Source organism: Lolium perenne, unplaced genomic scaffold (assembly GCF_019359855.2).
Source record: "Lolium perenne isolate Kyuss_39 unplaced genomic scaffold, Kyuss_2.0 unplaced23, whole genome shotgun sequence".
Lineage (NCBI taxonomy): Eukaryota > Viridiplantae > Streptophyta > Magnoliopsida > Poales > Poaceae > Lolium > Lolium perenne.
In genome coordinates, this window is record NW_027248981.1 from 139,633 (window position 1) to 210,153 (window position 70,521).

The 70,521-nt window shown below is 44.3% G+C and overlaps 5 protein-coding genes, 1 long non-coding RNA gene and 1 other non-coding gene across 10 annotated transcripts; 1 reads left to right on the forward strand and 6 right to left on the reverse strand.

Annotated features, from left to right (window-relative positions):
* Positions 1-13,212: 13,212 nt before the first annotated feature.
* TRNAC-GCA (transfer RNA cysteine (anticodon GCA)) lies at positions 13,213-13,284 on the reverse strand. The gene has a single exon. It is a non-coding gene; the product is annotated as a tRNA-Cys (tRNA).
* Positions 13,285-13,812: 528 nt separating this feature from the next.
* Positions 13,813-16,049, reverse strand: LOC127326435 (uncharacterized). Of its 2 annotated transcripts, none has more exons than XM_051353291.2 (5): positions 15,929-16,049; positions 15,740-15,796; positions 15,551-15,625; positions 14,239-14,343; positions 13,813-14,144 (listed from the first exon to the last, which is right to left on the reverse strand). In XM_051353291.2, the coding sequence occupies exons 2-5, from the start codon at positions 15,770-15,772 to the stop codon at positions 14,028-14,030; spliced, it is 330 nt and encodes a 109-aa protein (XP_051209251.1). In that variant the 5' UTR covers positions 15,773-15,796; positions 15,929-16,049; the 3' UTR covers positions 13,813-14,027. The 2 variants fall into 2 exon arrangements, with proteins under 2 accessions (XP_051209251.1, XP_051209250.1); XM_051353290.2 differs by having other exon boundaries at positions 15,551-15,628.
* A 2,632-nt stretch (positions 16,050-18,681) lies between these two features.
* Positions 18,682-26,221, forward strand: LOC127326441 (uncharacterized). 2 transcript variants are annotated; one of them, XR_011750069.1, is made up of 4 exons: positions 18,682-18,938; positions 19,450-19,692; positions 19,782-19,916; positions 25,976-26,221. It is a non-coding gene; the product is annotated as an uncharacterized lncRNA (long non-coding RNA). The 2 variants fall into 2 exon arrangements; XR_007867849.1 differs by lacking the exon at positions 25,976-26,221 and having other exon boundaries at positions 19,782-20,064.
* On the reverse strand, positions 20,991-22,593 carry LOC127326548 (protein trichome birefringence-like 14). Its single transcript, XM_051353393.1, has 4 exons — positions 22,446-22,593; positions 22,212-22,331; positions 21,915-22,110; positions 20,991-21,831 (listed from the first exon to the last, which is right to left on the reverse strand). The coding sequence occupies exons 1-4, from the start codon at positions 22,591-22,593 to the stop codon at positions 20,991-20,993; spliced, it is 1,305 nt and encodes a 434-aa protein (XP_051209353.1).
* A 1,849-nt stretch (positions 26,222-28,070) lies between the features above and the next one.
* On the reverse strand, positions 28,071-37,614 carry LOC127326447 (protein trichome birefringence-like 14). Of its 2 annotated transcripts, none has more exons than XM_051353302.2 (5): positions 37,238-37,614; positions 36,817-36,939; positions 36,078-36,200; positions 29,468-29,663; positions 28,071-29,161 (listed from the first exon to the last, which is right to left on the reverse strand). In XM_051353302.2, exons 1-5 carry the CDS (start codon positions 37,404-37,406, stop codon positions 28,546-28,548), a joined length of 1,227 nt encoding a protein of 408 aa, XP_051209262.1. In that variant the 5' UTR covers positions 37,407-37,614; the 3' UTR covers positions 28,071-28,545. The 2 variants fall into 2 exon arrangements, with proteins under 2 accessions (XP_051209262.1, XP_051209261.1); XM_051353301.2 differs by having other exon boundaries at positions 28,071-29,377.
* A 614-nt stretch (positions 37,615-38,228) lies between these two features.
* On the reverse strand, positions 38,229-40,481 carry LOC127326442 (protein trichome birefringence-like 14). The gene is made up of 4 exons (XM_051353295.2): positions 40,224-40,481; positions 39,975-40,094; positions 39,230-39,425; positions 38,229-39,136 (listed from the first exon to the last, which is right to left on the reverse strand). The coding sequence occupies exons 1-4, from the start codon at positions 40,390-40,392 to the stop codon at positions 38,302-38,304; spliced, it is 1,320 nt and encodes a 439-aa protein (XP_051209255.1). The 5' UTR covers positions 40,393-40,481; the 3' UTR covers positions 38,229-38,301.
* A 14,561-nt stretch (positions 40,482-55,042) lies between these two features.
* On the reverse strand, positions 55,043-56,680 carry LOC127326443 (putative cis-zeatin O-glucosyltransferase). Its single transcript, XM_051353296.2, has one exon. It carries the CDS (start codon positions 56,531-56,533, stop codon positions 55,142-55,144), a length of 1,392 nt encoding a protein of 463 aa, XP_051209256.1. The 5' UTR covers positions 56,534-56,680; the 3' UTR covers positions 55,043-55,141.
* Positions 56,681-70,521: the final 13,841 nt, after the last annotated feature.

The window sequence follows — 70,521 nt, forward strand, 5'->3', positions numbered from 1 at the left end:
TCACGTAAATTGGCATAATTTTCTGAGTTACCTACAGAGAAAACAGCCCAGATTCGTGACAGCAAAGAAATCTGTTTCTGCGCAGTAATCCAAATCTAGTATGAACTTTTCTATCAACGACTTTACTTGGCACAACAAAACACTAAACTAAGATAAGGAGAGGTTGCTACAGTAGTAAACAACTTCCAAGACACAAAAATAAAAACAAAGTACTGTAGTAAAAACCATGGGTTGTCTCCCATAAGCGCTTTTCTTTAACGCCTTTCAGCTAGGCGCAGAAAGTGTGTATCAAGTATTATCAAGATACGAAGTGTCAACATCATAATTTGTTCTAATAATAGAATCAAAAGGTAACTTCATTCTCTTTCTAGGGAAGTGTTCCATACCTTTCTTGAGAGGAAATTGATATTTTATATTACCTTCCTTCATATCAATGATAGCACCAACGGTTCGAAGAAAAGGTCTTCCCAATATAATGGGACAAGATGCATTGCATTCAATATCCAAGACAACAAAATCAACGGGGACAAGGTTATTGTTAACGGTAATGCGAACATTATCAACTTTCCCCAAAGGTTTCTTTGTAGAATGATCAGCAAGATTAACATCCAAATAACAATTTTTCAGCGGTGGCAAGTCAAGCATATTATAAATTTTCTTAGGCATAACAGAAATACTTGCACCAAGATCACATAAAGCATTACAATCAAAATCTTTAACCTTCATCTTAATGATGGGCTCCCAACCATCCTCTAGCTTTTTAGGAATAGAGGCTTCGCGCTCTAGTTTCTCTTCTCTAGCTTTTATGAGAGCATTTGTAATATGTTGCGTGAAAGCCAAATTTATAGCACTAGCATTAGGACTTTTAGCAAGTTTTTGCAAGAACTTTATAACTTCAGAGATGTGGCAATCATCAAAATTCAAACCATTATAATCTAAAGCAACGGGATCATCATCCCCAATGTTGAAAAAAATTTCAGCAGCTTTATCACAGGCAGTTTCAGCAGTTTTAGCAGTTTCGGGCAGTTTCTCGCGCTTTGCATTAGAAGTGGAAACATTGCTAACACCAATTCTTTTATTATTAATAGTAGGAGGTGCAGCAACATGTGTAGCATTAGCATTACTAGTCGTGGTAATAGTCCAAACTTTAGCTACATTCTTCTCTTTAGCTAGTTTTTCATTTTCTTCTCTATCCCACCTAGCACGCAGTTCAGCCATTAATCTTATATTCTCATTAATTCTAACTTGGATGGCATTTGCTGTAGTAACAATTTTATTTTCAATATACCTATTAGGCATAACTTTCGATTTCAAAAGATCAACATCAGAGGCAAGACTATCAACTTTAGAAGCGAGAATATCAATTTTCCCAAGCTTTTCTTCAACAGATTTGTTAAAAGCAGTTTGTGTACTAATAAATTCTTTAAGCATGGCTTCAAGTCCAGGGGGTGTGTTCCTATTATTATTGTAAGAATTCCCATAAGAATTACCATAGCCGTTGCCATTATTATAAGGATATGGCCTATAGTTGTTACTAGAATTGTTCCGGTAAGCATTGTTGTTGAAATTATTATTTTTAATGAAGTTTACATCAACATGTTCTTCTTGTGCAACCAATGAAGCTAACGGAACATTATTAGGATCAATATTAGTCCTATCATTCACAAGCATAGACATAATAGCATCAATCTTATCACTCAAGGAAGAGGTTTCTTCGACAGAATTTACCTTCTTACCTTGTGGAGCTCTTTCCGTGTGCCATTCAGAGTAGTTGATCATCATATTATCAAGAAGCTTTGTTGCTTCACCAAGAGTGATGGACATAAAGGTACCTCCAGCAGCTGAATCCAATAAATTCCACGAAGAAAAATTTAGTCCTGCATAGAAGGTTTGGATGATCATCCAAGTAGTCAGTCCATGGGTTGGGCAATTTTTAACCAGAGATTTCATTCTTTCCCATGCTTGTGCAACATGTTCAGTATCTAATTGTTTAAAATTCATTATGCTACTTCTCAAAGATATAATTTTAGCAGGGGGATAATATCTACCAATAAAAGCATCCTTGCATTTAGTCCATGAATCAATACTATTCTTAGGCAGAGATAGCAACCAATCTTTAGCTCTTCCTCTTAATGAGAAAGGAAACAATTTCAATTTTATAATGTCACCATCTACATCTTTATATTTTTGCATTTCACATAGTTCAACAAAATTATTAAGATGGGCAGCAGCATCATCAGAACTAACACCAGAAAATTGCTCTCGCATAACAAGATTCAGTAAAGCAGGTTTAATTTCAAAGAATTCTGCTGTAGTAGCAGGTGGAGCAATAGGTGTGCATAAGAAATCATTATTATTTGTGGTTGTGAAGTCACACAACTTAGTATTTTCAGGGGTGGCCATTTTAGCAGTAGTAAATAAAGCAAACTAGATAAAGTAAATGCAAGTAACTAATTTTTGTGTGTTTTTGATATAGCAAACAAGATAGCAAATAAAGTAAAACTAGCAACTAATTTTTTTGTATTTTGATTTAGTGCAGCAAACAAAGTATTAAATAAAACTAAGCAAGACAAAAACAAAGTAAAGAGATTGGGAAGTGGAGACTCCCCTTGCAGCGTGTCTTGATCTCCCCGGCAACGGCGCCAGAAAAAGTGCTTGATACGCGTACAGCACGCGTCCGTTGGGAACCCCAAGAGGAAGGTGTGATGCGTACAGCGGCAAGTTTTCCCTCAGTATGAAACCAAGGTTTATCGAACCAGTAGGAGCCAAGAAGCACGTTGAAGGTTGATGGCGGCGGGATGTAGTGCGGCGCAACACCAGAGATTCCGGCGCCAACGTGGAACCTGCACAACACAACCAAAGTACTTTGCCCCAACGAAACAGCGAGGTTGTCAATCTCACCGGCTTGCTGTAACAAAGGATTAGATGTATAGTGTGGATGATGATTGTTTGCAGAAAACAGTAGAACAGTATTGCAGATTGTATTTCAAGATAGAGAATTGGACCGGGGTCCACAGTTCACTAGAGGTGTCTCTCCCATAAGATAAACAGCATGTTGGGTGAACAAATTACAGTTGGGCAATTGACAAATAAAGAGGGCATGACCATGCACATACATATTATGATGAGTATTGTGAGATTTAATTGGGCATTACGACAAAGTACATAGACCGCTATCCAAAGATGCATCTATGCCTAAAAGTCCACCTTCAAAGTTATCATCCGAACCCCTCCGATATTAAGTTGCTAACAACAGACAATTGCATTAAGTATTGCGCGTAATGTAATCAGTAACTACATCCTTGAACATAGCACCAATGTTTTATCCCTAGTGGCAACAGCACATCCATAATCTTAGAGATTTCTGTCACTTCCCCAGATTCACGGAGACATGAACCCACTATCGAGCATAAATACTCCCTCTTGGAGTTACAAGCATCTACTTGGCCAGAGCATCTACTAGTAACGGAGAGCATGCAAGATCATAAACAACACATAGAGATAACTTTGATAATCAACATAACAAGTATTCTCTATTCATCGGATCCCAACAAACGCAACATATAGAATTACAGATAGATGATCTTGATCATGTTAGGCAGCTCACAAGATCCGACAAGTAAGCACAATGGGGAGAAGACAACCATCTAGCTACTGCTATGGACCCATAGTCCAGGGGTAGACTACTCACACATAACTCCGGAGGCGACCATGGCGGCGTAGAGTCCTCCGGAAGATGATTCCCCTCTCCGGCAGGGTGCCGGAGGCGATCTCCTGAATCCCCCGAGATGGGATTGGCGGCGGCGGCGTCTCAGTAAGGTTTTCCGTATCGTGGCTCTCGGTACTGGGGGTTTCGCGACGGAGGCTTTAAGTAGGCGGAAGCAGGTCAGGAGGCGGCACGAGGGGCCCACACCACAGGGCCGCGCGGCCAAGGGGGGGGGGCGCGCCGCCCTAGGGTGTCGCCACCTCGTGGCCCCACTTCGTCTCCTCTTCGGTCTTCCGGAAGCTTCGTGGCGAAATAGGACCCTGGGCGTTGATTTCGTCCAATTCCGAGAATATTTCGTTACTAGAATTTCTGAAACCAAAAACAGCAGAAAACAGCAACTGGCTCTTCGGCATCTTGTTAATAGGTTAGTTCCAGAAAATTCACGAATATGACATAAAGTGTGCATAAAACATGTAGATATCATCAATAATGTGGCATGGAACATAAGAAATTATCGATACGTCGGAGACGTATCATAGATCGCTGGGAACCCCGGTCCATCTCTCATCATCATATACTCGTTCCCATATGACATTGGAAGTAGTATCAACTATTTTCTGGTGTCATTGCCTCTGTGTTACTGCTACTGCTGCTGTGTTACTGTTACTATTGCTCTCATATTACTGCGGCTTTCACATCACCCCTGTTACTAGTGCTTTTCCAGGTGCAGCTGAATTGACAACTCAGTTGTTAAGGCTTATAAGTATTCTTTACCTCCCCTTGTGTCGAATCAATAAATTTGGGTTTTACTTCCCTCGAAGACTGTTGCGATCCCCTATACTTGTGGGTTATCAACGAGAAAATGATATACGGACCTCGGGGGATCCGGGGGATTATATAGCAAAAAAATTCACGATAGAAGGAAAGTACCAGGTCGAACCCGAGTGGGAGAGGGACTCCGAGGGGCCGTCCCCGTATGGCGGCGCGGCCAAGGTGGGGCCCGCGCCGGCCTATGGGGGCATGCCCTCGTGCATCGCCTCCGCTCCGATTCGATCTCGTAATTTTTCATATTTTCTAAAAATAGCAAAAACATTGTTCGGAAAGTTAAACGCGGACTTTTTATTACCAGAAATGTTACCTATTCGAAGTCGAACTCTGCAGAACTATCAATTTGATTTTTGATGAAAGCTTCCGGAGTCACCACTCGAATAACATCAACGTCTTCATTATAAGAATCCCCAGAAATATAATGCTTGAGTCTTTGTCCATTCACCACTTGTGTGGCATCACCATTCAGAGAACCAATTTTTATTGCCCCTGAACGATAAACTAACACAATGACATATGGTCCTTCCCATTTTGAGAGTAATTTCCCTGCAAAAAATCTGAGACGAGACCGATACAATAGGACTTTATCTCCAACATTAAATTCTCATTTGATAATTCTTCTATCATGCCATTTCTTAACTTTCTCCTTAAAAAGTTTAGCATTTTCATAAGCTTCACTTCTCCATTCATCTAAAGAACTCAATTGTAGCAACCTTTTCTTACCGGCAAGTTTAGGATCTTTATTTAGTTCTCTTACAGCCCAATAAGCTTTGTGCTCTAGTTCTAAAGGTAAATGACAAGCTTTTCCATAAACCATTTTATAAGGAGACATACCCATAGGATTTTTATAAGCAGTTCTATAAGCCCATAGTGCTTCCTTCAACTTACTAGCCCAATTTTTCCTAGATTTATTAACAGTCTTTTGCAAGATATATTTAATTTCTCTATTTGATAATTCTACTTGTCCACTAGTTTGAGGATGATAAGCGGAAGCAATCCTATGATTAAGACCATATTTAGCAAGAGCTTTTCTAGAATCACCATGAATAAAATGAGAACTTCCATCAGTCATAAGATATCTAGGTACTCCAAACCTAGGAAAAATAACATCTAAAAGCATTTTTAAAGAGGTCTCACCATCAGCACTTTTTGTGGGTATGGCTTCCACCCATTTAGTAACATAATCAACAATGACAAGTATATGAGTGTTACCTTCTGAAGAAGGGAAAGGACCCATGAAGTCAAATCCCCAACAATCAAATGGTTCAATAACAAGAGTATAATTCATAGGCATTTCATTGCGTCTAGAGATATTACCAACCCTTTGATATTCATCACAAGATAAAATAAACTTTCTTGCATCTTTAAAGAGAGTTGGCCAATAAAAACCTGATTGTAGAACCTTTTGCGCGGTTCTATCTCCAGCGTGATGTCCTCCATAAACACTACCATGGCACTTACTCAATATCTCTTGTTGTTCATATTCGGGAACACATCTTCGCATAATACCATCCACTCCTTCTTTATATAAGTGTGGGTCATCCCAAAAATAATGCCTCAAGTCATAAAAGAATTTCCTCCTTTGCTGAGCTGAAAAGGTTGGAGGCAAGTACTTCGAAACAATAAAGTTAGCATAATCAGCATACCAAGGACTATCTCGCGAGCTCACCTTTATTACAGCCAATTGCTCATTTGGAAAACTATCATTAACAGGAACAGGATCATAAGCAATATTTTCCAATCTAGACAAATTATAAGCAACAGCATTATCAACACCTTTCCTATCTATAACATGTAAATCAAATTCTTGCAAAAGAAGCACCCATCTAATAAGCCTTGGCTTAGCATCTTTCTTGTCTATAAGGTACCTAATTGCAGCATGATCAGTATGAATTGTGACTTTTGAATCAACAATATAAGGTCTAAACTTGTCACAACCAAAAACCACGGCTAATAATTCTTTTTCAGTTGTAGCATAATTTCTTTGAGCAGCATCAAGAGTTTTACTAGCATAATGAATAACATTCAATTTTTTATCTACTCGCTGTCCAAGAACAACACCTACAGCAAAATCACTAGCATCACTCATAATTTCAAAAGGTAAATTCCAATCAGGAGGTTCAACTACAGGAGCAGTTGTTAAGGCTTTCTTTAGAGTTTCAAAAGCTTCCTTACAATCATCATCAAAAACAAAAGGTACATCTTTTTGAAGAAGATTAGTAAGTGGCTTTGAAATTTTAGAGAAATCTTTAATAAATCTCCTATAAAAACCAGCATGACCAAGAACACTACGAATACCTTTAACATCCCTAGGATAGGGCATCTTCTCAATTGCTTCAACTTTAGCTCTATCAACTTCAATACCTCTCTCAGAAATTTTATCTCCCAATACATTTCCTTCATTAACCATAAAGTGGCATTTCTCCCAATTAAGAACAAGGTTAGTTTCTTCACATCTCTGCAAAACTTTATCAAGGTTTCGCAAGCAATTATCAAAAGAATTCCCATAGACAGAAAAAATCATCCATGAATACCTCTACAATCTTTTCACAAAAGCCATGAAAAATAGCAGACATGCATCTTTGAAAAGTAGCAGGAGCATTACATAAACCAAAAGGCATACGCCTATAAGCATAAGTTCCATAGGGACAAGTGAAAGTGGTTTTCTCTTGATCTTTAGTTTTAACAGCAATTTGTGAAAACCCAGAATAACCATCAAGAAAACAGAAATGAGTATTTTTATACAACCTCTCTAGCATTTGAGCAATAAAAGGTAAAGGGTAATGATCTTTCTTAGTAACTTTATTAACTTTTCGATAATCAATGCACATTCTATACCCTACAACTACTCATTGAGGGATGAGCTCATCATTATCATTAGGTACAACAGTTATTCCTCCTTTCTTAGGAACACAATGCACAGGACTAACCCATCTACTATCGTTAATAGGATATATAATACCAGCTTTAAGAAGTTTTAATACCTCATTCCTTACCACATCCTTCATTTTAGGAATTAGACGATGCTGATGTTCAACAACAGGCTTTGCACCATCTTCCATGTTGATGGCATGTTGGCAAATAGAGGGAGAAATCCCCTTCAAGTCATCAAGACTGTAGCCAATAGCACCTCGATGTTTCTTCAATATTTCCAATAACCTTTCTTCCTCAAAATCTGAAAGCTTAGCACTAATAATAACAGGATATATTTTCTTATCATCAATATAAGCATACTTAAGATTATCAGGCAACGGTTTTAAATCAAAAACAGGATCTTCCTTTGGCGGTGGTGTTGTACCTAGATCTTCAACCGGTAAGTCATGTTTAAGAATAGGTTGACGAAGGAAAATTTCATTAAGCTCATTCCTTTCTTCCCTAAAGACTTCACTCTCACTATCCTCCAAATGTTGCTACAAAGGATCATTAGGAGCAAGAGCAATAGATGCACACTGTTCAACTCTAAAATCATTATTAGGCAATTCAGCTTTATAAGGAACTTTGGCAAATTTAGAGAAATTAAATTCATAAGATTCACCAGCAAATTTAGTTACAATTGTCTCCTTCTTGCAATCTATAACAGCTCCACAAGTATTTAGAAAAGGTCTACCAAAAATGATAGGACAAGACTTACTAGCAGCAGAACCAAGTACCAAAAAGTCAGCAGGATATTTAATCTTACCACATAGAACTTCCACATCTCGAACAATACCAATAGGAGAGATAGTTTCTCTATTAGCTAGCCGAATAACCACATTAATATCTTCAAGTTCACAAGAACCAATTTCATACATGATTTCCGTGTAAAGCTCATAAGGAATGGCACTAATACTTGCACCAATATCGCATAAACCATAATAACAATGATCACCAATTCTAACAGAGAGCATAGGAACACTGGCTTTCCTAGACTTATTAGGATGTGAAACAATATTAGAAGCATCTTCACAGAAAATGATGTGACCATCTTCTACATTTTCAGTCACAAGATCTTTAACTATTGCAATAGCAGGTTCAACCTTTATTTTCTCTTCAGGTTCTATAGGTTTCTTTGCACTTTTATTAACCACACTAGTTATAACAGAATACTCCTTCATTTTAGCAGGAAAAGGAGTTTTTCAATATAAGCTTCAGGAAGAATATGATCAACAGTTTTAATTTCAACACATTTACCTATAGGTGAATCAGTTTTATCTTTGTAGGGTTCATGATACTTATTAAAATTCTTCCTAGTCAATTCAAAATGAGAGGCAAAAGCTTTATAAAAATTTGCAACAACTTGAGAGTCAAGACCATAAGTGGCACTCATATTACGAAATTTATCAGTATCCATAAAAGTTTCAATGCATTCATAATCATAATTTATACCTGACTCTCTATCTTTGTCGTTCTCCCATCCTTCAGTATTCTCCTGAATCCGATCAAGAAGGTCCCATTTAAAATCTTCTTTGTTGCGTGTGAATGATCCAGAACAAGTAGTATCCAGCAAGGTTTTATCTTGAAAAAAAAGTCTTGCATAGAAATTATCAATGATGATATTACCAGGAAGCTCATGAATGGGGCATTTGAGCATTAAAGACTTCAATCTCCCCCACGCTTGGGCAATACTCTCTCCATCATGAGGCCAAAATTATATATGCGGTTTCTGTCTTTGTGAATTTCACTTGGAGGATAGAATTTAGAATAAAATAGAGGCACAATATCCTTCCAATCAAAAGAATGCCCATTCTTCAGCAGTTTATACCAATGCGCCGCTTTACCAGACAGCGATATAGAGAATAGTTTCTTCCTAACTTCATCCATAGAAATACCTGCACACTTGAATAACCCGCATAATTCATGTAAAAACAGTAAATGATCTCCAGGATGGACAGTTCCATCCCCTTCATAGCGGTTACCCACAACACGTTCAATAATTTTCATAGGTATTTTATATGGAACCTCTTTCTCGCCTGGCGCCTCATCCACAACCTTTGCAGTAGTAGTAGATTTTCCAAATAGGAATTCAAGAGAAGATCTCTCCATAATGAATTATAGCAGCAGGCAGAAATAAAAACAACACGTACAGTAAAAGTTTTCCTTACCAATTCCACTTACCAATAGCGCTTCACTCCCCGGCAACGGCGCCAGAAAATAGTCTTGATGACACAAGTATAGGGGGTGTATCGTAGTACTTTCGATAAATAAGAGTGTCGAACCCAACGAGGAGCAGAAGGTGTTGACAAGCAGTTTCGATGAAGGATTCTCTGTAAATGCTCACAGACAAGTATTCAGGGGGTTTTGATATAGCAGATAAATAAAATACAAGTAAGTAAAATGCGAGAGTAATAATTGCAGCGAGTGGCCCAATCCTTTTTAGCACAAAGGACAAGCCGGTTTGTTTACTTATGATGACCAAACGTTCTTGAGGACACACGGGTATTTAGTCTAGTGCTTTCGCTTCATATAGTTGATTAATCTTCATTGTTTTGATAAGTGTTGTGTGGGTGAACCTATGCTAATGCACCGCCCTTCCTAGGACTAATACATACTTGTGATTAAACCCCTTGCAAGCATCCGCAAATACAAGAAAGTAATTAAGATAAATCTAACCACAGCCTTAAACTTTGAGATCCTGCTATCCCTCGTGCATCGATATACCAACGGGGGTTCAGGTTGCTGTCACTCCGGCAATCCCATAATTAGCAAACGAATACAAGATGCATTCCCCTAGGCCCATAAAGGTGAAGTATCATGTAGTCGACGTTCACATGACACCACTAGAAGAATAACACCACAACTTAAATATCAAACCATTAAATATTACTCAACATAGTTCACTACTAACATTTAGAATTCACCCATGTCCTCAAGAACTAAACGAACTACTCACAAGACATCATATGGAACATGATCAGAGGTGATATGATGATGGATAAGAATCTGAACATAAACCTTAATTCAACGGTTTCACTCAATAGCATCAATAACAAGGAGTAATCAACACCGGGAGAGTTTCCCCTATGACATAATCAAGATTCAGCCCTAGATGTTACAGCGGAGATGAGGTGCAGCGGTGGAGATGACGGTGACGGTGGCGGAGATGATGATGATCCCAATGAAGTCCAGCTCGATGACGGTGACGATGGCGACAATTTCCCCTCCGGGAGGGAATTTCCCCGTCGGATTTCAGCCTGCCGGAGAGCTCTTTTCTCTCTGGTGTTTTCCGCCCCGCAGAGACGGCTGTGTCTATTCGCGATGCCCTCTTGCACCTTAGGGTTTTCGGAAGATGAAGTACGCGAAAGAGAGACGGCCGAGAGGGGTTGTGGGCCCCTTCCCCACTAGGCGGCGCGGCCAGGGTGGAGCCCGCGCCGGCCTATGGGGGGCCATGGAGGCCCTCCTCGGCCCCTCCTTTTGGCTGGCTCCTTCTTCTGGAGAAATAATACTTTCGGTGTATTTTCCGTCAATTGTTGATCTTCAGAAATATTGTATCCTGACGGTGCTTTTTCCAGCAGAATCCTGACTCCGGTGAGTAATTCTCCAATAATCATGAAACATGCAAAATAGGTGAAATAACATAAGTATCATCTCTAAATATGAAATATATCAATGAATAACAGTAAATTATGATATAAATAGTGATGCAAAATGGACGTATCAGCGCACCCGAAGAAATTTATCAATATAGATAGATCAATACAACAAGTCAATATAGATGAACCCAAAGAATTTCGGCTGTGGGTAGACATCTTCGAGTTTTATAAAATCTTCATGTACTCCCATCGGAAGCGTTAATATTTTACTCAATAAAATATTTCCGGGGAATTACGCCAGTATCCCAGGCTCGAGTCTAGGGACTCGAACTTGAAGTAGGTTTCTGCGGATTTGCCACAAGAGCAATTAACTGGTACCTGGACCGTTAGATGAACCAACCTCATTTACCAATATCCCTGTACAATATAGATATCAAATAAAAATAGCGTCTTCATGGACTCGATGTATTTGCAAAAGAGATGGAGGATGGAGATTTTACCCGATTCTGTGACTCGAATAAAATCTCGGGGGCTAATGACATGGGTATGCCTAATGGGCATGTCACATGTATACCACTGATTTATGTTTTCAGGTATCTTAGGAGTCGAAGGCCTACGGGCCCAAAGATTTAGAGGCCCATGAAGCCGAAGATATATGGTTCAAGGGGGTAGTGTCAATATAGGGAAACGTGTAGCAATGTATGGAAAGGCCCAACCGGCCTGATGTTTGTATACTTGTATATCACGAAAAGCCTCGGCTTCGCCTCCTATATAAGGGCGAAGCTGAGGTCGAAGAAAAGATCGATCATTATTAAACCCTAGCCACCGTTTTTTTCTAGTTAGGTGCCTTTGTTCGTCTGACCACCTTCGAGTTCTACTTGCCCTCTACTTCCACGAAACCCTAAGTCTACAATCTGTATGCATTGAAGAGTTAATACCTCGTCAAACGTCACCAAATCTCTCCACGCCTGGCGCCGAAGCATCCCCAAGTCTATGGCTTTAGCTTGATGTATGCTCTTTATCCGTTTTTTGTTGAATAAATTAAGAAAGGAGTGCGTATGCATCTTTTCGACGCTAATGCTAGGGGTCTCATCCTCCATTTTGAAGAAAAAAATCCCCATGCAAGGATCCTATAACCAATAAATAATAATTAAATATTCATAAATTGGGGCCATTGGAATCGTATAAGAAGATGGTCTTATGGGAAAGCATCCAGGGTCCATATGTTTGTAGTGCACACTCTATTTTTTAGATTGACATCGCCGGCATCATCCTCCCTACATTTGTGCTGACTACTTTCCCTGTACCATTGATAATGTCAAACTTCTACCGCGCACTCTCGAGGTCGAACCATGCCAATGTGTCTTCACTAGAGGAAGAAGTTTGTTGCATCAAACATGTTGTCAGTCCTTGAGAAACCCCTTCATGGTTTATACTAAGGGGAGACACTGGTTTTTATCGAGCAAATGGCTAAGCATTGCTGCAGTCAATTGCAGTAATATTAGATAAACATGTATCAATAAGACTAGCCACACTTAAAGTATCATAAGTATCATAATTTGTGAAGAAAGGTATGTTTCCACTATTACTAAGGATGACGTGATTAATCTCCTTAACGAAGTGAAAAATTGAGAAGGATAACTGTAAAATATGAGTGAGTATGGTCACATCACATGTTTCTATTGTCAATACTTCTCCCTATTTGTAATTTTTGTGATTATAACATATTTTTCTCATTGTCTCCATACTCCAGGTTGATACAGACGAGGCTTAGAATAATTTGTTGCGGGTTGTGACTTTAATTTTTCATTAATATTTGTGAAGAATAAAGAAATAGATTTAGCACATCGTCCAATCATTTTATATTGTCTTTTAGCACTATATTATGGCATGAGAGATGATGTTGTATAATCCTCTATTATATTAGTTTGATACAGTTAGTGTGCGATGCTTTCATGTTGTAACTAATCTGATAGCAATCTTGTTTTGCAATGTTGTTACTACATCCTACAAAATAGCAGTTGGTATACAAGAACTGTTGAAGCATTGCGAATGGACAGTTCATGTAAAGTGTGGCCAGTTGATCCCTTTATGCAATGTCTGGCCAGTTGACTCGTTTATCGTTGATGAACTCCATGCTAAGCTCGTGTATTCTGAATAAAAAACGAGAGGGCCCAACCGGGTTCGAACCGGTGACCTATTGATCTGCAGTCAATTGCTCTACCACTGAGCTATGGACCCGTTTATGTCTATTTAACACTGTCAGCTTACTTATAAAAAACTAAAACGTCGTCACGTTTCGTTTCAATCACATCCGGTGCCTTCATTCGTCCACATGAGACATGAAGCCGCATGGCCAGAATTCCGCATGCGTCCACTGGACCATTGATTTGCGATAGGCACCTTGGTTGAGCAGATTATGTGCTCTGTTTCTGATAACGCTCAGTGATGAATCGTTGGGGATCAACAGTGTTGCCAACCCCAGATGTTATGCTTTTGCCAAGTGACGTTTCTTCATTTCAAAGATAGTAGGACAGTGCCACATAGTAAATCAGGCTCTTCAATCAGCAGCCATGCTTGTTTTGGTAGCAGCGCGTGCTTGTAATCTCCAGATCAGTCATGTCCATGTTTCATAACCAAAAATGCCATGTCAATGGAAGTACGTTAACACAATGTAAACGATGAATATATAGCAGTGTCATGCCCTGAATAAGCACTTAAATAATCGCAAACTAACAATCAAAGCCAAAAGGAACATTCTAAAGAAAATTTTAAAAAATTGTCTTAAACTGATATATTGATGATCCCGTGCATGTTTTTTTGAGGGACAGGCAAACTCATAACATCCAAAACTACAACACTGAACCATCAGTACTGCTAAGTTCTGGCTTCATAACACCCCGATTTTAGAGCATTCAGCATTACAAATTAACAGTGACCTAGCCAAGAGGCTCTTCTGCTTGTACAAGGCATCGTCTTCAGGCTCACTTCGGGTTCCTCAGAACAATGATGACCGAGTCTCCGCGGAGGAACATCTTGCTGATGAACCTGTCCTTGTTCACAGGAAGAGCCTTCTTCTTGCCTTTTCCAGTCTTTGGAACCTGTGACGAGAGAAGCTCAAGTTAGCAATGTGAACAAAGTAAGCAATACAACACAGGGAAACGATGCAGCAGTTGCGATGATGTGCCGGCATACCTCAGTCCACATCTCCCTAACGTTCTCAAGAACCATGTTGCAGTGGCGATCAAATGCCCTCACGCGGCCAAGTAACTTCTTGTTGTTCCGGCAGTTGATAAGAACCTAAGGCAGAAGAGAGCAAACATTATCAGAACAATGGCTGGCGTGGAAACATCATGGATAGTCAGTGCAAGTGCAGACGTAGTCACCTAGGGATACTTCATAATATATCATATACTGAGTGAAAAGAATAGAACGAGTGTGTCTGCAGCAAGCAAGGTTTCCAGGTTAGGCACATGCAAAATTTCAAGCAAGCAGAAATATACACAATATGACTTGTAGCAGCAACCAAGCAGAGTAGCCAATAGCTATTTTTTACCCATCTATAAAAATACTACTCAAGGTTGATTATGCATCTGTAACACCCAAGGGCACATTACTGGCTACAATGATGAGTAATGAACTACTCAATTAAACAGCCAGTAACTAATCGTGCGGCCAAAGTACCACAGTTACTCAAGTGACCCACATAATGAAGTATATAACTAAACAACCAACAGCCATATCATCAGTACATACTTGCACTTGTATTGAGTGAGACAACTGCATCAACTCCTTCAAATTTCAGCGAAGGAGATAAACTTTGCTAAAACTGAACTTTCAGGTTACAGAGTTGCATTTGTTTCAGTTATACAAAGGGTCTGACATGCAACAATAACATTAGGACAAATGGTGCACTGAAACTATGAAGATTACTTCAAAATTACTCGCTGGTGCATTCAACTTCGCAGGATAAAGGGCACATCATTATTACAAAAGGTAGGTCACAAAGCTACGGTTCACTTGCACATCAGGGTAACATGCAACTAAGTTAACTCGATTGTTAGCCGGTGTACACATGACGAGAACCCCTGACAGGGTTCAATTCTAACAGAGATGCAGGAATGCAGTAAAAACACAGGTAAACACAAATACAAAGAGAACTTTGAGGTTACAGCATTGCATTTGTTTCGGACATTCAGTTAACAAAAGCGTGTTGCATATGCAACAATACTACAGACAAATGCGGCACAAGGCGGATGCCGAATTACTCGTATATGATGGGCTGATGCATTTAACTTTGCGGGACAAATAGCACAGCATTATTACCAGAGGCACATTAATGAAACTACGGTTCGCTTGCACATCAACTAGATCAATAGGATTTTTAGCCAGTGTACACACGACTGAAACACCATCGGGTATTAAATTCAAACAGAGGCGTAAACAGACACAGTAGACAGGAAATTCCAGCCTGAGTGTCTCAATACAAGCAAGAGATTTCACCAACCTGAGTGTTGTTCTTGACGCTCAACATGAGCACGGACAGAGGCCCCGTGCTGAACTCCTCCTCCTCTTTCTTTACCTGCTGCCGGAAAGCAGACACACCAAGCACAAAAGGAGAACCGTGTCAGTTACCAGTGTTAACCATCCATACACAGAAGAACGAAGGAACAAATTGCGAGTCCTGGATGTTTACACTGGCAGCCGCTTCCTCTGCCATCGACGCCATCGCTCCCGAAGCGCAGCCGGCGATCTGCAGAGGGGAGAAAACAAAATCAGCAGCAGTTCCGAGACCCCGAGAGATCCACAGAGCGATAACAAGCGGGTGGACGAGCTCTAGCAGCGTCTTGTAGACCAACGGAGCTACGGGCGAGGAGGGGGGAACCTGCGGTGTTACTCGTCGGTGTCGTTGAAACCCTAGGGAGGGAGGACAGAGGAGAGAAGAGAGAAGAGCGGGTTAACCCTAACAGGAGACCAAATGGGCTGTCGCCCAATAACAATCCTTCTGGCCTGTTTGGCCCGATAGACACTACCTTTTCAATTTGTCTTAAAAAACACATTTTCAATTTGTCTAAAATAACACCTTTTCAATTAATTCAGTCCATTAGTGAATATAATTTCCCGCCAAAACTGTAACCGTACCGTAGAGGCAACCTATAACTTTTTTGATAATGGAGAAGACAAACTTACCCAAGAGACTAGGACAGTAGGATTTCGCTTACCTATCTTACAAAAGGACCTCCAATTACTATGACTATGCTCCTCTCAATTGAGTTATCTTCTCGGGCGTTCAACCAACCGGCTTGACATGCATTCAACTTCGGCTCTAGATTGAGTCGGAGCATGGAGTTGGATTCTAGCAAGGATGGAAAGGTGGATTGGCAGTGACGGATTGGACGGAGCCGACTCTAAGGAAATTCTTGAGGAGTCTGAGAACCTAAGGAGAGAACCATTGATCGTTTGCTTGTGGTGAAGGATGAAGTTGAATATCTGAAGAAAGGTATGAAGTGGATGGAGGCAATGCGGTTGTTGTCCTCGAGAGATTTTAGTGCAACGTCCTTGAAGAAGATTATGAGTTTTGCATTGACACCATCGAAGGAGGTAAACTTTGGTGCTCTCGAAGATAAAAATAATAATAATTGTACATGCTAATTGCTTGGGCGTCCCTAGGTCTTTCGTGATCATGGGGCCTTAGCAGTAGATATGAACCAGATTCATGCGTGGTTTAGGATTCACGATTTTCCCAAAATTTATTATTAGAAGCATATTATTACAGAAGTGGTTGTTAGTATTAGCGAGGTCTCTGCCACCACCCACCCACCCCCACAACTTCCCCATAAACCATAATCTTGAGGTAGCACTTGCGAGGCCGCCCTTTATGAAGGTGGAACCCACTTCAAAAGCGATCGACCCTAATTTTATGACAACATGCACTTGGGATATCTTTAAGTTGGTATTGTTCACATCACTTATTTAGACCAAATTACAAGTATACCAAAAAGTGGAAGTGCAAAGTACATGGATACTAAAACTGAAGTATAAAGTAAACTAAACTGAAGTCTTACAAAGTACATGTGTCCTAAAAGTCGAAATACGAAGTGCACTAAATTTGAAGGTAATAGTGCTAAAACCTGAAGTAGTATGATATGTAAATTTTAGATGTCTGGTTTTTTTTGTCAAAATCTATCAACATCAAATCTAGTTCTTAAGATCTCAATGCGTGGAAAGGAACTATGTAAACTTTTCGTAATTTAAATGAGCGGGCTTTAAGATATTTTATTTTGAATTCTTGTTTCTCTAAGAAAAGAATCAAAGACCGTAGTACTCTCATCCTCCCATGTCTCTCTCTCTTATCCTCATCCTCACTTTGCTTCTCTTTAAAACAAATGGGAAATAGAGAGATACATGTGACTTGTGATGAAGGAGATGCAAACAAGTGTCGCGACGACAACACAATAGTTGGACTTTTGGGGAGGTTAGCTTTTTTCTAGACTAGAGATTTTGATATTCTTGTATCTACCACCCCTTTCAATGTAGCAAGCCCTATTAGCAACATCATATTATCCTACTAAATCCAATCTAGCAGCTTAGATTAACATGATCGGATGCCCCGAATGCAATTAGCAATTAACGGACCATGCTCCGTCGGCAGACGAAAATTTCCACCGCTTCGACAAACACGTTATCATCTCGTAATTACCCCCAACAGTCCTCCGCATATGTGCACCTCATCGCTGATTCTCTTCCTTTATTTTAAACAGAAGTTCTTGGTCTGACTTTATATATAAAGCCATAGATGGCGGAGTAGCACATCAACATAGGTTTAGATTACAACATCATAAAGATTCCACTAGATGCGAAAGTCATATGAGTTCTCACACACAAACCACCGAAACATGAAACAACACTAATTTTTCAAGGATACGTCATGGATAGATGTATCGGTTTCATAGAAGAAGTGGCCAAGAAGTCAAAGAACAACACACCTCTGACAGAGATGCCACGGGTGCAACACCACACTAACCCCAAAGGCTAGCACGCACAGCTAACCAACTACTCGCGACATCTCCACTTCTCTACCGGCGCAAGCATGCCTCTAAACAACCTAGCAGCTCGCCAAAGCTCCGCTTCCTCCGAGTCTTTCATACAAGCTTCGTATGGATCCGAGTCTTTCATACAAGCTTGGCATGGATCCCATTAAGTCATCGAAGGCTTGCTTGTCGCCCGACTTGCTAAGAAGTGTCCAATCATATGGATATTATATCATTTGAAGATACAATTAGCCAACTGTGATATGAACTTCTTTTGAATAGTCATTTTATTACGGGTATTCCAAAGCGACCAACACATCGCCGCCATGCAGATCCACAAGATCATTTCTGTCCAAACGGGAAAATATATGGCTCGAGTCCTCAAACTTCCCACATAGCTCTCTCTGGTAGACGGCCGTGTCTCTTCTAAATTTCGTCAATCGAAGAGCAGTTTGTCCCTGATCATTTGCAAAAGGAAGATTTTGATCTTTCTAGGGATTTTCGAACGCCACCGTGTAGAAAAATGAACTAACTTTTTCAAAATGATAATATCATCATAAAAGTTAGTAGTTCATTTTTATCTGAACCAAACAGACTAGGTATAATATTGGGACACTTTCACCTATATCTGCGATTCTGCGCCGCCGCCACGCGAGCCCCACATGTGGCCTCCGCCTCCACCCGCCTCGCTTGGAGGCGAGGCGCCGACCTGGAGCCGCGATGCGCCTTGCCGCTGGCCTCTCCTCCCTCCAGCCCGCCCTTCTAAGGCCACCTCCCTCTACCTCGTGGAGGCAACACAACGGCTGGGACGCCGCCGAAGCTGAGGACGTGCACCTACAGGAGCGCCCTCACCTCTACTACCAGGTAAAGTGGAAGGGTTTGATGTAGTGCTACCCTCCTCACCATTCTGCTTCCCCGTAGGCGGGATCGAGGTCTAAGGTTCAGGCAAAATTTGAAGTTCGACATGCTGGAGATTACAGTTTTATTTAGTTCCTATGAAGTTCAGGGAAAATTTGTTGCTTTGATGCTTTTCCTTATTTTGAGTGTGCTCAAATATGCCACTTGTATAGTCAAATATTCTTGTTAAGTGCACCGAACATGTTCGTATAGTCAAATGCCGATTGTTTAGTATGTGTCTAACAGAATTATAATTTTATTTTGGGCTTTCAATGCTTTAATGATCAAACTATGATGGATAACTTTCCCAGGTTTATAATAGAGACTTCTGTTCTTGGAGATTTTTTTTTTCTTGCTTTTCTGCATTTATTCGAACAAACATGCATTGAATGGAACAATCACTATGAATTTTTTACAAGTCACAGTGTTGCCAGTTTGCTAGAATCTGTTTTTTAAATCCTCTTCTCTCTGTATGCAGGAAGTGAATATACTATTTGAGTCAAACCTGCCATGAATTGGAGCATTGAGTTAAGATATGATCAATCATTTTATCCTCCTGCAAGCATAAAGAACAGGTTTCACATTGGTCTTGCATGCCCTTGCCTGCATTCCACCGCCAATGAAATGTATCCTCCGCCCTGGGCTGAATCTGAATTTCCTGGATCGCATCCAGTAGTTAAACATACTGGACCAGACCTTGCGTCGATAGGCATATTCAAGCGTAAGGACAAAGCACACCGTTTTACTTCTGTTCCAACTACGTATCTCTAGATGTGTTGCTAACCATGTAAATTGTTTCTTCTCCTGCAGTGCACGAAAAAGCCAGCACCATCAGAATTTTGTTTATATACCTTCTCACCACAAGAGGGCTTTTATTTTGTTAACAAAGATATACATAGCACTTTCAGTGAAGCTGCAATTCACCATCTTAGCCTTTTTCATGAGGTAATTCTGTTTCTTTGGCTTGAAATAGTAGTGGGAGAGATTGCCAGATGCCAGTAAGGTTAGGCTTTATGCAAGCAATATAGTGATCTAAAAACATGATAATGTGTATTCTTTATATTTATGCCACACCTTTGGATCCCTCCAGAAATTTATCTTGAACATTTCCATTTTGTGAAGAACTAAAAACTAACTACAGTCTGTCAGAATACTTGAAAATGTATTTGAAGAGAGCCTGCAACTCTTGCTATACTTTTCGACCTCAGCATCAATTTATCAGGCTCCCGCAAAAAAAAAGCATCAATTTATCAGGAATATTTAGATAATTGGACTTACTAAGAGAGGGGAGTCTTGGGAAAAGAAAATAGGAAATTTTGGTAGTTGGTAGTTGGCAAGACTGAAATGAGAAGGTTTGTTTTTACTCGTCTGCAAGTTTAGAGACAGAGTTCCAGTAGCCGTGACTAGCCTTAGTTATGAGATTCACGAGCTTCTCATCCTCTTCAAAGGACCAGAGCTTCCTCAATTTTTACTTGTAGCAACATGAATGCCCAACATTTGTACAATGCAGAACCTGAGAGCTTGAAATTCTTGGATCTAGTAGGTTTGTGGAACTTACAAAGATTGTAGTTGTGAATTGTGATGGATTTATGCATGTTTCACTGAACCTATCCCTAAAACTTTTGCATTAGTAAAATCTTACTATTTCTATTCTTGTGTTCCCGGTGACGTTTTAGTAATTGTGTGATAGTATGTTATTAGGGCATGGTTTTAGTTTTTTTTGTTTTGACTTTTGTACAGGTCGCTTCTCTATCCCATGTATCCGGCCCAAAGAATATACAATATTTTATCTGCATATCTTTATAAAAATATATTGTGGATACTTAGATACATATAATCACTGTTGTCTAATGCTATACAACATTTTGCACTTATTTCCATCTTCAGATCTGTAGCAAAGATTTATTTGCACTATTTTTTTGATAAGGGTGATTTATTTGCACTATTGTCAAAAAGAGACGTGCATGTGCACATTTAGTAGTGAGGTCAAAAAACTGAAACTGAAATGTGTATCATACTTTAGTACATCTGTGCAAAGAGGAGCTCGTTCCACATATCTGGTATACCAGGAAGGCACCAGTGCAAACAATCGTAAACGGCCCTCTGAGCCTTGACACTATGGTTTGAGATATGGCCCTCACTCCGCAGCTGCGAGATCGCGGTAATATCCAACAGCTTAAGGCGTGTCCCGTTCACCGCGCTTTCTGCAGCCAAATCACCGGAACGATCCTGCAAGACCTCACTTCCACTAGAAAGTGGGATGGTGTTGTCGCATCTTCCACCGGTGTTCCATTCACCATTCACGAAATGCTCCGGCGAAATTGTCCTGAGGAAAACCTTCGTTCGAGGATGGTGTACAAGTTCTGAATCCACCCATCTGGCGATATTGTGCAGTTTGATCTCCCTCGCACGGCTGAAGTCCTTTGCCACGAGAGTTCCATTTCCCACAGGCTTCCCATCGTTGTACAGCTTCCAATGGTTTCGCCAGAATTTCACCCTGTTCCAGTGGTGGCCAGTGTTCAGCACCAGGATATCGAAACTGTGGAGATACTTCTTCAAAAAATCAGCCGGACGATCGATATGCAACACGTTGCTAGTCTTCTTGGTCGTCATGTTCATCAAAGGTTCGTGTTCTGATAGAGTAGGAGACCAGTAGAAAAGGATGGTGGTGTTCGTCTCTGGAAATCGGTAAGCAGAGCCACCAGGAGTGAAAGGACTCGAAGCTTTGACAATGCCGTATTTCTGTCGAACGTCTTCAACTTCAGGGCTGTGTTTGCCGCCTGTTGCAATGCACATCATGGACTGGAACTGCTCTCTGCCAAGCGAATCACCAACAAAAGCAAGAGTTTTGTGCCTCATCCTGTAATCAAATCCTCGGATATGTTACTAACTCCAGGCGATGTTCAAGAAAACTAATTAACCAGAGAAGGGGCCAAATAATACCTGTGCAGAAAGTTTGGCCCTGAGAACTCAGGCATCTGGCAATCATGCGGCTGCCACCGGTAGCCCTCGTAGGAGAAATCCGTCCGTTCCATCCCGCGACAAGACCACATTTTTGATAGCCATTGCTTGCAGGCATTACCTGAGTAGAGTGGCCGCTTCACATCTGCTACCCACTTGCCCTTTGCATAGTTACAGGCTATCAATCAGTGGCAAACAATATTCTGTCAATATTGTGCAGTGAAATTAATCTCTAGAATTTGATGCGCACGCAATTAGAACTCTTAAATCCATATTTACCTTTGTTCCTGCTAGCTCTACTTCTCTGAGCGCGATGGGCGTCATAAGCTAGATCTGCAGAACCTCCTGGTACATCATCATCATCTCCAAGACGGTGCTGCCCATGCTGCAGTAGGAGATCTGATCAGATGTCAGAAAAGTTCATACATACAGGGCCAATTCGTGCATTTTTTCGTCATCATGGATATATCTAACGACTCTATTCACAGGGACAGACATGCATACAGTACGTACCTGGGGTGAAACCTTTCAACGTTATGCCGCTGAAGTTTTTGAGGACTGTGGATACATCCAGCAATAACCAAACAGCAACAGGCAGAATGAGGAGAAGAACACGACCCAAGGATGGTTTGTCGACAAGATGCAGAAACGCGCCGTTCATTTCAGTCAAAGCTAGGGGAAGAAAGCCTTTGCCTGCAGCTCTCTGCTTAAGTAATGCTGTGGATGCCCTGCACCTCGTGTTGGCTTTTCTTAATCGACTGTTTTAGGGGAGAACGTAGTGGGTAGAAGAGATCCGACGTGGGAACCGCGAATGCAGCATTATATATTCCGGAAGACTGGAAGAGATTATTATTGGCTGATCTTGTGTGGTAGAATACAGGGTTGAGTTGACTGCCCTCTGTGCTGTGCTGGAGGGGAATCATGTCACGTGCAACACACAAATAGACAAATAGTGCAAGGAAGTAAGCAACTAAGCAAGATTTAACAACTATATATACTATGCTTTGAAAAGATTTATCGCATAGGAATTGGGTCTTAACTGTATCGTTTCAGTTACATACTTGTCTCAATTGTATCATCTCTGTAGTAACTCGTATCTCAACCGCATGTGTTACTCAATTGTGTCGTATAATAGAAGCCTATAACTCTGACATAATGTAGCCATGAAGAGCAGATTCACACATTCGTATACTTGCTAGTTAGTTATCTTTAACATTTGTGATTAGCACTGGAAAGTTTAAAAATATGAAGTCTTTTTTGAATTTCGAATACCCAAGTATGAAAATCCTAGGCCAGCCGTAGGCATACTGGTACCTTGCTCTGACGATATACTGAAGGTTGTGAGGACAGGGGATGCACATCCAGACATCAATCGGCCGAATGAGGAGAACCACGTGAGGTAAGCATGGCTTGCTGTCAAGAAGCCTCTGCTTGTCTATCTTGCTTGGCTGTGCAAATCCCAGCTGCTTGGAGGTCACAGCATAATTAGGTAATGCTTGCTCATCTCATGTCTGGTTCTTTTACCCGTTTGATCCACCGGAGATCGTTCAATCCTGAAGAGGTCGTGGGCACAACTTGGGAACCACGCAAAGTAGCATCGTTTTGATTTTCTTTATGGAGGAGATTGTTGTCTTATTGCATCTGAAAGTTGACTATCCTGATCTTGGGGTGAGCGAGCAAAATCCCACGCTCGGCGTGCAACACATGACGGGAGGACGCAGCGGAAGATGAGGCGGGGAAAACGCATCACTCAGCCGTGCATGCATCTGATCTGACGTAGTAACATGCAAACATTCAGCACACACTGCATTGCTGAATTCTGTCCGTACAGTAGTATCAGAGTGCGTCAATTAGGCTCCCGAGCTTGTTTTTGTTGAATTCGAAAAGGGTGTGACTATTTCTCTGTTGTTATCAGTCAGATGATGTCAGCAAATCTTAGTTACAACTTATGTTGCAACTCATGACTAGCCCGAATCACGATATGAATCAAATAGTTTAGGACTTAACTAAGCACGAAGTTAGTTCTCAGCTAGGAAATCCCATTCGAAAATGCTATTTTGAAGCAAAAAATAATTTTGCAGACTCCTCTTGTGAACCCTAACCTCTCCCGCACCCTCACCCAACTCTAACCTCTCCCGCACTCGCGTGGCGGCGCCGCGCCACGCCGGGCGGCCGCCTCCTACTTTCCCTCGGCGCCCCCTTGCTCGGTCTCCTCTCCCTCCGCCGTCGCCCAGGACATCGCCGGGCAAAACCCCTGTGTGGCGCGTGTAGGGATTCGTTGCATAGAAAACAAAAAATTTCCTACCGCGAGAACGCAATCCAAGCCAAGATGCAATCTAGAAGACGGGAGCAACGAGGGGATGATCGAGACTCACCCTTGAAGATTTCCAAAGCCTATAAGAGTAGGCTCTTATTGCTGCGGTAGACGATCACTTGCCGCTTGCAAAAGCGCGTAGAAGATCTTGATCACGGTGCCACGATCGGGCAACACCTCCGTACTCGGTCACACGTTCGGTGTTGATGAAGACGACGTCCTTCTCCCCGTTCCAGCGGGCAGCGGAAGTAGTAGCCCCTCCTTGAATCCGGCAGCACGACGGCGTGGTGGCGGTGGCGATGGAGAACTCCGGCGGAGCTTCGCTAAGCGTGCGGGAGAGGTGGAGGAGAGGGGGGCGGCTAGGATTTGGGAGAGGGGTGGCCGGCCACTAAGGGGGTGCGGCCAAGCTATGGCTTTGTGGTGGCTGGCCCCCTCCCCTATGCCCCTCATTATATAGGTGGAACCCCCAAGTGTTGGACTACAAGTCTTCGAATAAGACCCCAACCCAAAACCTTCCATGTAGTAGGGAAACCTACCCAAGGTGGGACTCCCACCCAAGTGGGATTCCCACCCTTCCATGGGGGGGGGGGGGGGGGGGGTGGGGGGTGGCCGGCCACCTAGGTGGAGTCCACCTTGGACTCCCCCCTCTAGGGTTGGCCGGCCAAGGGACTCCGCCTTCCAAATTGATTTCTTCCGGACTTTTCTAGAACCTTCTAGAACCTTCCATAAAATCTTCCGGATCATTTTAAATCTTATAAAATGACTTCCTATATATGAATCTTATTCTCCGGACCATTCCGGAACTCCTCGTGATGTCCGGGATCCCATCCGGGACTTCGAATAATACTTCGAACTCCATTCCATATTCAAGTTCTACCATTACAACATCAAACCTTAAGTGTGTCACCCTACGGTTCGCGAACTATGTGGACATGGGTGAGAACTCTCTCTGACCAATAACCAATAGCGGGATCTGGAGATCCATAATGGCTCCCACATATTCAACGATGACTTTAGTGATCGAATGAACCATTCACATACGATACCAATTCCCTTTGTCACGCGATATTTTACTTGTCCGAGGTTTGATCATCGGTATCACTCTATACCTTGTTCAACCTCGTCTCCTGACAAGTACTCTTTACTCGTACCGTGGTATGTGGTCTCTTATGAACTTATTCATATGCTTGCAAGACATTAGACGAGATTCCACCGAGAGGGCCCAGAGTATATCTATCCGTCATCGGGATGGACAAATCCCACTGTTGATCCATATGCCTCAACTCATACTTTCCAGATACTTAATCCCACCTTTATAACCACCCATTTACGCAGTGGCGTTTGATGTAATCAAAGTACCTTTCCGGTATAAGTGATTTATATGATCTCATGGTCATAAGGACTAGGTAACTATGTATTGAAACCTTATAGCAAATAACTTAATAACGTGATCTTATGCTACGCTTAATTGGGTGTGTCCATTACATCATTCATACAATGATATAACCTTGTTATTAATAACATCCAATGTTCATGATTATGAAACTAATCATTCATTAATCAACAAGCTAGTTAAGAGGCATACTAGGGACTCTTTGTTGTTTACATATCACACATGTATCAATGTTTCGGTTAATACAATTATAGCATGGTATATAAACATTCATCATAAACATAAAGATATATAATAACCACTTTTATTGTTGCCTCTTGGGTATATCTCCAACAGCGCGGTGGCGGCGGTGGCTTTCCTCGGCCTCCTCTGTCGCGGATCGGGGAGGATCGGCGGCGTCCGGCCTTTCCTTCCACGCGACGGTGATGCAGGGTTGCGGCCCTAGGTGAAGCTTCTACGGCTGGCGGCGAAGACAGGTGGTGGCGCTGGCCCATTGGGTCAGGCGGGCTCTCCTTCTTCTCCGTCGATGGCGTGGAGTCTTCCCCGGGCTACCTTCGCTGAGGACGGCTGGGAGGTGGTGGTGTACCCTGCCGACGGCGGAGGGAGGGGTGGGGGCGGGCTGCAGGGGAAACCCTAGGTCCCCTTCTCCTCGCCTATCGGCGGCCGGCAGTGGAGGGCTGACGTTTGGCTACGGTGGTGCCCAGGCGTGTGCAGTGTCTCTGGGGTACGGCGATCTGCTTGGTGTCTCCGGCGGCAGCTATGGCCAGCCCAGGATGGTCGCCGGCGTGGGGGCCTGACCTGAATAAAGGCGGCGGTCCTAGGGCCTCTGTTGGGTGAAGAGGAAGACCTACCGGAGCGCGATCTGGCCGGAGTGTTGAGTTCTGGAAGGCTCCGCCGGCAAGTGTAACAATGTTCTATTGCCTGGAGTTTGCTGGATCGATGGTATTCGGTCGTGCGCACCCATGCTTTTATTCCGACTGTTTGGTGTGGAGGGAGCGGCGCAAAGCTCTTTTCTGTGTTGACACCAAGTTACAGCTGATCCATGGTGAAGCCAGAAGAAGAGAATATCATGAAGGCTGGATTGGAGGACTAGCTAATGGAGGTTCAAGTCTTTGCGCTGTTGAGGGGCTTGTTTGGTGTTCCGGACTTCGCAGCAGTGGTATGAAAGTGGGGGCGGCTACACATGTGAAGTTCGGAGTCTTACCTTTCAGGGTGAAAACCCAAGATCGGGCCTTAACTGGTTGTACATCGCAATATCCTTGTTGAATGCATTGTTTTAAGAGCGAAGACTATCTTCAGGGTGAAAACCTAAGATCTTTGATCGGGCGATGACCATGCTGGTGCACTGTTCCCTTCTTGGAGGTATCGCTTTTGAAGAGTCTGATTTTTAGGTGTTGTCTTGGTGGTGGTTGTATTACTGTTGCTAGGGTTGTGATACTGTAGCGGAAATTTTATTTCTTACTTTTCTTTTTCTCTTTTTTAGCTGTGTGCATCCGTAATGCTTTAGGGCATTGCGTTGTTGCAGAGGCTGAGTGTAATTGGTATTCTTCAATATTAATATATTCCCTTTATCGACAAAATAATAATTTTGCATGTGATCTATATCGCCATAAAGTTGTGCAAAAAAATATTGTTTTGGGTTGTGCAAAAAGGACAAAATTATGATTCCGAGAAGGTGAAACAAACTTGATTTTGATCCCAGATTTTTTTGGTTAATGTGTATAGATTGCATCGGAGCATATGTATGCATACAAATTTACACACACATAGTAGAAATGTAAGTGTGTGTGTGTATTTTTTATGAGAAAAGTTTTTAAAAATAGAGGGCTCCAGGGAGCTCGGGAACTAAAGGGGTTTTTCTCTCAAGTTCTCGACTACTTTGAAACTAGCATTTTGCAGCCCTGTTATTCTGAAACATTGTAGTGATTTTTTTAAAAAAAATGGGGGAAATCTCCGGCCTCTGCATCCAAAGAATGCATACAGCCTTTTATTGCATCATCCAAAAAGAGTAAATAGTTGTGAATACAAAACGATCATAGGATCATGGATCGGCTAAAGTTGCGACATGAATCAACCATCTAAAAAGTGAAAACAAATACGATCTAAGCATCTTGTAATCTATTAATATGCCGCCAACCACCTTGGTTGAAGATAGCCCGAACGACCGTCATCAAGCGAGTGCACCCAGAATCCATACATGCCCGCTGGTCCTACCTGGTTGAAACATTGTAGTGATGCTGGATATAAGTTAACAATATGAGTCTTTTGTGTTCTTGTTCATCTCTTTGCGGGTTTTTTTTTGCTCTAAATATATCGAGAATTCGAGACCAAACATGTCGTGGCCTATTCCAAATCAGATCACCAAGAGGTTCTTATTTCAAGATGCTAATGATTAATGATTACAGATTCTGCTATTACTCATTTGTCTACAAGCAGATGTGACAAAACCCATCACTCAGCCGTGCATGTAACATGGCATGCACACATTCACCAAACACTGCATTGGTCATTTCTGTTCGTACAGTAGTGTCTGAACTACTATATTACTATCTCACAAAAAACTACCATATTACTAAGTCACAACAAAACTTAAGCATTGTGAGGCTTGTCATAGAAGTGTGAGAAACAAACTGAAACAAAAAGTGTGGGAAGCAAACATTCACCAAACGCTAGCCACCATTGAAAGGAGTAATTCTCGATCTCTCCATTTGCCATGACCTTGGAGGTTGCAATACCCCAGATTTTACCGCAACAAAGCTTAGGCACTGAGGCTTGTTGGAAGATTAAACCGAAGCCACAAGTGTGAAAAAAAATGACAAAATATTGTGTCTATGACATGGGAGCAACACACTTCTAAAAAACCGTGGCATACACAGGCCTAGGCATGGTAAACGGTGGCTGAGAACCTAAATCTGTGCAAAGAGGATTTCATTCCAAGTGTCTGGGATACCAGGTAGGCACCAATGCGAACAATCGTATTTGACACTTTGTGAGTTCAAAGTATGATCTGCCACATGGGCTTCGCTTCGTAGTTGTGAGATAGAAGTAATATCCAAAAGCTTAACCCGAGTTCCAGTTACTGCATGCTCCGCAGGTAGGTCACCTGAATGGTCCCCGAAGACCTCGCTTCCACTAGACAACGGGGTGGTACTATTACAGCTACCCCCAGTGTTCCAGTCGCCATGTAGAAAATGGCTTGGTGAGTTTGTTCTCAGGAAAACTTTCATATGAGGACGATGTATGAGTTCTGAATCCAGCCATCTTACGATGTTGTGCAGCCTAAGGTTCCTGAATGGGCTGAGGTCTTCCGGCAGCGTACCTTTTACTAGAGGCTTGCCATCAGCATACAACTCCCAGTTATTTTGACTGAATTTCACTTTGTTCCAGTGATGGCCAGTGTTGAGAACAAGGGTATCAAAACTATGGAGATACTTCTTCAAGAATCTTGCTGGACGATCAAGATGCAGTGCGTAGCTTGTCGACAAACTTGTCGTGTTCGTCAATGGCTCCAATTCACATAGACTAGCAGACCAATAGAAAAGAACAGTGGTGTTAGTTCCTGGAAATCGATAAGCCAAGGTGTGACCTTTTGGAGCATGTGGAACTTTGGCAAGACCATATTTCCGCCCAACCTTTTCAACCTTAGGGCGTTTACCGCCTGTAGCTATGCACATCATAGACAGAAACTGCTGTCTACCAAGCGAATCACCCACAAAAGCTAGAGTTTTGTGTCTCATCCTGTAAGCCTTAGAAGTAAGATCTCAAGAAAACTACGCTATTATTCAATCCTTCAAGGTGATGAAAAACGAAGCTAAGATGGTACATTACCTATTCAAAAAGTTCAGCCCTGAAAACTCCGGCATCTTACAACCATATGGCTGCCACCTGTAGCCCTCGAACGATAAATCTGTCCGACCCATCGCGTCGCAATTGTATTTTTTTGGCAGCCATCGCTTGCACTCATAACCGGAGTAGAGTGGCCGCTTCTCATCTCCTATCCACTTGCCTTTTGCATAGTTACATTCTACCAGGTAAACAATAATAACATTATTGATGTGTTAGATGTGAAAGCTGAAACGAATAGCTTGTCGGTAGTGGAGAGAGAAATGCTAAAAATGCTAATGAAAAGCTAAACAAATTAAGAAGAGAAGAAGAGTACAAATGGGCGCAACGAGCTAAAGTTAAACATATCCAAGAAGGGGGGAATAATACGAGATACTTCCATTTGATTGCAAATGGGAAACATAGAAGAAAGAAAATATTTTAATTAGAACAACAGAAGGAACTATTGTTGGAGAAGACAATTTGAAAGTCTATATTACTGAATTCTATAAAAAATTATTCGACTGTTGAGTATGAGATCTTGACAGCTCCTTTTTCTGAGGAGGAAGTCCATGACGCACTTTTCAGATGGAACGTAATAAAGCGCCGGGGCCTGATGGTTTCCCGGCTGAGTTCTACCAAAAATCTTGGGTTGTAATAAAGGATGACTTGATGGCGCTATTTAATCAGTTTAGTACCGGGGAATTGCCTCTTTACAAACTGAATTTTGGCGTCATTACATTATTACCAAAGAAAGAGGATGCGGTGCAAATACAACAATATAGACCAATTTGTTTACTGAATGTGTGCTTTAAAATATTTACCAAGGCAGGTACAAATCGTATAACTGGGATTGTCCCAAGAGTTATAAAATCAACACAATCAGCCTTTATGCCCGGAAGGAATATTTTAGAAGGGGTGGTCATTCTTCATGAAACTATTCATGAGTTACATAATAAGAGAAGATGGATGGGGTTTTATTTAAGATTGATTTTGAAAAGGCTTATGATAAAGTGAAATGACCATTCTTACAACATACTTTGAAAATGAAGGGGTTTGCTCCTGAATGGTGTAGGATGATCCAACAATATGTCCAAGGGGGAAGTGTTGGTGTAAAGGTAGATGATGACATCGGTCATTATTTTCAGACAAAAAAAGGTTTGAGACAAGGTGATCCACTGTCTCCGATTCTTTTCAATATTGTTGTGGACATGCTTGCCATCATTATTGAGAGAGCAAAAATTGATGGTCAAGTAGGGGGACTTATTCCTCATCTTGTTGAGGCGGGAATCTCTATTTTACAATATACCGATGATACTATCCTTTTCTTGGAACATGACCTACAGGAAGCTGTGAATATGAAACTAATTTTATGTCTTTTTGAAGAACTATCAGGGCTCAAAATTAATTTTCACAAGAGTGAGATTTTTTGTTTTGGTAAAGCAAATGATGAGGTGGATCTGTATAAACAGATTTTTGGATGTGATGCTGGCTCTTTTCCTTTTAAATACTTAGGTATTCCTATACACTTTAGAAAGCTTAGAAATTCTGATTGGTACCCAGTGAAGAACCGATTTGAAAGAAAATTGGGATGCTGGAAAGGCAAATTATTGTCCTATGGGGATAGACTTGTTCTTATCAATTCAGTTTTAACAAGCTTACCTATGTTCATGTTATCTTTTCTAGAGATACCTGTTGGGGTACGGAAAAGATTGGATTTTTATAGATCTAGATTTTTTTGGCAATGTGAGGAAAATAAAAGAAAATATAGACTTACCAAGTGAAATATCGTTTGCAGACCTAAGGATCAAGGGGGTCTAGGTATTGAGGTCCTTGAACTTAAAAATAGATGTTTATTAAGTAAGTGGCTTTATAAACTTCTTAACGAACAAGGGGTGTGGCAAGAGTTACTGCAGAATAAATATCTACGACAAAAGACCTTATCTGAGGTACAAGCTAAACCAACAGACTCTCCCTTTTGGAAGGGATTGATGAGGGTTAAGGACGATTTTTTTAGTAGAGGATTTTTCCAGGTAGGTAATGGAGCAAATACCCGTTTTTGGGAAGATACCTGGTTAGGTAAAATACCACTAGCCCAACAATATCCTTCTTTATATAATATTGTGCGTCACAAGAATGTAACGGTAGCTCATGTGTTATCTCAAACGCCTCTGAATATCAGTTTCAGAAGGCTGTTGGTGGGGAACAAATATAATTTATGGTTACAATTATGCCGAAAGCTTATGAGGATTAATTTATCTGATGAGAATGATCGGTTTGTTTGGACGTTGACAACAAATGGTTTGTTTACAGTGAAATCTATGTATGAGGATCTTATGAATGACCATACACCCTTCTTGCGAAAATATCTTTGGAAAGTTAAAGTTCCCCTAAAGATAAAAATATTTATGGTTCTTGAGCAATAAGGTTTTACTTACTAAAGACAACTTAGCTAAAAGAAGATGGCAAGGATGTACAAAGTGTGTTTTCTGTGGTGAACATGAGACTATTGAGCATTTGTTCATCACTTGTCCGTTAGCTAAAATACTTTGGCGTACGATTAACTTTACTTTCGCTCTCCCACCTCCAACCAATATTACGAATATGTTTGGTAATTAGCTAAATGGAGTGGATAGAAAATCTAAGGCATTCATCGGTATTGGGGTTTCTGTCTTATGTTGGTCTATATGGAGGGTGCGGAATGATATTATATTTAACAAAAAAAATTATTTCCACTTTTTGCAGGTTATCCATATGGTGGCACATTGGGTCCAGTTGTGGGCTCTCCTGTCACCGGAGGGACAGTGGGTGACATAGGCATCCCCAATGGGTCTGCCGAAGATAGTACCCGGGGTTTACTGAAGGCCCACTACCCGAAGAATAAGAAGATTCGGAAGCCCAAGATATTATTAGGGAAAGCTAGAGTTGTAATAGGAAGCATTATTTGTAATCTTGCGGGATGAGTTAGAAACCTTCCCGGACTCTGTAACTTGTACAATACGAATCTCTCGGCTCCGCCTCCTATATAAGGGGGAGTCGAAGGACAAAGAAAGCATCAAATCATTGTTTCTCAAACCCTAGTTTTCATAATCGTCGAGTACTTTTCGGCTGAAACCTTCGAGATCTACTTGCCCTCTACTTCCAACTAAACCCTAGTCTACAACTCGTAGGCATTGACAAGTTAATACCTTGTCAGCGGGATGCTATGGCTACTGGATGCACACGGCTCCAGATGGTCGCTCAGGATATCTTGTGCTAGGCTGGCTGGCGGCACAGTAGACGGATACTATGATGTGTACTCTGTCTTTCTTAGTTTTATTTCGCTGGTTGATTCTTATATCAACTCTAGGCGATGCCTGAGATGTTATAACTTTGTACTCTTATACGGTTAATAAAAGGCCGTGTGCATCATCATGATGCAGAAGCCGGGGTTTCACTCCCCATTTCGAAAAAAAATTATAAATTACTTTAGGCTGTGGAAAGTAATTTTCAGAATTAGCAAGTGCGATGTGCACATAATAACCCATCAAATGATCAATTGTCCAACGGTCTCACCAAGTCATTGGGAATACAACAACTGCGAGCGCCATCACACAATCTCAACCTCATTAGTTGTGATTAAGAGGAATGTTAAAAAATTAGTTTGTTTGTTTACATGGTTTGATTAGAACGTAGGTAAGTTGATATCTTGACCCTATTTTGGTACTAATCTTACACTCTCCCATGTAATGCTTGTGATATATAGTGCCTCATATGCCACTGGGCGTGGAACTAGGCGAAACAATCTATTGTAGTAGTTTACAAAGGTGTGGAGAGAGAGGAGAGGGGCAGTGTGCAACCATCTTCTCATATACTTCATCCGACGGCGTCATCTCGTGTAGCAAGGGTGAGAAGGTTGGAGATAGATGGCGAGTTTGGGGTGGTGGTGGCCGCGCCTCTCAATCGAGTCACCCTACGACTAACCCATCAAGAGAAAAAACCCTAACTATATTATATGATACTTCGGTTTATAGCAGATTAGCATGATATATAGAAGGTCAACTTCGAGTCAGCCTCCACTCCAAACATATGGATGGAATTATTTTAAGGTGGACTTAAAAAAGGCTTGTGATAAAATTAAATATATTTTCTTACAATAGGCGAGGCACAAGGTTTTGCTACTGAGTGGTGCAATTGGATTGTCTAGTGTGTTCAAGGTGGAACTATGGACATTAAAGTTAATGATGGCATTTGCCATAACTTGTTGACTATGAAGTTGTTGAGACAAGTTGATTCAGTGTCACCAATCCGTTTCAATGTTATTGTTGGCATGTTTGACATCCTTGTTGCGAGGCAAAGGAGAATTGTCCAGTTGGAGGCCTTAACGCTCATCCGATTGATGGTGGTGCCTTCCACCATTAGTTTAATGTGGGTTGGCTCAGATTACTTAGTGTTGCAAGCCTAGGAGGATAGCGCGCTAGGGATGCAGATGAGCTATTATCGCCAAGCTCCTTAACCTAATGCGCCCGAACAACAGGGGGGCTTAGCATGGGGTATGTCCTAATCCTTTCGCCCCTTCAAGACCGGCTAATTCAATGTACCAGAGCAAGGGTAAGATAGGATCGTATTAGTGAGCCGTGGGAAAAGTGTTTTTTCTTGCTTCGATTGGACAGACCCAAAAGTAACATGAATCATTTCTCCTCTATCATTTTCGTAAACCATGATATGGGAGATGCGGTAAATATGAAATTGTTTCTTTGTATCTTTGAACAATTCTTGGGTATATAAAACTATATTTTCATAAAAGTGAAATATTATGTTTTGGTCAGGCCAAAATGGTCAAAAACTAGTATACACACTATTTGGTTGCGATGCAGGATCATTTCCTTTGCGTTATCTCGAAACTCCAGTCCATTACCAAAAGTCGCCAATGAGGAGTGCAAGGAGGTGGAGGATAGGTTTCAGAAAAAAATAAACAGCAGGAAGGATAAGCTTATGTCCTATGGGGACAAGCTAACCCTAATTATAGTTCGCTTACTAGTTTACCAATGCTTGTGTTTTCTTGTTTGATTTGTCTAAAGGGTCGCGCAAGAGGTTGACTATTACAGATACATATTCTTATGGCAATTTGATGAGAACAAGAAGAAATTTCGGTTGACGAAGTGGAGTATAATATGTAGACCAAGAGATCAAGGTGGTCTTGGTGTGGAAAATCCTGAAATCAACAATAGATGCTTCTACAGCAAATGGTGTCAAGCTATTAAATAAAGAGGGGTATTGCAAAAGTTTTTACATAATAAATATCTTCACTCTAAAACTCTCTCACATGTGATGGTGAAAACTTTTGATTCTCCATTTTGAAAATGACGTCTACCAGTTAAACAGGAGCTTTTATCCAAGGCTTGTTCATTTTAGGTAATTGTACAAACACCAGATTTTGGGACGATGTTTAGCTAGGAAATACGCCTCTAAGCCAGCATATACACATGCTATATGGCATTGTGCATCAGAAGCGATCATTGACTGATAACAAATAGACGATCTAGTTGAATTTAGTCCAGCGTCTAATGGTTGTTGATCGATCTATGGAACCAAACATGTTTAGATGGTATCATTATTCTTCTAGAAAAACTTATGTTGAGTCCATGTATTCTAAAATCGTTAATGAAAACATTGTATTTGGGCAGAAACACATTTGGAAGTTGAAGGTTCCTCTTGAACATCCTCAATTCGTACTTGAGTGAGGAGTGATTCTAACGAAAGATATTTTAACTAAGTGAAAATGGAATGGTAGTAAGAAGTGTATGCTTTGTGATTGTGAGGAAATGATTCGTCATTTACGTTTCTCTTGTCCTTCCACAATTTTGTTATGGGAAACTGTTCATCTAGCATTAACCTACCTCCTCCAACTAGTATCCAGAATATTTCTTGGAACTGGTTGACGGGTGTTAGCAAACTAGTTAAAGCGCATATACATGTGTGAGTGAGTGTATTATATTGGTTGATTTGGAATTGTTGCAAAGATACCGTGTTCAATAAGGCCAAATATTTTAACTGCTTGCATGTTCTCCACAATACTGTATATTAAATTACGTACTTGGTTCTCACTTGAGACGCGGGGGAGCTTAAGCACAGAGTGCACCCTACTAGAAATGGTCGCACGGGATTTACTCAGCCGGTTTGGTTGGCAGTTTAGAGATGAGGTATGCATAAGTGCTATTTGTAATCTTGTTCATACGTGATCGATGTAGCTCTCGTGTATATTTTTGTGTTCCAAGTCTTGTAACGATTAAAACTTTTACAATAAAATGGTTGTGCGGACCAATTGATCGAGTGACTAGGGGCTTCGCCTCATTTTTTAAAAAGAGTCGGCCTTGATCTTCTCCGCTTATTTTTAGGACTTGTTTGTTTTACGATTTTTCTTTCAGAGTTCAGTTTGTAATTTCGTAAATAGCTGCCTATGATAAAATGAAGCATCTAGGCCTCTCGGGGCAAAGATTTTTTTCAGGGTTCTTTGAGATTTGACAATATTTTCTTAAGTGGCTTCAGGGAGCTCGGGAGGTAATATAAGAACTTATATGGAGCAAATGGGCAGATATGGTGTAGTGTAAGCAGCACATGGCACAGGCATATTTACCTTCACCCTGCTTGTATGTACTTTTGTGGATGCGACTGTCGTCATAAGCTGGACCTGGAGACCCAACTAAATTTCCTGTTACATCATTCCCGGGACGCCGCTGCTCTTGCCGTTGTAGAAAACCTGGTGCCAGAAAAGAGCATAGGAGAAACAAGTCACTAACCTTTCTCTCCCATTATAAAGAAAAAAAACTTAAATGCCTTGGGCAGCTGGGTCTGCCCTCAATTCAAATGGACAAGGGAACATTTGTAACGGATTTTGTGCCCACGGCCCCGATGATTAGAGGCCGACTCAAGATGATAGATGGCAACAACTCTAGTCCTCGATGCGGATGCGACATCAGGTTTCGTTCAACATCCATCGGAGGCTCTTTGACGGTCTCGCGCCGGTAGCCCACTTCCTCCCTACTTCAAGTGGTTTCGTTCCCGTCTGCAGGCCTTGCGCAGGGGTGACAAAGGACCTGATTTCTTTTTCTCAAAAAAAAAAAAGAAGGGTTTTCTCTGCTTATTTGCAGGACTTGTCTGTTTTACAGTTTTTCTTTCATGGTTCAGTTAGTAATTTGGCAAATAGCTGCCTATGGTAAATGAAGCATCTAGGTCTCTCGGGGCAAAGATTTTTTTCAGGGTTCTTAGAGATTTGACAATATTTTCTTAAGTGGCTCCAGGGAGCTCGGGAGGTAATATAGCACTTATGGAGCAAATGGGCAGATATGGTGTAGTGTAAGCACAAGCATATTTACCATCACCCCGCGTTGCTGTAGTTTCGTGGATGCGACTGTCGTCATAAGTTGGACCTGGAGACCCAACTGGACCTCCTGTTGAATCATTTCCAGGATGCTGCTGCCCTTGCCGCTGTAGAACACCTGGTGCCAGAAAAAAGGACATACGAGAAACAAGTCACGCATTTTTCCCTGCCATTATAGGAAAAAAAAACTTAAATACGTTGGCTCGCTGGGTCAGCCCTCAGTTCAAATGGACAATATAAACGTTCGCAATCGATTTCGTGCCAGCGGCCCGATTTAAACGAACCAAAATAAACATATTTTATGTCTGAAATAGATCGAACAGCGGGGAAGATCCTCGAAGAACACCAACGCCTGCGAAGCAAGATGGACCTTTAGGTTTCTAACGAATCTGTTTGATAGAGATACACGCACGTACCTAAGCCTCGGGAGAAAGCTTGCCGTTGCTCTGGCGTTATGCTGAAGTTAGTAAGGACTGGAGATCCACCCAGCAACGCCAAAACAACAGTGGCGACGCCGAGGAGGAAGACGACAGGACCCAACCATGGCTTTTCGACAAGAAGCCTGTGAAGAAATCCGCCTTTCATTTCCTCCTAGGAAGTATCTGTAGGAAGCATGAGGTTCTTTTTGTCTGGTCAATCGATCGCGGGAGAGGGAGATCGTCTGGATATGTTGCCCAGCTTACTCACGCAGCTTTTGGTTGAGGGAAGACAAGGTGGGAAGCAGAGATGGGCGTGGGAACTGCCAGCTTGTGGTTGAGGGGGAACGCTTGTTGTGTCGCAGAGTGTAGGACTGAGTTGACTCTCCTATGTGTTGTGCTGGCGAGGAATCATATCACGTGCAACACGCAACGCAGACCGTGCAAGGAAGAATGCGGGCGGCGGGCCGGGGAGCGCACGGGATCGAAGGACTTAACAACTATGTCCTTCCAAGTTCGAAAAGCTTTATCTCGTATGAATTGAACTGGATCTTAACACTATCGTTTCAGTAAGATGCTTGTCTCAGTCCTCTTGTAACTGGTATCTCAGCTGCTGCGTTGCATGAGTTTCTCCAAAGAGCATCTCTAGCAGATCTCATTGTCGCTATTTGCATTCTGACAACCACTCCCAACTGTTATTTTGTATTGTTTAATTACTTTTCTGTAGGTATAACTGTATAAGGCGAGGAAGCCATAGATCCCAAATCAGGGATCCCCATCTCTCTTGTAATCTGGTTAATTAATACTAGCTGACATTGAAATGATTAATTCCCGAGCTGTCCAATGCCATGACCTTGGAGGTCGTAATACCTCAGAATTTACCAGAACAGAGCTTAGGCTTTGAGGCTTGTCATATAAGCGTGGAAAACAAAAACGAAGCCACAAGTGTGAAATTTCAGTGACAAAATATCGTGTCTATGACATATGAGAGCAACACACTTCCAAAAATTCGTGGCATACATAAGCATAGGCATGGTAAACTGTGGCTGAGACCCAAACGTTACCTAAATTTGTGCAAAGAGGATTTCATTCCACATGTCTGGGATACCAGGAAGGCACCAGTGCGAGCAATCGTATTTAACACTAAGTGACTTTAAAGTATGATCTGCGATATGACCTTCGCTTCGTAGCTGTGAGATAGAAGTAATATCCAAAAGCTTAACCCGAGTTCCAGTTACAGCATGCTCTGCAGGTAGGTCACTTGAATGGTCTTCCAAGACCTCACTGCCAGCCGACAATGGGGTGGTGTTATTACAGCTACCCCCAGTGTTCCAGTCGCCATGTAGGAAATGCCTTGGTGAATTTGTCCGCAGAAAAACTTTCATATAAGGACGACGTATGAGTTCTGAATCCAGCCATCTTACGATGTTGTGCAGTTTAAGGTTCCTGAATGGGCCGAGGTCTTCCGGCAGCGTACCGTTCCCTAGAGGCTTGCCGTCAGCATACAACTTCCAGCGATTTATGCTGAATCTCACTTTGTTCCAGTGATGGCCGGTGTTGAGAACAAGGGTATCAAAAGAGTGGAGATACTTCTTCAGGAATCTCGCTGGCCGATCGAGATGCAACGCGTAGCTTTTCGCTGACCTTGTCGTGTTCATCAATGCCTCCAGCTCACATAGACTAGGAGACCAATAGAAAAGAACGGTGGTGTTAGTCCCTGGAAATCGATAAGCCCAGCCATCAATTCTTCGAGCAGGTGGAGCTTTGACAAGGCCATATTTCCACCCAACGTCTTCAACCTTAGGGCTATGCTTACCCTTTGTAGCTATGCACATCATAGACATAAACTGCTGTTTACCAAGCGAATCTCCAATAAAAGCTAGAGTTTTGTTCCTCATCCTATAGTAAGCCTCAGATGTTAGATCCCAAGAAAACTACACTATTATTCAAGCCTTCAAGGTGATGTAAAACGGAACTAAGAGGGTCCAGTACCTGTCCAGAAAGTTTGGCCCTGAAAGCTCGGGCATCTCACAACCATGTGGTTGCCACCGATAGCTCTCGAACGATAAATCTGTCCGCCCCATCGCGCCACAATTGTATTTTTTAGGTATCCATCGCTTGCACTCATAACTGGAGTAGAGTGGCCGCTTCTCATCTGCTATCCACTTACCTTTTGCATAGTTACATTCTACCAGGTAAACAAGAGTAACTTTATAAATTACTTTAGGCATTGGAAAGCAATCTTCAGAATTAGCATGTCTGATGTGCACATAATAAAAATGTTAAATTCATGTTTGGGAAGTGTTAATTGCACAAAACTATGGATTGATAGCTAGGACCTCTCACTTAAGAAAAGGTATTGTATGAATTTTCTGAAGAAATCATGATTGTCGCCTAAACTTTCGCCGCAAGACCAGATAGCTCCGTCTGTCCTATACAGAGCAATTTTTTGCACCTTTTGCTTATGAAGCCATGGTCGTACATTACACATTATATATTATCCCTCTCACTCACTCACTCACTATCACACTCGCTCTTATTTATCATTCTCTCGGATCCTCTTAGAGCGTCTTTAGCAGATCCCGGAAAAGGCCCCAAAATTGGATAATAACTACTTTTTCCAGTTTTGGTCGACAAAAAGTGCACAAAATAGATCCATAATGCTGGATAGTTTATCCAGCATCCCCCATGCCCACCCCTGAGAACCTGGTGTAATGTAAGCAGCACATGGCATTACCATCATCCCTTGTAGCTGTTTTCTGACTGCGACTGTCGTTATAAGTTGGACCTGGAGACCCAACTAGACCTCCTGATAGATCATTCCCAAAACGTTGCTGCTCCTGCTGCTCTAGTAAACCTGGTGCCATAAAAGAACATACAAGAAACAAATCTCAAGTCATGTACGATGGTCGAAGAACACAAACGTCAGCGGACCAAGATGAACCTCTAAGTTCCTAACGACTCTGTTTCATAGAGATACACGTACCTAAGCCTTGGGAGAAAGCTTTTCGTTGCTCCGGCGTAATGCTGAAGTCAGTGAGGACTGGAGATCCACCCAGCAATACCAAAACAACAATAGGCATGGCGAAGAAGAGGACGACCAGACCCAGCCATGGCTTGTCGACGAGAAGTTTATGAATAAAGCCGCCTTTCATTTCCTCTTAGGAAGTAGGAAGAAGGGTTTTTTTTGCCTGGTAGATCGATCTCGGGAGAGGGAGATCGTTTGGATATGTTGCCCAGCTTACTCACGCAGCCTGTGGTTGAGGAGAGAACGTGGTGGGAAGCAGAGATGGACGTGGGAACTGCGAACGTAGCACTACTCTGATTCTCCATGAGATTATTGGCTTATTGTCGTTGGGTTGTTAGTTGACTCCTCCCCTGTGCTGTGCTGGCGACGAATGATGCCAGCCTGCTCACGTGCTAACATAAGAACAGAGGAATGGAGCAGAGCAACGAAATGAGGCGTGGGAAGTGAGCAACGACATACACTATACCCTGTATCGAAGTGTTAGGATTTAGCAATTCCTCAAATAACGGGTGCATATAGGTGTAAGAGCATGTCTAACAGGCCCCGTATTTTTTCGTCCCGTAAAACCCGAGTAGAGGGCCCTGTATCCGGTTTTCACCGGCCGAAAACTCGGATATTCTGTTTTACGGGGTGGGGATACGGGTTCTGCTAGCTCGTACGAGTTTCCCGCCCCTCAAAACAGGGTTTTAGACAGCAATTTGCACAACAATTTCACATCAAACATAGCACATCCAAAATATGTGATGCATAATTCGATGGTGGGTGGCGGCGGCGCTGGCGGCGCGGGCGGCGCAACGGCCGGAACGGACGGAGAAGGGGTCGTGACCTTGGAGGGCGGTGGAGGCGCGAGGCCGATGCGGCTGATTGCCTTTGTCCGCACCTTGGCCGGCGCGGCGCCCCTCGGCCCTGCCGCCTTGGTCTTCACTTGGCCCGTCTTCTTGGCAGCCGGCGGCGCTTCTCCCGGTGAATCGGCGGCCGCCGCAGGTGCTTCGAAAAATTGCTTCGGGATCCTCTTCCTCTTCGACGGGATGGTGGAGGCGATCATGGCCGACACGACGCCGGCGGCCGGAGGACCTCCGACGGGGACATCAACCACCGCGCCCGAAGGAGGTGTACCACCGGCGGTAGGCGGTTCTTGCGGACGGTCCATGGCGGCCGGATCCGGCCGGGAAGGGCGCGGGGGAGGCACTACTAGGGAAAAGCCTATAGGTGGAGGCAAGTGGTGCCGGCGCACCACCTTGGACATGCGCCGGTGGAAAGGGTTGCCGGCGCACCACTTTGCAGCCGCGCCGGCGATGAGGGACTACTGCCGGCGCACCTCCGGGAAAGACGCGACGGGGAAACATCCTAGCATGGCCGCAGTCGATTCGGGCCAGGCCCAAGAATTATTGCCGGCGCACCGGCCCAGTGGTGCGCCGGTGGAAAATTTGCAATGATTCTTGGGCCTGGCCCGGGGGTGATATAGCCGAAAGGGCTATGTGCTGCCGGCGCACCAGCCCAGGGGTGCGCCGGCAGTAACCTGGGCAGTTATTTCTGCTCAACAACCACTCCCCCCACTACTACCACTCCACTCCTCCACACAAACCCGAGCCTTCTCCCAACCCAGCTCATTTTTGCCCATTACTATCCCCAATTTCACCAATTTGACCAAACAAAATCATATTTTTTGAGCAAATCTTCCCTTCCTACATGCATCTCCCACATCCCCCTATGTAGATCTAGATCTACTATCCCGCATTGACCGCTCAATCTAGATCTAGATCTAGAAAGTCGGCTTCCATACGCCATTGTCGCGGCGCGTCGTCTCGATCTTATCGACGAATATATCAAACAAATAGGTGATTAATGAACAAATTAAGGAATGAAATCGATGTATGTTGGACATTTGAAGAAAATCTCTCGTGTGTGGCATATATATATGTTGTGCTTGTGCTTGTGTGTGTGTTGGCATTGAAAATGAGTTGCCAACGTTGCGCCGAAATGTTGATTCTTCAAGTTTCCGTTTCGGCACATTTCTGGCGCTCCTATGTCCTACCGTGTAGGAAGGTCATGCCGAAATTTTCCGTGAAAACTACCGACGGATGCATGGTTCTAATGAATTATGTAATCTTACCATGCAGGCGATAATGGTTATCGAGATGAGTGAAAGCATCGTGATGAGATATCTGAAACACGCGATCATCGACATGTATGAAAATAACCGCACGAAGGTATTGTGTCCGTGCCGGAGATGCAAACGAGGGAAATGGTTTGACCCGTATTCAGGCAAATTGCAGGGGCACCTGCTCACTAATGGTTTCATGCATGGACACACTCAATGGATGAGTGATGATGGCGCGGAGGTCAATGGGGCGACGGCGGCAGGTGGTAAAAATGGCCGGCAAGAAGGAGGGCATCATGATATTGATGACGATGAAGAGTTTGTCGCACAGGACGATAACCTTGACGACGACAATAACCTTGACGACGACAATAACCTTGACGACGACGAAGAGGTGCCGCTAGCTTCAGTCGTGCGGGACCCTCATCTTCAAGATCTGCTTCTCGAAAAGACGAAAGGCGCCAAGCGGAAATCAAAGCTTGAGCAACTCGAGATAGACTCGAATACTCCGTTGTACGACTCAGGTCGCGGGTTGGGGGAGTCTCGCTTGAGAGTAGCTCTCGATGTGCTGCAGATGAAGGCGAAACACGGATGGACGGACACAAGCGTCGACGACATCCTGGAATACGTGAAAGATCTCCTTCCTGCCGGGAACACGTGTCCTGGTAGTCTAGCCGAGGCCAAGAGAATCACGTGCCCTCTCGACTTACCCCACGAAAAGTATCACGCCTACATCAACGACTGTATCATGTATCGCAAGGAGCACATGGACAAGACCAAATGTCCTGTGTGTGAAGCTGAACGGTACAAGAAAGGGAAGAAGAAAGCTCCTCGGAAAGTTGTGTGGTACTTCCCGCTCGCCCCCCGGCTTCAACGGTTCTACGCGGACCGCAAGGAAGCAAAGCTCATGCGCTGGCACGCAGAAAGAAAGGAGGCAGTGTTGAATGATAAAGAGCGGATTGAGCACCCGGTCGACACACCCTTCGGATGCAAGCCAGTGGAAAGCATTAGACAATGAATTCGGAAGTTTTGGGGCAGATCCCAGAAACATCAGGTTGGGTGCGAGCACGGACGGATTCAATCCGTTCGGAAACCAGAGCAGCACACATAGCACATGGCCCGTGTTTGTATGGATCTACAACCTCCCGCCCTGGCTGTGCATGAAGAGGAAGTACATACAGATGAGTATGCTAATTCAAGGGCCGACACAGCCAGGAAACGATATCAACATGTATCTCGAACTATTAAAGGAGGAGCTTGAAACATTGTGGGCGGAGGAAGGGGTAGATAAATGGGACGCCATCGCGGAAGAATATTTCCCTTTGAGAGCCGCGTTGATCACGACGGTGCAGGACTACCTCGGATACGGTTACATTTCGTGCCAGGTGTGCCATGGACACAAGGCATGTGTCGTGCATGGACGTGACGGTGTTTTTGCAGCTTGGTGCGGTGCCCGGCTGTTCGAAAACAGGTTACTGGGGGCCTCGAAGGGGGCTACGTAAAACTGACCCGTGGAGAAAGCGTGGAGATCTGTTCGATGGTACAAATGAACCCCGAGGACCTCCACGTAAGAAGAGCGGCGAAGAGATCGATACATTACCGAAAGGTTGGAAGGAGTGCCTGCGCCGGGAAAGATTCGTCAAAAGCCCGGAGAGAAGAAGAAGAAAAAGGAAACGACGCCGCTCATTGGTGTATGGAAAAGGAGGTCCGTGTTTTGGGACTTGCCGTCTTTCGAAAATTCTCGATACACCTCACCGCCTTGATGTCATGCATATTACAAAGAACGTGTGCGAGAGCTTGCTTGGCACTCTTCTCAACATGCCGGACCGGACCAAAGATGGGCCGAAAGCAAGACAGGACCTGAAAGTTTTGGGCATCAGGGAAGAGCTTCAGATCCCGCCGGCCCAAGAGGGACAGTCGGAGGAGGAGGCGGACGGCGGTCAGAAGCGCAAAAGGATTAAGCAGCCGGACTATTACCGTCCCCCTCTGCTTCACTTTTAGTCCGGCCGAGGTCGATCAATTTTTCAATTGCCTTGTAGGAGTCGAGTGCCCTTCGGTTACTCCGGGCTAATAAGCAGATACATGGACCCCAAGAAACGAAACTTCAGCGGCATGAAGTCTCATGATCATCACGTGATGATGACGCAGATTCTTCCGGTTGCAATCCGAGGTATAATGGATGACCATGTCCGTGCAACGCTGATCGGGCTCTGTAACTTCTTCGACGTCATAACTCGGAAGTCGATAAGCGTGAAGAAACTCGCAAGGCTCCGGAAGAGATCGTGGTGATCCTATGTGAGATGGAGATGTACTTCCCGCCTGCATTCTTTGACGTGATGGTCCATCTGTTGGTCCATATCATGGATGATATCGTCAGTCTAGGGCCGGCATTCTTACACAACATGATGCCGTTTGAAAGAATGAATGGGGTCATTAAAGGATACGTTCGTAACAGGTCACATCCGGATGGAAGCATCGTACAGGGCTGGCTCACCGAAGAGTGCATCTCTTCGCACGAATTATCTAGACATCGAGGACCCTGTTGGTTTGCCTCAAAACAAGCACCTCTCGCAGGTTTGAGGGAGTAGGCCACAAAAATGGAAGGAAGGAACTGCACGTGCACATGTCTGGTCGGAGTTCCGACTTTGACAGGGCCAACTTAGTAGCGCTACAACACATTGACTTGATCGATCCTTGGTTGAAAGAGCACAAAACCATGATAGAGAACAGTGGCAAGCCGATGATGATGGAAGCAGAAATATACAGAGAGCACAACTCCTCTTTCGCGCGCTGGTTCAAAGACCACATTGATGCTAATCCCCCACCAATGGATTCTGACAAGGATAAACTAGTATTGGCCTTGTCACATGGCCCCGCGCCCAACATCATGACTTACCAAGCGTACGATATCAACGGGTACACATTCTACACGGAAGAAAAAGACAAGAACAGTGTTTACCGAACTCGGGGGTAACGATGGATTCTGGACGGGTGACGTAAAGACTAGATACTACGGAAGAATCGAGGAAATCTGGGAGCTTAGCTACGCTGGGGAGAAAGTGCCGATGTTCCGTATCAGATGGGCTAAGAGCGTCAGAAAAGAAGACCGGTATTTCACCACCATGTTTCTACCCGAAGCCAACAAATCAAAGTCCACGAACGCCACCACGCAGAATGAGCCATGGGTACTGGCAGAACACGTGCACCAATGCTTCTTCATAACCGACCCATCCAGGCCTAGCCGTGTTATCGTGAGGAGAGGCAAGAGGACCATCGTCGGAATGGATGGAGTCGCCAACAAGGAAGACTTCGAAGGACAAGTCGGAGACCCAATGATGGAAGAATCCGAGGACGAAGACACAACATACACCACAAGAAGAAGCAGGACCACGCTACCGAGGTCAGGTCGACCCTTCAAAAGAAGAAGTCACGACACGGGGCTAAATTATTCAACGACGAGCAAGAAAAGCAAGAAGAAAGCGAAACACTCTTCTCAATCGATGATGTAAAACTTTATTTGCAATGTATAACTCATATTTTGTGTAATTCATAACTACTCATATTGTCATGGCCAATATTTTATGTATGACTAATTAATATTGTGTTGGTCAATATTTTATGCATGCATGTATATAACTCATATTTTTTGTAATGCATAACTCATATTGCTTGGTTATTATCTTGAAAAGAGAAGGAAATAAAATAGTATAGGATTTGTGGGAAAAGAAAAGAAACATAAAAGAAAGTGAAAAGAAATAAAGAAAAGAATAAAAATAAAAGAATAAAAAGAAAGTGAAAAGAAATAAAGAAAAGAATAAAAAGAAATGGCCAGCCAGGTTGGGGGACAAGGCCCCGGTATAGCTGGGCTCACCTTATTGCCGGCGCACCACATGTTTGGTTCGCCGGGGGTATAGTTGTCCCCGGCGAACCAAACATGTGGTGCGCCGGCAATAAGGTGAGCCCAGCTATACCTGGGACTTAACCGCTGCGCGATCCTCTCTTCTCCCTCCCCATTCCCAGTCGATCGAGACGAACCGCGCCGCCACCGTCGATCTCGAGCGTCACCGCCACCATCGATCTCGAGCGCCACCATGCGGAAGCCCTGGACCAAGATTCATCGCTGCACGCCGGAGCCTCCGTGCAAGTAGGAGCAGGGCGTGGCCGCGGAGAGGAGGGGGATCTAGGGCGTCACGCGCCGGCCGCCGTCGCCACCGTCGCCGAGAGGAGGAGGAGGGCGTTGCGCGCCGGCCACCATCACGGAGAGGAGCAGCACGCCACCATCACCGTTGGTAAGAACCCCCTTCCCCTCTCCATCCCCCTCTTCCTTCCCTCTCTCTGCCTCCGAATTCTTGCAGTAGTTCTTGATGTGCATTCGAATCCTTAGTGCTTGCAGTAGTTCTTGCAAGAATGCTTGATGTGCTCTGGTGGCAGTAAGAAAAAATTGAAGTTCTTGCCTCCAAAAATCCTTAGTTCTTGTAGTAGTTTATAGTTCTTGATGTGCTCTGGTCGATTTAGGGTCATTTAGGTTTATGCTCTCTGGTTGCAGTAAGAAAAAATTGAGATGTAGGATGCTACTGAAAATGCCTAATGCAAATGCTACTGAAATGCTACTGAAAATAAAAACTAGACACTAGACAGTATGTTAGTTATTCATTAAATGAAAATGAAAATGGTTTTGCTAGCTAAATTGGTTTAGTTCATTTAGGTTTTGCTCTCTGGTTTGCTAAAATGGTTCATTTAGCTGGAGAATTGGAATGTTATGTGTTGGAGGGTGATGGTTATGGTGAGTTGCTACTGTGAAAAAACCTCATGCTCATGCTCATGCTGCTGTCAAATTATGTTAGCAATAAAAATAAAATGCTTTAATAAAATGCTTTATATACTAAGTGCTGTTGAAAAAAGAAATTGAGTTGGGGTTTTTTATTATAGTGTAAATGAAATGGAAATGCTACTGGTTCATTTAAAATAGTTCTCTGGTTTAGTTCACTATTGCTACTTCACTATTTAAAATGGAAATGGAAATGAAATGAATGCTCATGTTGATGCTCACTGGTTGCAAATAAAGATTTTGAAATGGTTTTGAAATACTACTGCTCATGCTCATGCTCACTGCCAAAAAAGAATGCTCTCTGGTTTGCTCATGTTGCTCTTTTGCAATTTAGGAATCCAGGATGATGAAAGGCATGCTTGATTTATATTTTGCAATTTGCTCTGAACATTTCTTGCACTTACAACAACTGGCCCTTATGCAAATTTTGGGTCTTTTGATGTCCTCATTGACATAGACAGGAATTGCTTGGACAAGATTTGTAAGTAGAGGAATTAGTTAACAAGAAATTTCACAAAATTTGTTATCAACAAGGAGCTCAGGGAGAATTTTTGACTAACTATGAGAGTATGTCCCACAGGGGCAACAACAAAATAAAAATGCTACTGGTTTAAAATGACAAATGAAAATTTAAAATGCAGTAGGTTTGTTTGCTAGTTGCTATTTGCTTTAAATGATGAAATGCAGTAGCAAATTCTTGGTTCATTTAACTTGTTGGTAAATGCTTGCAGTAGGTTAGTGTTAGCAAATGAAATGAGTTAGTTCTCTGGCTATTACTAAAAAATGGTTCATAAAATGCCAGCAGTAGGTTTAGTAGTCATTTTTGAAAGGAAGGGCTAATGGAAAGTAAGCTCTGGTTCATAAAATGCTACCAGATATTCTAACAATTTTTGCTCTGTTATGTTAAATAAATATATGATGTGCTGTTGCAAATGGACAGTAGCTAGCTAGGTTCATTTAGTTGATTTATAATTGGAGCTTTCTGATAATCCACAAATGAAAAATGGTGCTATGTTCCTTATCTGGTTCATTTAAAATGATCCATATATATGCCACTGCCACATATATATATATATGCCACTGCCATATATATAAAATGATCTGCCATATATACCTAATGAAAAATGCTAGCAGTAATGCTAAGTTGTTGCTGGTTATATTTGATGTGTTGTTGCAAATTTCTCTGGTTATATTTGTCTCTGGTTGGAAATGTTGTCTCTGGTTATATATGATGCATGTGCCGTTGCAAATGTTGTCTTTGGTTAATTTCATTGCTGAAATATTTGAAGTGCAGTGCTGCTGCTACTAATTTCTGAAATATTTGAAGTGCAGTGCTACTGCTATTGCTAGGTAATTAATGCTATGCTACTGCTAGCTCATATTCATGTTTAGGGTTTCAATTTATGTTTCACTAGGCAGTACACTAAAATGAATTAGTTATGCTACTGCTAGTTAGTGCTAGGTAATGCTATGGTACTGCTATATTGGCAGAGACTAAAGTGGTCAAGTTCTATTGTCTCTGGTTATATTTGTGCTGTTTTAGTTGATAAAGTGGTTCTTCATTTAAATGCCTACTGCCAAGAATTGGTTGATATATAAAATTCACTATGTTCATTCTCTGGTTTTAAATGGATGCTGTCAAGTGTTATTTTTATGCTGATGTAAAATGCCACTGTAATGTATATGCTGAAATGCTACTGTAATTTATATGGTGATGGTTATGGTGATGTCATGGTTATGGAGATGGTTATGGTTATGGTTGAGCTCCGGTGAAAATGTATATGTTTGCATTTCTGTTACAGGGATTGAGTTGCTATTGAGTGCCGGAATGTCGATTCATTTCCGTTCCGGCAATTCTAGCACTCGGCATGACCAATTTTTAGCAAAGGCCATGCCGAATTTTTCCGTGAATTCTAACTCTTTTTCATCTTCTATTAGTGCAAGCCACCATGTCGTCTCAAGAAGAGTTAGAGGAGCACTACAATAGGCACTTCTTTAGGACGGAGGAGGATGCCGAGGCCGCTGGTGTTGGCGGCGACGAGGACCATGAGATGGAGGATGCCGCTGGGGGTAGTGCCGCCGAGCCGAGCGGCAACGAGGCAAGCGCCGCCGCCGGGGGTAGTACCTACGAGCCTAGAGGCGATGAGGCAACCGGCGCCGCCGGGGGTGCCGTTGAATCTGGCCTCACTGAAGGGTTGGGTACTGCTATGGCCGAAGACCCTAATTCGGATCAACACCTACTCGGGGTCGACGGCAAGCAAAGACAAGCACCTTGCGGCGCCACATGTCAGCGTCCCTCCACGACAGCCAGCGGCGCCCGTGGTCATCGCCCCACCAGAACGGCCAGCTGCGCCAGAGGTCAGCGCCCCACCACAACAGCCAGCTGCGCCAGAGGCCGAGGAATACGAACGTGACAACTTCCAATGGGATATTCCTACGTCTTCACAAGTTGTCCATGAGGATGCGCCGGGCTTGAAATATGTGTGCTCCAAGAAGCTGTTCGATTCTCAAGAAACGGCTGAGGAGGAAAATCCTGAGGAGGTCGCCACCGCCGCCGTCAAAAATATGTTGAGCCCAAACACACTCCGTGCTACGGCCACTACGGCGATGGAGGGTCCATCAGTACAACCCAAGAAGAGGAAGAGGCAAAATAAGAAGGACGCCCAAGACAAGGCGGCGGCGGCCAAATCCAAGGACAAGGTCCCACTCCTTGACAAGTTGCCAAACAATTGGCGACCTCTGCATCACTTGGGTCAACCGATGCTGCCGGAGCATGTCGTGAAGAAACTCACCCCAGATATGAGGAGCTTGCATGAGACTGTCTTGCATGTGGAGAACCTTCTTCTCAAATCAAAAGATCCTGGTTACCCTCTCTTCGTGGCGAAGGTGCCAACTGGCATGAACTTCGTCGAGAAGTACCCCGCGGACTTGTGCTTCATCCGGTTCAACGACATCTTCAGCATCTATCGCATGCAAGCGCTCCACTTTAGTGTGGTTCGCCTAGTTGCTCTTAGCTTGTCTTCCCAGATTGTTAAGGAGGGGACGCCGACCATCGCGATAATGGACCCCTTCTATATGCGGGAGAGCATCATCTGCAACCACTGGGATCGCGCGATTGCCACCCAGCAGGTCGAGGATTTCATGCCGGCGAACATTAAGAAGGGCGCCATTCTCATCCCTTACTTCCCGAGTAAGTAATCACTCGCTAGTCCCCCATCACCATTCTATCCTATATCTCCATTTGCATTTCCAAAGGTTAATCCGTGTGTTTTCCGCAGAGACAAGTTACGCACCCTCATCGTCGTGCACCCGCAACACTCGCATGCAGTCTATCTCGACTCGGGTAGGGACCGCAAGAAAGACTACTCCCACATCAGGGCCCTTCTCAATGATGCTCTCACCGGCTTCGCCAACAAGGCAGGCCCCCTCAAAGTAGAGAGGAAATCCCGAGGAGACTTGGTCTTAACCCACACAACCAACTTCCCCTGCCTCGTGCGCCGACGCCCGACAATGGGATGGACGCGTGGTACGCCATCCTTCAGATGCAGGAGTACATAAAGTACGCAGATGACATGTTGCTGCCGAGAGAATCTCAGTAAACAGGTTTGCAAACATGGCGGATGTCCCTGATAGAGAGATTAGAAAGAACTGGGGTCGCATCCAGCAGTTCATTTGCACGATAATCCTGCAGGATGTCAAAAATAGGTCTGGCGAGTTCTTCTACGGCTATGGTCTACCACCTAATGACGAGATAGACCTCCGCTTGGAGATGTCGCGTGATGAGAGGCCGTTCAACTCGCTTGAGGGCTGCCGTCCATTCCCCCCTAGGCGTACAACCTGATCCTACGACGGGAACACTTGCTAAAGCTTGAACGATATGTCCTTGAACTTCCGTACTGTAATAATTGCTATATATTCCCATAGAATCGACTAGTTGCTTTTATTTAGTTGTATGAATGTGCATGTGAACATGTGTCTGTAGTTTCATTTACTTTGCTATATATTTCAAGATTATGGCGTACATAGCTTAATAATTATTTGCATTTACTCGACCACTACTTGCCTCGTATTTGGAGTTCGCCGATGATTAGAATGTTCGGTCAATCGTACACTCGGGGTGGAGCCGTGAGCCTTGGTGCGACGGCCACAAGTATCAATCTATTGTGCATCCTACCTAGCCTCACTGACTCCATCCCTGGATGTTAATATTTGTTTCGACCGACAAAGTATGAGGCACGCTATTTAATTCGTACTACTTGTCTTCTATTTAAGTTCGCACTTCTTAATTGCATTGGCCGATGATTAAAATGTTCGGTCACTTGTACACTCCGGGTGGGGCCGGTGAGCCTTGGTGTGATGGCCACAAATATCAATCTATTGTGCATCCTACCTAGCCTCACTGACCCCATCCCTGTATGTTATTATTTATTTCGACCAACAAAGTATGAGGCACATGCTATTTAGTTCATACTACTTGTCTCTTATTTGAGTTGGCACTTGTTCATTGCATTGGTACTAACGTTTTACTTGTCTTGTGAATGGAGATGCCGACGACATATGTCGTGTACAAGGGGAGGGTTCCTGGAGTCTACGACGACTGGGAGGACTGTCGGAGACAGGTGCACCGTTTCAGCGGCAACAGCTACAAGGGATACCCCACTAGGGTGGAGGCGGAAGGAAGATACGCCCGTTATCTAGCGGGAGAGATGAGGGACATGAGGAGGAACCGGATGAAGACCATGGCCTTCGTGATGATGGTCATCATGACCATGTTGGTCATGTTCTATGTGATTCTAGTTTAGGCTAGGACCTACATTGTGAGGTGTATGACGATACTTGTGACGACTATGTACCAAGACTTCTAACTTTGTGAAACTTCGTCGTTCGGTGTTGCATATGCACATGTGTTGTATGAATCAACACATTCCGAAACGAGACTTGCGTATTTGTGTACTGATACCGAAATGAAACTTGGCTCTCTATGTGCTTCTCATATTGCATGTAATACTGTATAAATATGAACTGCGTTGTAAATATATACTGCTGTCAAATATGTATTGTAATATGCTGGAAAAAAGCTGGAAAAAAGAATTTTCGAATTAATTGCCGGCGCACCTAAATGACATACTGCCGGCGCACGTGGCATGCGCCAAAGGCTGGAAGCACTCTGCCGCGCACCTGATTGTGCGCCGGTGGAATATATCTTTGCCGGCGAAGCTTGGTTGGTGCGCCGGCAGTAGCTGACATATCGCCGGCGCACTACCTGGTGCGCCGGCAGTGTCCATTTATCACCGGCGCGTTCGCACCGGCGGGCTCGTGGTGCGCCGGCAATGGGCGTTTTAGGTGCGCCGGCAATGGGCCTTTTCCTAGTAGTGAGGAGATCGGGCGGCGGCGGCGGCGGTTGGCTTCAGCGAAATGCTTCCCGCGCAGTGGAGTGGGCATACTGGTTTCGCCCACTATCCCCGCTCCCACCCCGCACAAGTAGGGGGCAACGACCCGCCCCGTACTCGAAAACAGCAAAAAACGATTCGGGGGCCGTTTTTACGGGGCGTGCTAGACGACCGGGTAGAGCCGAAACCCTCAAATCGGCGGTTATTATACGGGTTTGCCCCTATTACGGGTTCTGTTAGACCTGCTCTAAGAGCATCTCTAACCTAAGGATAAAAATTTGGAGGAAAAACGGCGGACTAAAATAGATGAGAAAAACTTTAGTCCTCTAGCTGGCAGAATCGATCCCCAGAAACTAGCACACGATTTGAACAAATTTCACAAGGTTTCGTACGATTTCGACATAGTTCATAGGATTTAACTAAAACATAAACAAAATTTAACCTAAACATACTTCAAACTTAAACTAAGCTAAACTAACCTCTAAATGCCCGGCTCGTTCCCATTTCGGGGTTGAGCAGCTGGAGATTGGCCATGTACTCCTCGTCGGCGCGCTCAGCCTCTAGGCGTCCCCACGAATCGCGGCCGTCCCTCCGCGAGCTTGGACGCGTGGATGCGGCTGGGCGGCGTGAAGAGCTCCAGCACGGCCTCCTGCGCCGCCGATTGGAAGGTGCTGAACCAGATGCGTTGTCAGGTGTTTCGGTCGGTCATTCCGGACACCCAAGTTCCCCAATCGTGCTATCACACTCTGTGGTAATGGATATGCGGTGGCGGTGGGAGGTCTGCGGGGGCGGAAGATCAGCGATGTGGGCCGTCCCGACTGTAAATGGCGCTGCGGATGGGCGGTAGGGAGCTGCATCGAGAAGATCTGACCATCCCTGACGCGGATGCGGTTGCGGTGGGCGGAGCAGATGCGGTAGTCGTTGGGGCTATAGGGAAAGTTTTTTTCACCGATCACCTTGTCGAAGGCATCGTTGTGCAACGATAGTCAAACCACTCTTGCTACTCTGGGAGAAACCCTAGGATATGGTCTTCTAGATCAAATGATGGCGGCACACTCTGGTGTCATTTTCTCTCTTGGAGGCATCGTTTGTGGAGCATCGCTCGATGATAGAGCCTCGAGGAGGAGATGTTAAGTCATGCCTAGCTGACAGCTACTATGCTGAGTCATGCATGTCGGCAGGTGCTACGCACGACAAATATTTCATGGTGGTGTCGACAACATGCCTCGCAAGGGTTATGCGGATCTCTTCCCTGAAAATGGACCAGTGGCTTGATGGTGGTGGCGGGTTCTGAAGCGAGAGTGTAAGACGCTCGTTAAGGGTCTGCTAAACCGATTGTGAGTACCTGTTTTTGGTATAAGGTGACTCAGGGATGTCATCGGTAATTAGTTGGTGGGGTGGCCAAGACGACATGTTACTTCACCCATTGTCAGATTTCTAGGTGTTAAGTGGTGGCTTCGAGTTTTGTGATGCTCTTGACAGATCCTTGTTAAATAGTATTCCCTCTGATCCGAAAAAACTATTAGATGCTTAATACATTCAACGTTTTAAACATAAGTCGTTTTAGAATCTGAAAAAAAAAAAAACAGTAGGACTCCGCGTTCTAGCCGGCCGAATCGGCCGGTTCGATCGATCGATCGCTTGCCTCAGCGCTAGAGGGCCAGATCGATCCGCTCGCCTACCTTTGTGTTGGCCTCCGCGTTCTGTCGGCCAGATCGAGTTGCTTGCTCGCTCACCTCCTTCAGCCAACTCCTCCTTGTCGGATCGAGGACGCAGGGAAGGAAGGAATGGATCTGGAGGTCGAGCATCTCCTCCTACTGGTTCGTCCCGTGAAAGTGCGCAAAAGATCGTCGGGTACGCGCGCGAATCCACTGTGAAGCGAGCTCGATGAGAAGCGGCGCGTAGGGATGAACGTGCGCTCGGTCGAGCAAGCCCACTGCGACGCCGGCGGGTCTCCTCCTGGGCGCGCCGCCGCTCTCAGCCTGGACCATTAGGGGAGGAGGGAGCATAACAAGATATGCCAACGGTTGTGGATGAGATGCTACTGGCCGCGTCCCTCACAACGGGGAGGAGTGCAGGTTGATAAAGAGAAAGCTTTATTTTGCAAAATCGTTATTCCGACACTTTTTTAGGATTGGAGGGAATAGCTAGATAAGTGCCGTATCTATGGTTTTAATGCATAGCCTGGAGCTTCGTTTCCTCTTCGAAAGAAAAATTCATTGCACTCTCTCTGTCCCTAAAAGAATGTAAATTTTTTGTCTAGATAATAACTCCAAATTTAAACAAACTTTTGACACCTTAAAGAAAATTATTTAGTCAAACTTATTGTATGGTGAATGTAACAGAACTATAACTTGGTGTGTGGATGTTGATGTAATTTTTGACAAAATTGTCAAACTTATGACCGTTTGATTTAGGTAGAATTTTAATTAACTGAAGATAAAATAAAAAAACTTCAAGAAAGAAAATCAGGCTGTTCCGATCTGGCGATCTCAGATCATCCGATTATTTTTACACCAGCAAGACAACAGGGTATTCGGTTGATACACCGATCCGATCACCTCGTGATGTGAGCAACAAAGTCAGCAAGGCCTTTGGTGGAGGAGCCGCCGTGTGCTACCGAGGCACGGACGGCCTCACCGAGCACCTTGGCCCGGCGCCGCAGTGCCATCCCGTTGTCCGAGACCATCGCCTCCTCGATCACCTCCTGGATGGCAGCCGCCGGCACCACCTCGCCGTGTTTCTCCCATGGCCTCACGAGGAGGCCGACCTTGAGGTACTTGCAGAGAAACTCGGCGTCCCATGGCTGGTCGGAGTGCATCGGCCAGGCGAGAATGGGCTTGCCGTGGCTGAGGCTCTCCATGGTTGAGTTCCAGCCGCAGTGGCTCATGAACGCCGCCGTGGCGCCGTGCGCCAGGATCTCCAGCTGCGGCGCCCACCCGGTGATCACCAGCCCTGTCCCCTCGGTTTCTCCGGTGAACTCGGGCAGCAGCTTCTCGTGGCGACTCTCGCCGCCGCCCGAGTCTGCGAATATGTCGGCCCGGTCGGCGTCGCGCAGTACCCAGATGAACCTCTGCTTGCTGCCCTTGATCGCCGCAGCCATCTCCGCGACCTGCTCAGCCCGGAAAGACGTGGTAGTCCCGAAGGACACGTAGAGCACGGATGCCGGCGGCTGCGCGTCGAGCCAGTCCATGCACTCGTGCCGCGTTTTCGCCGCCGGCGTCTGGGCGGTCGCGTCCAGCAGCGGGTTCAGTGGCCCGACCGCGAAGAGCTTCTTGCCCTTGAACCGCGGGTGCTCGGCGATGGCGTCGATGAATTCGCCCTCAAGCGCGCGGCAGGAGTTCATGACCAGGCCGGACGAGGGCACGCCTCCCGTGGCCCCCGTCGCCCGGGAGAAGTACTCCGTGAACTCCTTGGTCGTGCACGCGTCGATGGCGAGGGGCTGCAGGTCGTGGTCGCGCAGGAGCTTGTGTTCGCGGTCCAGCAGCCGCGTCAGGCTGTACGAGATGGCCGCGCACTGCAGCCCGAAGGCCTCGGCGTTGCTCAGCCGCGCCGCCTCGACGGCGGCGAAGGCGCTGAGCTTGTCGTGGACGACGACCACGCGACGGTGGGTGGCCGAGAGGCGGTGGAGAAGGACGGCGAGAGGGGCGCGCGCGGCGGCGGTGAAGGCCTCCCACATGGGCATGAGGTGGCTGGGGAAGGGAGACGCGGCGGCCGGGTCGGGCGGCGGGGAGTCGTAGGTGGGGACGTCGAGGTGGTGGAAGTGGATGGAGGCGAGCGCCTTGGCGTCCCAGCCGTGCACGCGCGACTGCGCCTGCCGGACGTGCGCGGCGGGCGCGGCGTAGTGCACGGACAGCCCGCGCGACGCGACCAGCAGGGAGAGGTGCATGAGCTGGTTCAGGTGGCCCTGCGCCGGGAAGGGCACCGCCACAAAGGCCACCGATTCCATGGTGTTGTGGAACGAGTAGAGACTGCCCGGAGACCTCGGGACGACGTTGCGGGCACTAAGAGCTCAACTGAAACGAGAACACACGAAGAGGAGGGAGGCAGTGACGCACGTCGTCAGTCCAGGAGCCTCGCCGCGATGAATACGTACAAATTATAGAGTTTGGAGTACACTGAACTTTTCTGTACAAATTTGTCGTCATGTTTTACCCGGTCCCGTTTTGGATCGTCATGATGCCACCATTGGTCGCTTCTCACGGACGATAGCATGCCAACAGCGGTATACAGATCTACTCTCCTCGTTCATTAGCTTTTAGTGATCTATCTATTTTTTTATGTGAACTCGTGAGCTTCCCTAGGTACATGGGGGCGACCTTCACGCATGACCGTTGAGGGCGACACTGTGGGTGTGGGCGATCCGCTCGCGGCGGCCGCGGTTGGACCGGCGCAGTTGACCGGGAGACGCTGCCGCAAGACGCTGGCCCCTGGAGGCTTGCTGGTGCGCGCTCATGGGGCGCCGGCAGCTAACCCTAATCCTTTCGAGGTCCTGGTGGAGGACGCCGCCGACTACTCGTCCGATGACTCGTGCGACTCGGATGTTCCTTTCGAGGCGGCGTTGGAGATCGTCGGCTCTCCGGCAGCGCCGATGGTTTCCTCGATCGTCGTGTAGAGAGAGGAACGGAGGAAGAACTTGCGGCGGCGTTCTGGTCGGAGATAGGTTTCCCAACCTCGGCGTCTAGGTTCTGGGAACACTCCCCGCCACCGGTGGGCGCAGGTACGTCGCTTCCTTCTGAGTGCAGGGATGGTGGAGCGCCGGCGGGAAGCCCTTCGTCTGCGAAGGAAGTTGCTGACGTGGGGAAAGCCTCTACGGCTGTTCTCCGTGGCGTGGATGTCCGGCATCCGCCGTGGGCGGGCTCTTGGCGTGGCCCTTGTCCGCCACGGAGGAAGTCTCCCCCGGTGGTGTTGGGGCAGTTCCTCGCCACGGCGTCGCGCTCGCCAGTGAAGACGAAGATCGTGGAGCCGCCCCGTGTTCGAACGGAGGTGGCGTCGGACGAGACGGTATCATCACTTCATGCCGGTGGGCCCGACAGGTCCTTCTCCTGGGCCGGTTTGGGCCACGCGATGCGATTTCTGTGGAGGAGCCACGATCAGCGTATCGTTCCATCCTCGATCGCACCAGCGCCCTCGTCTCCCTCCTCCACGCCCCTGAAGCCCGCCGCCTCGTCCTCAGCCATGCTCGTCCCGTCTCCCTCCTCCACGCATCTCTCCGCAGGGTCGGCTGGTCGAGTGGGCACGGTTTCGCCGGCGCCAGCAGCCTCCTCTTCCTCGCCAAGGTCATCACCACAACAGCCCGGTTCTTCGTCAAGGTCATCAAGTTCTTCGTCAACATCGTCAAGTTCTTCGTCAAGGTCGCCATCTGGTCCCGCTCCGTGAAGGTCGTCCTCACCCGCGCAGCTGCTTCATCACTGCGGGTGGAGGCCGGTGTGCCATCCCTCCTTCGCTGAGATCGCAGCGCGCCCTGCTATTGTGATGGCGGGGCAGCAGCCTCCTCGCGGTCAGCCCCACCTGCTGGGTTTGATCCAGCGGTGGCCGGGGTGCAGGGAGCGGGAGGGATGGGTGCTCCGGTTGTGGTGCCACCGGGCAGACCTCCCTTTGCGCAGTTCAACACTCCAGCGCCGGTTGCACCGCGTCCGCAACCGCCTCAGTTCATCTATGGTCAAGGAGGAGGGCTCCGGGGTTTGGCCACCCCTCGTGTGCCTTTCTGACCGCCTACGATGCAGCAACACATCGGTGGTGGACAGCAGTTTCAGGGTACTCAGCAGGGCCATGTTGTGTCAGGTGCAGCTCTGAGGCCGAAGAAGCATAAGAAAAAAAAGACTGCCCCGGCCCCCGGTGCTCAGGGGGGTCGCAAGGCCATGACTTCCAGGGGTATGCTCAGTCTAGCCTGCAGCAGGGGCTGACGCCGCAGGGGCAGTTCTTGCAGATGCAGAGTCAGCCTCAGATGTACCATTATCCGTATGTATCGTCGGCCTATCCTTAGCAGGCTCAGTTTCAGCCTCGGTCTCAGTTCCTGCTCACTCTCAGTTTCAGAAGACGCCTACTCAACCGGGTTTGCCGCCACAAACCGATACTCTTGTGCTGATGACCGAGGTGGTTGTGCCAGTGATGTCTCAGGGCCAGGCGACGGTTGTAGTTGACAGTGTGGAGGTGTCAAAGGCTGGAGGGAAACCTAAAAAGGTAAATGGTGTTGGAAGTGTTTTGTTACTTCTCATGCGGCCAAGGACAGTAAGGTCAAGCATTATTGCTATATTTGTGACAAGCATTCTCACCCGACGATTTGGTGCCCTGTGTTGAAGATGCCTATACCATCTGTGTATGTCTGTGGTACTGGTCTTTTGGAGACTTATTTCACTACTTTTCCTAATTCTGTGGTACACAAGGACCTCACGCCGAGTCAGACTCCTATTGCTCTCGTGGTGGTCTCAGGTGATGAGGTACCGACGGAGGTGACAGCCAAGCAGGTAGCCCGAAGTTGTTCGGCTAGTCCCAACTGGAAATGGGAAGCGGTGCCTCATGCGGATAGGCAGTTTTTGGTTTCTGATGATGCGGGCGATGGCTCTGGAGATGGGGGCGATGATGGTATGGATACTTCGGAGCGCACAGCTTGATAAGGGGGTGGCCCGATCTTCTCAGTAAGCGACGGTGGTGATGATGATCATGCGATGAACACAACGGAGATAACACGATGATGAAGTGGATGATAACTTGTATGACACAACAAAGTCTCTCGATTGGTCCATGTCGCCAATGCAACAGCTCTCAACCCTACAAGATATTCGCAACTCCACACACTTGCGCACGTAGCCGCCGACCACGAAGCGGTAAGTTGCAACCGTCTAATTCCCAATGGAACAGCAGATCACACAAGACTTTCAGGGTAGAAATTCGATAGAGTTGCAAAGCAATCAACTATGAACATTGGTTTATATTAAACGTGGTCTAAACCTAATTTGGGGGCATCCTGGGCACTTATATAGGGGTTCAATACGACCAGGGGTCGAAAAGATACATAGAAAACCGACCCAGATTGGATCTGGTCGAGACAGACTCGGACACGGCCGGCTCAGGAGCCGGTCGACCGGGCCTGGGACCGGGCAGGCCGGTTGGAACCGGGCCTCGCACCGGGTGGTGACCGGGCGTGGGACGGCTGGCTCAGTACACCCGCCCGGATGGCACAAGCGTACATGCCGGTCGGGACCGGGCTCTCCCGGCGTGGGAGCCGGTTGGACCGGGCATGTGACCGGGTCGGCTGGCCTAGTGGCCGGTCAGACCGGCCTGGACAGCTTTTTCTTCCACCCTCGCGCATGCCTCCCGCTCCTCCCTCGCGCGTCCATGGGATGTCTTCATGTCCACCTTCATGTCCAGTTCCATGTCCAGCTTCACGTCCAGCTGCTCCTCTTCTCCTCGTGCGATATTTGTTCCCTCTTCATACCTGATCATACATAAGTAATATGACTTAGACAGTATAAAGTTCTCATCGATCAAAGTATCACTTAGGAACAAGTTCACATGTTGTTTGAGTAGCTTCGCACGAGCCCTTGTAATGGGTCCAATCCTAACTTCATTGGACTTGAGCTTTATAGCAGCATCGTTTTCATGTTGCAATGACGGAGGTAGTAGTGTAGTAGGGATGTCCTCATCATCTCCCCCCCCCTTCAAAAGGCATCGAACTCGATGCTCCAAGGTCTTCTCCGTCATATGGTATCAAATCAGCCACATTGAAAGAATTACTGACACCAAACTCATCAATTGGAAGATCTATACAGTATGCATTATCGTTGATCTTGACACCACGAGGAAGCAACTTGGACTTCCGTAGCTTCGGGAACCTATACTTGCGAAAATGTACCCAGACCATATCACCAGGCTTGAACAACATCTCCTTGCACTTCTTGTTCACCTTTGCAGCATTGTTCTCCCTTTCTTCTCTATCAACTCTTTAGTCTTCACATGTATCTTCCGTACAAAATCTGCCCTCTCTGATGCCTCCATATTGACTCTCTCATGTATGGGTAGATGCAACAAGGTCAAGTGGAGTAATGAGTTTGAAACCATACACCACCTCAAAGGGACACAACTCGGTGGTAGAATGTACCGCCCTATTGTAAGCTGATAACCCACAAGTATAGGGGATCGCAACAGTCTTCGAGGGAAGTAAAACCCAAATTTATTGATTCGACACAAGGGGAGACAAAGAATACTTATAAGCCTTAACAACTGAGTTGTCAATTCAGCGGCACCTGGAAAAGCACTATGATACGTCTCCAACGTATCGATAATTTCTTATGTTCCATGCCACATTATTGAAGTTATCTACATGTTTTATGCACACTTTATGTCATATTCGTGCATTTTCTGGAACTAACCTATTAACACGATGCCGAAGTGCCAGTTCCTGTTTTCTGCTGTTTTTGGTTTCAGAAATCCTAGTAACGAAATATTCTCGGAATCGGACGAAATCAACGCCCAGGTTCCTATTTTCACCGGAAGCATCCAGAACACCCGAGAGCCACCAGGGAGGGGGCACAGGCCCACCAAACCACATGGCGGCGCGGCTAGGGGGGGCCTGCGCCACCCTATGGTGTGGGCACCCCTTCGACCCTCTGGCGCCGCCTCTTCGCCTATATAAAGCCCCTGGATCGAAAACCCTGAGACGTTCGACGAAACCCACAGAAACCTTCCAGAGCCGCCGCCATCGCGAAGCCAAGATCTGGGGGACAGGAGTCTCTGTTCCGGCACGCCGCCGGAACGGGGAAGTGCCCCCGGAAGGCTTCTCCATCGACACCGCTGCCATCTCCACCGCCATCTTCATCACCGCTGCTGCTCCCATGAGGAGGGAGTAGTTCTCCATCGAGGCTCGGGGCTGTACCGGTAGATATGTGGTTCATCTCTCTCCTATGTGCTTCAATACAATAATCTCATGAGCTGCTTTACATGATTGAGATTCATATGATGATGCTTGTAATCTAGATGTCATTATGCTAGTCAAGTGAGTTTTACTTATGTGATCTCCGGAGACTCCTTGTCCCACGTGTGTAAAGGTGACAGTGTGTGCACCGTGTGGGTCTCTTAGGCTATATTTCACAGAATACTTATTCACTGTTGAATGGCATAGTGAGGTGCTTATTTATATCTCTTTATGATTGCAATGTATTTGTATCACAATTTATCTATGTGCTACTCTAGCAAAGTTATTAAAGTAGTTTTATTCCTCCTGCACGATGTAATGGTGACAGTGTGTGCATCCGTGTTAGTACTTGGTTTATGCTATGATCATGATCTCTTGTAGATTATGAAGTTAACTATTGCTATGATAGTATTGATGTGATCTATTCCTCCTACATATGCATGAAGGTGACAGTGTGCATGCTATGTTAGTACTTGGTTTAGTCTTTTGATCTATCTTACACTATAAGGTTACTAAAATATGAACATTAATTGTGGAGCTTGTTAACTCCGGCATTGAGGGTTCGTGTAATCCTACGCAATGTGTTCATCATCCAACAAGAGTGTAGAGTATGCATTTATCTATTCTGTTATGTGATCAATGTTGAGAGTGTCCACTAGTGAAAGTGTAATCCCTAGGCCTTGTTCCTAAATACTGCTATCGCTGCTTGTTTACTGTTTTACTGTGTTACTACTGCTGCAATACAACCACCATCAGCTACACGCAGCGAGCTATTTTCTGGCACCGTTGCTACTGCTCACACTTATTCATACCACCTGTATTTCACTATCTCTTCGCCGAACTAGTGCACCTATTAGGTGTGTTGGGGACACAAGAGACTTCTTGCTTTGTGCTTGCAGGGTTGCATGAGAGGGATATCTTTGACCTCTTCCTCCCTGAGTTCGATAAACCTTGGGTGATCCACTTAAGGGAAAACTTGCTGCTGTTCTACAAACCTCTGCTCTTGGAGGCCCAACACTGTCTACAGGAAAGGAGGGGGAACGTAGACATCAAGCTATTTTCTGGCGCCGTTGCCGGGGAGGAAAGGTAAAAGGTACTCACACTCCGGATCTCGGCTACTAAGCTATTTTCCCGGCGCTGTAAGTACTCAAAGCTATTTCCTTTAGATCCTGCAATTGCAACTTTTTGTTTCTTGTTTACACTAGTTTGGCATAATGGACAAGAATGAGCTTCTATTTCTATTTCCTGATTTAAAACATGGATTGTTTGATGCGAAAATTAAAAAACCTATGGAATCTTATTTGCATGCTGGTAGTAATATTAGTATGAACGCTTTGAACACCATTGTTGATAATAATATAGAAAGTTCTAAGCTTGGGGAAGCTGGTTTGCATGATATTTTTAGTCCCCCAAGCATTGAGGAGAAAATTTACTTTGATGATACTTTGCCTCCTATTTATGATGATGATAGTAGTCTTTTGTTACCACCTGTTATGGAGGAGAAATTTGATTATGATTACAATATGCCTCCTATATATGATAGCTACTTTGTTGAATTTGCTCCCACTACAACTAATAAAATTGACTATGCTTATGTGGAGAGTAATAATTTTATGCATGAGACTCATGATAAGAATGCTTTATGTGATAGTTATATTGTTGAGTTTGCTCATGATACTACTGAAAGTTATTATGAGAGAGGAAAATATGGTTGTAGAAATTTTCATGTTACTAAAACACCTCTCTATGTGCTGAAAATTTTGAAGCTACACTTGTTTTATCTTCCTATGCTTGTTACTTTGCTCTTCATGAACTTGTTTATTTACAAGATTCCTTTGCATAGGAAGCATGTTAGACTTAAATGTGTTTTGAATTTGCCTCTTGATGCTCTCTTTTGCTTCAAATAATATTTCTTTCGAGTGCATCATTAAAACTGCTGAGCCCATCTTAATGGCTATAAAGAAAAGAACTTCTTGGGAGATAACCCATGTGTTATTTTGCTACAGTACTTTGTTTTATATTTGTGTCTTGGAAGTTGTTTACTACTGTAGCAACCTCTCCTTATCTTAGTTTAGTGTTTTATTGTGCCAAGTAAAATCTTTGATAGTAAAGTCAATACTAGATTTGGATTGCTGCGCAGGAACAGATTTCTTTGCTGTCACGAATCTGGGCGAAATTCTCTGTAGGTAACTCAGACAATTATGCCAATTTACGTGAGTGATCCTCAGATATGTACGCAACTTTCATTCAATTTGAGCATTTTCATTTGAGCAAGTCTGGTGCCTCGATAAAATTCGTCAATACGAACTGTTCTGTTTTGACAGATTCTGCCTTTTATTTCGCATTGCCTCTTTTGCTATGTTGGATGAATTTCTTTGATCCACTAATGTCCAGTAGCTTTATGCAATGTCCAGAAGTGTTAAGAATGATTGTGTCACCTCTGAACATGTGAATTTTTGATTATGCACTAACCCTCTAATGAGTTTGTTTCGAGTTTGGTGTGGAGGAAGTTTTCAAGGGTCAAGAGAGGAGGATGATATACTATGATCAAGAAGAGTGAAGAGTCTAAGCTTGGGGATGCCCCGGTGGTTCATCCCTGCATATTTCAACAAGACTCAAGCGTCTAAGCTTGGGGATGCCCAAGGCATCCCCTTCTTCATCAACAAAATTATCAGGTTCCTTCTCTTGAAACTATATTTTTATTCCATCACATCTTATGTGCTTTGCTTGGAGCGTCTGTGTGTTTTTGTTTTTGTTTGTGTTTGAATAAATTGGATTACATCATGCTTGTGTGGGAGAGAGACACGCTCCGCTGGTTCGTATGAACACATGTGTTCTTAGCTCATAATATTCATGGCGAAGTTTCCTCTTCGTTAAATTGTTATATGGTTGGAATTGGAAAATGATACATGTAGTAATTGCTATAAATGTCTTGGATAATGTGATACTTGGCAATTGTTGTGCTCATGTTTAAGCTCTTGCATCATATACTTTGCACCCATTAGTGAAGAAATACATAGAGCATGCTAAAATTTGGTTTGCATAATTGGTCTCTCTAAGGTCTAGATAATTTCTAGTAAGGTGTTTGAACAACAAGGAAGACGATGTATAGTCTTATAATGCTTGTAATATGTCTCTTATGTAAGTTTTGCTGTACTAGTTCATACTTGTGTTTGTTTCAAATAACCTTGCTAGCCTAAACCTTGTATCGAGAGGGAATACTTCTCATTCATCCAAATACTTGAGCCAAACAACACTATGCCATTTGTGTCCACCATACCTACCTACTACATGGTATTTCCTGCCATTCCAAAGTAAATTGCTTGAGTGCTACCTTTAAACAATTCAAAATTTATCACTTCTTATTTGTGTCAATGTTTTATAGCTCATGAGGAAATATGTGGTGTTTATCTTTCAATCTTGTTGGGCAACTTTCACCAATGGACTAGTGGCTTCATCCGCTTATCCAATAATTTTGCAAAAAGAGCTGGCAATGGGATTCCCAGTCCCAAATTAATTAACAAAAAAATAGACACTCCTCCATGGTATGTGATTGTTGGACGGCACCCGAAGGATTCGGTTAGCCATGGCTTGTGTAAGCAAAGGTTGGGAGGAGTGTCATCATAATAAAACTAAAATAAAAAGGCACTCCTTCATGGTATGAGATTGTTGGCAGGCACCCGAGGATTCGGTTAGCCATGGTTTGTGAAAGAAAGGTTGGAAGGAGTGCCACCCAAAAATAAAATAAAATGGGAGCCGCTCTTTGAAGGTTTGTCTGGCAAGGGGGTTAGAGTACCCGCTACCATTCGTTGACAACAACATACACCTCTCAAAACTTTATTTTTATGCTCTCTTTATGTTTTTAAAATAAAAGCTCTAGCACAAATATATCAATCGATGCTTTCCTCTTTGAAGGACCATTCTTTTACTTTTATGTTGAGTCAGTTCACCTATTTCTCTCCACCTCAAGAAGCAAACACTTGTGTGAACTTTGCATTGATTCTTACATATTTGCATATTGCATTTGTTATATTACTTTACATTGACAACTATCCATGAGATATACATGTTACAAGTTGAAAGCAACCGCTGAAACTTAATCTTCATTTGTGTTGCTTCAATGCCTTTACTTTGAATTATTGCTTTATGAGTTAACTCTTATGCAAGACTTATTGATGCTTGTCTTGAAGTACTATTCATGAAAAGTCTTTGCTTTATGATTCAGTTGTTTACTCATGTCATTACCATTGTTTGGATTGCTGCATTCATTACATATGCTTTACAAATAGTATGATCAAGGTTATGATGGCATGTCACTCCAGAAATTATCTTTGTTATCGTTTTACCTGCTCGGGACGAGCAGAACTAAGCTTGGGGATGCTGATACGTCTCCAACGTATCTATAATTTCTTATGTTCCATGCTAGTTTTATGACAATACTCACATGTTTTATACACACTTTACATCACTTATATGCATTTTCTGGAACTAACCTATTAACGAGATGCCAAAGTGCCAGTTCCTGTTTTCTGCTGTTTTTGGTTCCAGAAATCTTACACAGGAAATATTCTCGGAATTGAACGAAATCAAGGCCCACGATCTTATATTTCATGGAAGCTTCCAGAGCACCGAAGAGGGACCAGAGGGGAGGCCCAGGGCCTCCACACAACATGGCGGTGCGGCCAGAGGGGGGGCGCCCCCCTACTGTGTGGGCCCCCCCAGGCCTCTTCCGACTCCGCCTCTTCGCCTATTTAAGCCCTGGTGACCTAAAACTTTGATACCAATAAGCCACGATACGAGAAAAGTTCCAGAGCCGCCGCCATCGCGAAGCCAAGATTCGGGGGACAAAAGTCTCTGTTCCGGCACGCCGCCGGGACGGGGAATTGCCCCCGGAAGGCATCTCCATCGACACCACCGCCATCTTCATCGCCGCTGCTGTCTCCTATGATGAGGAGGGAGTAGTTCTACCCCGAGGCTAAGGGCTGTACCGGTAGCTATGTGGTTCATCTCTCTCTTTGTGATCTAGTTGAATATCATCTATGTGCTACTCTAGTGATGTTATTAAAGTACTCTATTCCTCCTCCATGATGTAAAGGTGACAGTGTGTGCATCATGTAGTACTTGGCATAGGTTATGATTGTAATCTCTTGTAGATTATGAAGTTAACTATTACTATGATAGTATTGATGTGATCTATTCCCCCTTTCATAGCCTGATGGTGATAGTGTGCATGCTATGTTAGTACTCGGTATAATTGCAATGGTCTATCATGCACTCTAAAGGTTACTTAAATATGAACACCGGATGTTGTGGAGCTTGTTAACTCCAGCTTGAGGGAGCTCTTGTAGCCCTACACAATGAATGGTGTTTGTCATCCAACAAGAGAGTGTAGAGTAGTTTCAGTTATGTGATCAATGTTGAGAGTGTCCACTAGTGAAAGTATGATCCCTAGGCCTTGTTTCCAAACATCGAATCACCGTTTATTTACTGTTCCACTGCATGTTTACTCGCTTCCATATTTATTTCAGATTGCTATTACCACTCATATTCATCCATATTACTTGTATTTCACTATCTCTTCACCGAACTAGTGCACCTATAAATCCGACAAGTGTATTAGGTGTGTTGGGGACACAAGAGACTTCTTGTATCGTAATTGCAGGGTTGCTTGAGAGGGATATCTTTGACCTCTACCTCCCTGAGTTCGATAAACCTTGGGTGATTCACTTAAGGGAAACTTGCTGCTGTTCTACAAACCTCTGCTCTTGGAGGCCCAATACTGTCTACAGGAATAGAAGCGTGCGTGGACATCAAGCTATTTTCTGGCGCCGTTGCCGGGGAACGAAGAAAAGCTACACCACAAGAGATTCCTACCTCCCACGTCAATTGCGCGCCAGTAGTAGACAGCAGTAGCTAATCCATTCTTCTTCCTTTTGTTCATCACTCTCCTCCTCTTTTTCATCCAATGAGCTTTTAGGTTCATCAATTTCTTCTTTCACAGGTTCCTACAAATTGTGAGTGCATTCTTGTGCATGAATGAGTCTCTCTTTATAATCAATGATATAAGGATTATTGATGTAATGTTCTATGCAATAATCAAGGATAGAAGAGACATAATATTTAAGGTCCTTACAAGCAATACAAGTTTCATAATTTTTAGCCATGAAGGATTCTGATACGTCTCCAACGTATCTATAATTTCTGATGTTCCATGCTAGTTTTATGACAATACCTACATGTTTTGCTCACACTTTATAATGTTTTATGCGTTTTCCGGAACTAACCTATTAACAAGATGCCACAGCGCCAGTTCCTGTTTTCTGTTGTTTTTGGTTCCAGAAAGGTTGTTCGGGCAATATTCTCGGAATTCGACGAAACAAAGACCCAATATCTTATTTTTCCTGGAAGATTCCAGAACACCGAAGGAGAGTCGGAGGCGGGCAGCAGGGGGCCCACACCATAAGGCGGCGCGGGTGGCCCCCTGGCCGCGCCAGCCTATGGTGAGGGGGCCCCAGGCGCCTCCTTGCGCCGCCTCTTCGCCTATAAGACCCCCCGCGACCTAAAACCTCGTTACGGATTGACGAAACTCCAGAAAGACTCCAAGGGCGCCGCCGCCATCGCGAAACTCCAATTCGGGGGACAGAATCTCTGTTCCGGCACGCCGCCGGGACGGGGAAGTGCCCCCGGAAGCCATCTCCATCGACGCCACCGCCTCCATCATGCTCCGTGAGTAGTTCCCCCATGGACTACGGGTTCTAGTAGTAGCTAGTTGGTACTCTCTCTCCCATGTACTTCAATACAATGATCTCATGATCTCCCTTACATGATTGAGATTCATCTGATGTAATCGGTGTTGTGTTTGTTGGGATCCGATGGATTGTTACATTATGATTAGTCTATCTATAAAGTTTGTGAAGTTATTGTTGCTGCAATCTTATTGTGTTTAATGCTTGTCACTAGTGCACGAGTGGCATGATCTTAGATTTAAGCTCTATACTTATTGCTTAGATTGTATCTACAAGTTGTTTGCACATATTGTTGTCCGGAACCCGAGGCCCCAAAGTGACAGAAATTGGGACAACCGGAGGGGAAGGCTGTGATATGAGGATCACATGTTTTCACCAAGTGTTAATGCTTTGCTCCGGTGTTATATTAAAAGGAGTACCTTAATCGCCAGTAGATTCCCTTGAGGCCCGGCTGCCACCGGCTGGTAGGACAAAAGATGTTATGCAAGTTTCTCATTGCGAGCACGTATGACTATATATGGAAAACATGCCTACATGATTAATAATCTTGATGTTCTGTCTTAACGCTATTTCAATCCTATCAATTGCCCAACTGTAATTTGTTCACCCAACACTTGTCACTTGTTATTGGAGAGTTACCACTAGTGTAGATCGCTCGGAACCCCGATCCATCGCTCATCATCATATACTCGTTCCTATATGACATTGGAAGTAGTATCAACTATTTTCTGGTGCCATTGCCTACGTATTCAAGTATCGCTGTGTTACTGTTACTATTGCTCCCATATTACTGCTGCTTTCACATCACCCCTGTTACTAGTGCTTTTCCAGGTGCAGCTGAATTGACAACTCAGTTGTTAAGGTTTATAAGTATTCTTTACCTCCCCTTGTGTCGAATCAATAAATTTGGGTTTTACTTCCCTCGAAGACTGCTGCGATCCCCTATACTTGTGGGTTATCAAGACTATTTTCTAGCGCCGTTGCCGGGGAGGCATAGCTTTACTCATAAGTTCACCTGGGGAGTACACTCTACCTCCCTCTCTGTTTTTATTTTATTTTATTTTGTTTTGCTTAGTTTACTTTTGTCTAGTTTATTTGTGCTTAGTTTATTTCCGTCTAGTATTATTTTGCTTAGTTTACTTTTGTCTAGTTTCTTTTTGTTTTATTTTACTTTTCTCATATACCCAAAAATCCATAAAATTTTGAAAAACCGAAAAATTAAAAACTGTTGTTATGGGAGAACCCACAACCTATTTGGAGCTTATTGAAATATATAATAATTATAGAGAATCAAGAACGGGTAAAGTCATGAGTGCTGTGATAGAAAAATTGAATACAATTGCTAAAATCTTGCTTAAACGCCATGATATAAACTGTTGCTCTAAACAGGATACTAAACATCTGAAATTCCAATGTGGCTTTAGTGAAGAAGTTTTATTTAAGAACTACAGTTGGAATAACTATATTCATTTTGGGTTCGAAGAGGTAGAACAATTTGTCTTATTTATGGGAGCCTCTGAGATCGAATCCTTCATGGCTAAAAATTATGAAACTTGTGTTGTTTGTAAGGACCTTAAAGATTATGTCTCTTCTATCCTTAATTTTTGCATAGAAAGGTACAACGATAATCCTTATATCATTGATTATAAAGAGAGACTCATTAACGCACAAGAATGCACTCACAATTTGCAGGAACCTGTGGAAGAAGAAATTGATGAACCTGAAAGCTCATTGGATGAAAAAGAGGAGGAAATTGATGAACCTGAAAGCTCATTGGATGAAAAAGAGGAGGAGAGTGATGAACAAAAGGAGGAAGAATGGATTAGCTGAAGGAGATATGCCCTAGAGGCAATAATAAAGTGATTATTATTTATATCTTTATGTTTATGATAAATGTTTATATATCATGCTATAATTGTATTAACCGAAACATTAATACATGTGTGATATGTAGACAACAAAGAAGTCCCTAGTATGCCTCTTAAACTAGCTTGTTGATTAATGGATGATTAGTTTCATAATCATGAACATTGGATGTTATTAATAACAAGGTTATATCATTATATGAATGATGTAATGGACACACCCAATTAAGCGTAGCATAAGATCTCGTCATTAAGTTATTTGCTATAAGCTTTCGATACATAGTTACTTAGTCCTTATGACCATGAGATCATGTAAATCACTTATACCGAAAAGGTACTTTGATTACATCAAACGCCACTGCGTAAATGGGTGGTTATAAAGGTGGGATTAAGTATCCGGAAAGTATGAGTT

Coding starts and splice junctions, on each gene's coding strand:
- LOC127326435 (XM_051353290.2), bottom strand. CDS start 15,772: ATGGCGTCGATGGCAGAGGAAGCGGCTGCCAGT. Junction 15,629..15,739: donor CAGAGGAAGCGGCTGCCAGT/GTAAACATCCAG, acceptor GCTTTCCGGCAG/CAGGTAAAGAAAGAGGAGGA. Junction 14,145..14,238: donor TTAGGGAGATGTGGACTGAG/GTATGCCGGCAC, acceptor CTCTCGTCACAG/GTTCCAAAGACTGGAAAAGG.
- LOC127326447 (XM_051353301.2), bottom strand. CDS start 37,406: ATGAAAGGCGGATTTCTTCACAGGCTTCTTGTCGAAAAGCCATGGTTG. Junction 36,201..36,816: donor TACAGCAACGCGGGGTGATG/GTAAATATGCTT, acceptor TTCTGGCACCAG/GTTTTCTACAACGGCAAGAG. Junction 29,664..36,077: donor TACATACAAGCAGGGTGAAG/GTAAATATGCCT, acceptor TTTACCTGGTAG/AATGTAACTATGCAAAAGGC.
- LOC127326548 (XM_051353393.1), bottom strand. CDS start 22,593: ATGAACGGCGCGTTTCTGCATCTTGTCGACAAACCATCCTTGGGTCGT. Junction 22,332..22,445: donor GTTGAAAGGTTTCACCCCAG/GTACGTACTGTA, acceptor ACATCTGATCAG/ATCTCCTACTGCAGCATGGG. Junction 21,832..21,914: donor GGGCCAAACTTTCTGCACAG/GTATTATTTGGC, acceptor ATTTGATTACAG/GATGAGGCACAAAACTCTTG.
- LOC127326443 (XM_051353296.2), bottom strand. CDS start 56,533: ATGGAATCGGTGGCCTTTGTGGCGGTGCCCTTCCCGGCGCAGGGCCAC.
- LOC127326442 (XM_051353295.2), bottom strand. CDS start 40,392: ATGAAAGGCGGCTTTATTCATAAACTTCTCGTCGACAAGCCATGGCTG. Junction 39,426..39,974: donor AACAGCTACAAGGGATGATG/GTAATGCCATGT, acceptor TTTACCTGGTAG/AATGTAACTATGCAAAAGGT. Junction 39,137..39,229: donor GGGCCAAACTTTCTGGACAG/GTACTGGACCCT, acceptor GGCTTACTATAG/GATGAGGAACAAAACTCTAG.